The 72,089-nt window shown below is 44.2% G+C and overlaps 1 protein-coding gene across 2 annotated transcripts; it reads right to left on the bottom strand.

The window, feature by feature from the left end:
* Positions 1–19,631: 19,631 nt before the first annotated feature.
* On the bottom strand, positions 19,632–63,870 carry GPRC5C (G protein-coupled receptor class C group 5 member C). 2 transcript variants are annotated; one of them, XM_077458698.1, is made up of 5 exons: positions 63,703–63,870; positions 36,288–37,320; positions 33,015–33,112; positions 24,828–24,959; positions 19,632–22,864 (listed from the first exon to the last, which is right to left on the bottom strand). In XM_077458698.1, the coding sequence occupies exons 2-5, from the start codon at positions 37,315–37,317 to the stop codon at positions 22,838–22,840; spliced, it is 1,287 nt and encodes a 428-aa protein (XP_077314824.1). In that variant the 5' UTR covers positions 37,318–37,320; positions 63,703–63,870; the 3' UTR covers positions 19,632–22,837. The 2 variants fall into 2 exon arrangements, with proteins under 2 accessions (XP_077314824.1, XP_077314825.1); XM_077458699.1 differs by having other exon boundaries at positions 33,015–33,109.
* Positions 63,871–72,089: the final 8,219 nt, after the last annotated feature.

Below are 72,089 nucleotides of genomic sequence, written 5' to 3'. Positions count from 1 at the left end.
TTCCCAGTGTTGGGGCCTTACTCTTAGCTACACTGGCCAGGGGCGGACTGACCATTCGGACACTCGGGCACTGCCCGAGGGCCCCATGCCACTAAAGGGCCCCATCAGGGTTTCCAGCCTCAATAAAACCAGGGACAGTATGTAAAAATCTGTGTTTTTAAAAAAAATCCCAAGATTAGAGCTGTCCCGTCTCTCCAGTACCTTTTCAGTGTGTATATGTGTATTCTGTGTGTGTATATTGTGTGTCTGTGTGTGTATACTGTGTGGCCCCATAATCTATTGCCTGGGGTCCCCATAATCTCCTATTGACCGGGAGCCCCATAATCTCCTATTGCCCGGGAGCCCCATAATCTCCTATTGCCCGGGGGCCCCATAATCTCCTATTGACCGGGAGCCCCATAATCTCCTATTGCCCGGGGGCCCCATAATCTCCTATTGACCGGGAGCCCCATAATCTCCTATTGCCCGGGGGCCCCATAATCTCCTATTGACCGGGAGCCCCATAATCTCCTATTGCCCGGGAGCCCCATAATCTCCTATTGCCCGGGGGCCCCATAATCTCCTATTGACCGGGAGCCCCATAATCTCCTATTGACCGGGAGCCCCATAATCTCCTATTGACCGGGAGCCCCATAATCTCCTATTGCCCAGGGGCCCCATAATCTCCTATTGACCGGGAGCCCCATAATCTCCTATTGCCCGGGGAGCCCCATGAGTTGTCAGTCCGCCTCTGTATATGGCCAAGAATCTTTGGACACCTGACCATCACACCTGCTGTATATGAGCTTGTTGGACACCATATTGCGAAACCTGTGGGAAGTTGTTGGCCTTAGTCCCCACACACCTTATTCTCTGGGTCATCACCAGAGACTTTCCCAACATGGAGGTCCTACTGATAGCTACACTATATAGCCAAGATTTTGATCTTTGCAGCTATACCATCCTCAACTCTTCTAGGAAGACATTCCACAAAATATTGTAGGGTGTCTGTGGAAATTTGTGCCATTTATATAGTCAGGTACTGATGTTGGATGAGAAATCCCGGCTCACATGTTGGACCTCACATTGGGCACCAAAAAAAAAGACCCAGCTTGCACAGGAAAATTCCAATTCATCCCAAAGGTGTTCAATAGGGTTGAGATCAGGGCTCTGTGCGGGACACTTGAGTTCTTCCACACCAAACCGGTCACACCATGTCTTTATGGAGCTGAATTTGTACACAGGGGTGCACAGTCATGCTGGAATAGAAAAGGGTCTTCACCAAACTGTATCACAAGTTTGGAAGAGCACAAAAAAAAGTCTTTGTATGATGAGGGATTAGCAGGGCCATTCACTGGAGACAGGGCCGTCTTTAACCACTTGCCGCCCGCCCTATAGGCAATTGACGGCGGCAAAGTGGTTTCATAATCCTGACCGGACGTCATATGACGTGATCAGGATTATGAGCCGCTGCGCTCCCCCGGGGGCGCGCATCGCGGCGATCGTTGTTGCGGGGTGTCAGTCTGACACCCGGCAACTACGATCTCGGTAAAGAGTCTCCGACGGAGACTCTTTACCACGTGATCAGCCGTGTCCAATCACGGCTGATCACAGTGTAAATGGGAAGAGCCGGTGATCGGCTTTCCCTCACTCGCGTCTGTCAGACGCCAGTAGAGGAGAGCCGATCGGCTGCTCCTCTGACAGGGGGGGTCTGTGCTGATCGATTATCAGCACAGCCCCCCCGAGGATGCCCACACTGGACCACCAGGGACACCACCAGACCACCAGGGAAAAGGTAATCCTCCCTAGACCACCAGGGATGCCAGTCAGCACAATGGGTGCCAATCAGTGCCCATAATGGATGCCAATCAGTGCCCACAATGGGCATCACTGATTGGCATGCATTATTGTTTGGCACTGATTGGCATCCATTACTATAGTATAACACCAATGCCGCCTATGAGTGCCCACCTGTGCCGCCTATGAGTGCTCACCTGTGCCGCCTATGAGTGCCCACCTGTGCCGCCTATCAGTGCCCACCTGTGCCGCCTATCAGTGCCCACCTGTGCCGCCAATCAATGCCCATCCATGCCCATCTGTGCCGCCTATCCATGCCCATCTGTGCCACCTATCCATGCCCATCTGTGCCGCCCATCTGTGCCGCCCATCCGTGCCGCCCATCCGTGCCAGCTATCAGTGCCAATTTGTGCCACCTATCAGTGTCCGTCCGTGTCGCCCATCCGTGTCGCCCATCAGTGCCGCCTATCAGTGCCACTTCATTGGTGCCACATTGGTGCCCATCAGTGCCGCCTTATCAGTGCCCATCAGTGTAGCCCCATCAGTGCCCATCAGTGAAGGAGAAAACGTACTTATTTACAAAGTTTTGAAACTGAAACAAAAAAAAACATTTTTTTTTTCAAAATTTTCGGTATTTTTTTATTTGTAGCGCAAAAAATAAAAACCGTAGAGGTGATCAAATACCACCAAAATAAAGCTCTATTTGTGGGGAAAAAAATGATAAAAATTTCATTTGGGTACAGTGTAGCATGACCGCGCAATTGTCATTCAAAGTGCGACAGCGCTGAAAGCTCAAAATTGGTCTGGGCAGGAAGGTGTTTAAGTGCCCGGTATTGAAGTGGTTAATAATGATTGGACCCTGGGCAAAAATTTTCTTGGGGGGCCCCCCCCCCATGCAATTTTACTCTCCACCTGCTCTGAGACATACAATAAATAGCAGCTAGACTTAAAATCAGTTTACTGTATCAGATCAGACAGCAATTGCGATTGGTTGCCAGTGGTTACAGCATATCATTACTGCTGAATGACTGGTTGCTAGAGGTTACGGCACATATTGCAGTTCACTGATTAGTTGCTAGAGGTTACAGCAAGTGATTTCTGCTTGTTAATTGGTTTCTAGAGATTACTCTACAGTAATACTGCTCACTGATTGGTTGCTAGAGGTTACAGCACATCATCTCCTCACTGCAGGGGAGCATGTACACATATGAATGCCACCTTTATTTACATATTAGTGCCGCCAGCCGCATGCTATTTTCTTAGTAATGCCGCCGATATTTACATATGAATGCTGGTTATTTACATGTAAACACAGGGTGTGCAGGTGAGTCATCTGTACACAACAATAGGGCAGAGCTGGGCAGCATTAGTACCAGCACTTTACACTGAGATATCGGGACAGAGCACGGGACTAAAACTTCAAGGGACAAGGGAATTTAATCCAGGATAGTTGGCAAGTATGAGGCAGCTGCTTTGGGCCCCACAACAATGACAGGGCCCAGGGCAGCTGCCCCTTTTTCCCTGCCTTAAAGACGGCCCTGACTGGAGACACCTTCATAGAGGTGGGGGGGGGGGGGGGGTCATAATTTTGGCCCTAGGATCATGATGGCCCTAGGACCATAATCCTAGGTGCTAGGATAATGGAATAGACATTAAAGCTCAACCTACTTACCTTGGAGGGATGGTGGAAATCCCGCTTGGGATAGATCAGCCTGGGGTTATCTGCACAGGAACTGCCCCCCCTTCTAACGGTTAATGTTTATTTCATGTCTATGACTTGGCTCGTTGTCTCTGCCGACTGAGTAGTCTTGGATATATTGATGAAGGGTTAGAACTTCTGATTTAGGAATGAATATTCAGCTTCTTATATAAGTTCGGATGGGACGAGTTCTCTATTTTTTTCTTCCTTCGGTATAAGGAGAATGGGGGGGGGGAGGGTTCCTCTTGTCAGTGCGGTCAGATCAGGCAGCACATTAGCGCGGTGTCTGTGTCCGATGATAACACGGAGTTGTATTCAGGCTGAATAAGCTTTGTTCTGACACACAATACAGAAATCGATGACCTTTCTTCGTGTCCCTCCTCCCCGAAGACAAAGTGAGCAATCAGCAAAAAAATGGGGGGGTGTTCAATTTCACCTTCCTGTAAATTAAGAACCGTATACAATCGGTATAGAAATATCTATTAATGCTGAATGAGGGAAGTGACCAATTTAAAGGGTACGTAACCCCCCCCCCTCCCCCGGTAATGCACTTCTCCTATTGGCTCCCTTGTGATCTGTTTACTGTACCGTTGACATTGCAGAAAATGTATGTTGATCCTGCCAGAAATGTAGGGAGCTTCTAACTTGCTGTAGTCGGCTGACAACACATTGCCTCTGCTGTACTGCAGTCTCCAACAGTATCATTGAGTCTACCCAGTTCACATTTCTGGACTACATATCACCGTGGCCTACCCCTAAGTTATGGAGTGAAATGGGGGGGGGGGTTGTTCTGTAGTCCTAACACACGTATTAGAAGGGGCGGACTGACCATTCAGGCACTCGGGCACTGCCTGAGGGCCCCATGCCACTAAGGGACCCCATCAGGGTTGCCAGCCTCAATAAAACCAGGGTTGTATGTAAAAATCTGTGTTTTAAAAAAAAATCTATCTATTGCCTGGGGGCCCCATAATCTCCTACTGCCCAGGGGCCCCATGAGTTATCAGTACGCCCCTGCATATCAGGTCAAGCCATTTCTCATTTGTGAACTTTTTTGTAGAAGAAGGAGGAAGTATTTTCTCTGTCTCCCCTGCCCCAGTGATCAGACTGTACATTGTAACTTTGTAGAAGGAGAAAGAAACATTTCCTCAGTCTCCCCTCCCCCAGTGATCAGACAATACATTGTAACTTTGGAGAAGGAGGAGGAAGCATTTCCTCAGTCCCCCCTCCCCCAGTGATCAGACTGTACATTGTAACTTTGTAGAAGGAGGAGAAAACATTTCCTCAGTCCCCCCTCTCAGTGATCAGACAATACATTGTAACTTTGTAGAAGGAGAAAGAAACATTTCCTCAGTCTCCCCTCCCCCAGTGATCAGACAATACATTGTAACTTTGTAGAAGGAGGTGGAAGCATTTCCTCAGTCCCCCCTCCCCCAGTGATCAGACTGTACATTGTAACTTTGTAGAAGGAGGTGGAAGCATTTCCTCAGTCCCCCCTCCCCCAGTGATCAGACTGTACATTGTAACTTTGTAGAAGGAGGAGGAAACATTTCCTCAGTCCCCCCCTCTCAGTGATCAGACTGTACATTGTAACTTTGTAGAAGGAGGAGGAAGCATTTCCTCAGTCTCCCCTCCCCCAGTGATCAGACTGTACATTGTAACTTTGTAGAAGGAGGAGAAAACATTTCCTCAGTCCCCCCTCTCAGTGATCAGACAATACATTGTAACTTTGTAGAAGGAGGAGGAAACATTTCCTCAGTCCCCCCTCCCCCAGTGATCAGACTGTACATTGTAACTTTGTAGAAGGAGGAGAAACATTTCCTCAGTCCCCCCCTCTCAGTGATCAGACTGTACATTGTAACTTTGTAGAAGGAGGAGGAAGCATTTCCTCAGTCCCCCCTCCCCCCAGTGATCAGACTGTACATTGTAACTTTGTAGAAGGAGGAGGAAGCATTTCCTCAGTCCCCCCCCCCCCTCTCAGTGATCAGACTGTACATTGTAACTTTGTAGAAGGAGGAGGAAGCATTTCCTCAGTCCCCCCCCCCCCCCCCTCTCAGTGATCAGACTGTACATTGTAACTTTGAAGGAGGAACATTTCAGTGTAAGATAGGATCCTGTACAAAAGTGCAACACTGGAGGGAGGATTTCAATCCTCTCTCTCATAAAGAGGTTTGTGATCTGTAATTTGGAGATATTTCCCCCGGTTCGTCTTCCTCCAGTTCCGGCAGAACCGGCTCACCGGACTTGACCGTTTGCAGTTCTACGACTTGGCTGGGGATCCGGCGCTCTGCCCCCCCAGAGGATCCACTCTGGTGGAGAGCCTCTCATCCCCGGAACGTGCCACATTCTCTGTAATTGGCTGCCAGCCGCCAGAGCCTGCGCTCCGCTCCGATCACATTACCCTTTCTGTGCCGCTGCCAAGTCCTGGGACGGCTCACCTCTTCCCTGCACCCCACCGGAGGGGAGAAATTCCAAAGGTTTCTGCAGGACGTGCACCATAAACTGCCGATGTGTCAGAAAATACAGCAACATTATTATGTAAGCTTGCTTTATAAATCAAGAGTCATCTTTTAACCTTCAGTGACTTTGCCTAGGCTGAGATGATGTCATCAGTCTGCTGCAGGCAGGAGGAAGCATTTCCTCAGCCTCCCCTCCCCCCAGAGATCAGACTGTACATTGTAATGTTGTAGCAAGTCACAAGGTGAGAGGCTGTAGCAGGGGCTGATCTGTGTCAGACATTTGTGAACACAGCCAAGAACCGCACAGGCTCCAAGAAACATACTTGCCCTCATGTGTATCAAAGTGAGAACCCAAGAACGCAAATATAATTTATTGCAACTGAATAGTAAATAGATGTTGTGGCTGCATTGCTTTGTTTCTTTGGTCTGACTTTTCTTTGGAGCTGATGGTATGACTCTGATGGTGGATGGAGTTGATGTTATGGCTCTGATGGTGGACGGAGTTGATGGTATGGCTCTGATGGTGGAAGGAGTTGATTGCACGGCTCTGATGATGGATGGAGTTGATGGTATGGCTCTGATGGTGGATGGAGATGATGGTATGGCTCTGATGGTGGACGGAGTTGATGGTATGGCTCTGATGGTGGACGGAGTTGATGGTATGGCTCTTGATGGTATGGCTCTGATGGTGACGGAGTTGATGGTATGGCTCTGATGGTGGATGGAGATGATGGTATGGCTCTGATGGATAGTAAGATAATATGGATGGATATGATGGTATGGCTCTGATGTGGGCATGTCATGAGTTGATGGTACGGCTCTGATGGTGGACTGAGTTGATGGTATGGCTCTGATGGGGGATGGGATAGGTAGGGCTCTGATGGTGGACGGAGTTGATGGTATGGCTCTGATGGTGGATGGAGATGATGGTATGGCTCTGATGGTGGACGGAGTTGATGGTATGGCTCTGATGGTGGATGGAGATGATGGTATGGCTCTGATGGTGGATGGAGATGATGGTATGGCTCTGATGGTGGACGGAGTTGATGGTATGGCTCTGATGGTGGATGGAGATGATGGTATGGCTCTGATGGTGGATGGAGATGATGGTATGGCTCTGATGGTGGACGGAGTTGATGGTATGGCTCTGATGGTGGATGGAGATGATGGTATGGCTCTGATGGTGGATGGAGATGATGGTATGGCTCTGATGGTGGACGGAGTTGATGGTATGGCTCTGATGGTGGACGGAGTTGATGGTATGGCTCTGATGGTGGATGGAGATGATGGTATGGCTCTGATGATGGATGTAGTTGATGGTACGACTCTGATGTTGGACTGAGATGATGGTATGGCTCTGATGGTGGATGGAGTTGATGGTACGGCTCTGATGGTGGATAGAGTTGATGGTATGGGTCTGATGATGGATGTAGTTGATGGTACGACTCTGATGTTGGACTGAGTTGATGGTATGGCTCTGATGGGGGATGGGGATAAAGGTACGGCTCTGATGATGGACGGAGTTGATGGTATGGTTCTGATGATGGACAGAGTTGATGGTAGGGCTCTGATGATGGACAGAGTTGATGGTAGGGCTCTGATGATGGACAGAGTTGATGGTATGGTTCTGATGATGGACAGAGTTGATGGTAGGGCTCTGATGATGGATGAGGATCATGGTACAGCTCTGATGATGGATGGAGTTGATAGTACGGCTCTGATGATGGATGGAGTTTATGGTACGCTTCTGGTGGTGGGTGAAGATAATGGTACAGCTCTGATGGTGGGTGGAGTTGATGGTACGGCTCTGATGATGGATGGAGTTGATGGTATGGGTCTGATGATGGATGGAGTTGATGGTACAACTGTGATGTTGGACTGAGTTGATGGTGTGGTTCTGATGATAGACGGAGTTGATGGTATGGCTCTGATGATGGATGGAGATCATGGCTCGGCTCTGATGATGGATGGAGTTGATGGTACAAATTCTTATGATGGCTGGAGTTGATGATACGGCTCTGATAGGGGATGGGGAGAAAGGTACGGCTCTGATAGGGGATGGGGAGAAAGGTACGGCTCTGATGATGGACGGAGTTGATGGTATGGTTCTGATGATGGACAGAGTTGATGGTAGGGCTCTGATGATGGATGAGGATCATGGTACAGCTCTGATGATGGATGGAGTTGATGGTACAGCTCTGATGATGGATGGAGTTGATGGTACAGCTCTGATGATGGATGGAGTTGATGGTACGGCTCTGATGATGGATGGAGTTGATGGTAGGGCTCTGATAGTGGATGGAGCTGATGGTGGATGGAGCTGATGGTACGACTCTGATGGTGGACAGAACTCATGATACGGCTCTAATGGTGGATGGAGCTGATGGTATACCTCTGATGATGGATGGAGCTGATGGTAAAGCTCTGATGGTGAAGCGAGCTGACGATATGACTCTGAAGATGTATGGAGTTTATGGTATAGCTCTAATGGTGGATGGAACTGATGGTATGGCTCTGATGATGGACAAAGATAATGGTACAGCTCTGATGATGGAAGGAGTTGATGGTATGGCTCTGATGATAGATGAAGGTAATGGTCTGGCTCTGATGGTTGGTGGAGGTGTTCTACTCCAGAGACTGTTCTCCATGTTGGAGATATTCCATGCCTATTGGTCTGAGAGGGTTGGGGCAGCTATGGGAGACTGAGAGAAAGTCTGGGAGGCCAGGAGAGCCGGGGTAACTAGGCCAGTCCATGGCACTGACTAAATCTGTAAGTCTTAGAGTAGTGCGAGAGCCTTGGGTGTCAGAAGGACCCCTTTTGAGAAGCTAGGAGTGGGCCTATACATCCAGGAGCCTGGAAAAAGTTCAGAGAGCCAGAAGATCTGTTGGGATGGTCTGAAGTACCAGTGACCCCCCAATGCTGAGAGTTATTACTGCGCCCACGAACACCAATGCTGGGGGTTATAACTGTACCCACTGACACCAAAGCTGAGGGTTATTAATGCACCCACTGACACCAATGCTGGACGTTTTTACTGCACCCACTGACACCACTTCTGGGGGGTATTACTGCACCCACTGACACCAATGACAAGGGTTATTACTGTGCCCACTGATACTGGGGGTTATTACTGTGCCCACTGACACCAATGCTGGGGGTTATTACTGCACCCACTTACACCAATGCTGGGGGTTATTACTGCACCCAATGGCACCACTGCTGGGGGTTATTACTGTATCCATTGACACCAATGCTGGGGGTTATTACTGCACCCACTGACACCAATGCTGGGGGTTATTACTGCACCCACTGACACCAATGCTGGGGGGTTATTACTGCACCCACTGACACCAATGACAAGGGTTATTACTGTGCCCACTGATACTGATACTGGGGGTTATTAATGTACCCACTGACACCAATGCTGGGGGTTATTACTGCACCCACTTACACCAATGCTGGGGGCTATTACTGCACCCACTGACACCAATGCTGGGGGTTATGACTGCACCCACTGACACCAATGCTGGGGGTTATTACTGCACCCACTGACACCAATGCTGGGGGTTATGACTGCACCCACTGACACCAATGCTGGGGGTTATTACTGCACCCACTGACACCAATGCTGGGGGTTATGACTGCACCCACTGACACCAATGATGGGGGTTATTACTGCACTCAATGGCAACACTGCTGGGGGTTATTACTGCACCCACAGGCACCAATGTTGCCCAATGATTTCTGGTGGCCTTGGGGTTGGAGAGTGCAACTATTTTTCACATTTCATTCTAAATATGGATGTAACATGAAACATGATTGGAAAGATGGAGTTTGCATTTAACACAGCAGACGTGAGCAGACAAGAGAAGTTCATTTTCAGGGTTTAACCCCTTAGCGTCGACCGTAGGCACATATGTGGCCTCGGCAAAAAAATACACATATAATGTTTGTGGGTTCTAAATACGGATTTTAACTTGTAAGCAACAAACGTCAGAAATAGGCTTAGACATGAATGGGTTATATAAAACTCTGAACACTCAGCTTAACAATGTGACGGGACGCTCTTCTGCAGAACAATGGTGACATAACTCTGCGAGATTGTTTTAGCTGTTATTCTATGAGATGGGGGGGGGGGGGGGGCTGGTTACAACAGCGATTGTCCGGATGCATATTGAACGATCGATCATTTGCTTGGCCCTGGGGCCCCAACAACATTTTACAAAGTACCCAGCTTCCTGAACTGAACTTGTAAACAACAGCTGACAGTGGAAATACCTCCAAATCCTGAATCTCCGGGTCAAATATCTACACTTCCTAATTCCTTCAGGAAACAGACCCCCCCCCACACCCCCCACCCCCCAGACCTACCCGTGTCTATACTGTGTTCCCCCCCTAAGTGTAACCAGATCTGCAGGGGGCAGGGGGCTGCCTAAAGGGGGAAGGAAGTCCAATTTAGTAATTTATTTTTTTGCCAAGTACGGAGAGGTCAGCGAAGGCGCTCGGCTGGCAAGGGAACTGAATAGTTTATTTAGGGGTAATAGATTTCAGGAAGTTTGCCTCCGTGTGTACACAGGACAGGGCGCCGAGCTGGAATGTGCTCCTATGGGGGGGGGGGGGGATAAAGTAACAAAAAAAAAAAAATAGGAAAAGTCTGAAGGAAAGAATAAGCTTTAATAAAATATAATTAAATAAAATGTAAAAAAAAAAAAAAGAACAGTGCTCCTCTGGAGAGCCGAGAACAAGCTGAAATTTTCCACCTATTAGTAGAGTAGCTCTCACCCCAGCGAGGGGGGGGCGCTAGACTTGTCCCAGATTCTTCTCCCAAAGGCAGCCAAGCACACAGCAACAGTCACTCCTCCGGCTCAATAAACGCTCTAGGGGCAGCGATGGCGAACCTCGGCACCCCAGATGTTTTGGAACTACATATCCCATGATGCTAATGCGCTTTGCAGTGTTGCTGAGCATCATGGGAAATGTAGTTCCAAAGCATCTGGGGTGCCAAGGTTCGCCATCACTGGTCTAGGGGGTTGCCTTGCAGTTATTACTGATTAACAAGAATAGGGCATAGGGAGTTGTGGGATACTTCGTGGACACTTAGAATAACAGGGAGGTGAAGCCTCCATCAATCTAAGACACAGGCTGGAGGGGCGTGACAAAGCCTGTGACTGGCAAGAAATCCGCCCATACCATGTTATTTCCACAAAATAATAAAGATTTGCGTTAACATCCCTGAATACAGTATATATACACAAGGGAAGTTTTGAACGGGATTTTTGGCGGTGCTTAAATCATGAATAGTACCAAGAAACAATTAAAATATAAAACGTTTTATTTATACAATGTTAACAAGTTTTTTTTTTCTTTCATACATAAGAGAAAGGAGGGAGGTTAGCAGATCGTTATATCATATTGTAGATGACATGATGATTGTACAGTATATACTATCCCGACATGTTTCGCCCTCAATGAGCTTTCTCAGGGGATTAATTCAAACAATCATCACTATAAAACAAAAAGGAACAATACAGTAACAGAGAAAGGGAAATATGTGCTTTTTCAGTAAAAAAAATAAATATTATGTATGTCCTTTGTAGGCCCTCTACGGCCGCACAGATTGTTCCGGTTCTTACCTGTGGCGTCCCTTTTGGCCCCTTGACGTGGCAGTGTTGAGGGTTGGCGTGGGTAAGCTAGTTAATGGGTAGAGATGGCAAATTTATGCATACTGTATACTGTTCCATTCCAAAGTGTTGATTTTTTTTATCGTGTTCAATGCATATATTTCCCTTTCTCTGTTATTGTATTGTTCCTTTTTGTTTTATAGTGATGATTGTTTGAATCAATCCCCTGAGGAAGCCCATTGAGGGCGAAACATGTCGGGATAGTATATACTGTATAATCATCATGTCATCTACAATATGATATAAGGACAATCTGCTAACCTCCCTCCTTTCTCTTATGTATGAAAGAGAAAACATTTTTTAACATTGTATAAATAAAATAATAATAATATATATTTTTTTGTTTACAAACTATTTTAATTAGGTACAAAAAACTTTTGTCATATGACATAAAAAGTACGATACTGGTATTTTAATTGTTTCTTGGTACTATTCATGATTTAAGCACCGCAAAAAATCCAGTTCAAAACTTCCCTTGTGTATAAGTAAATTATACAGTGCGAGTTTAGTATTTGTACCAACGCTATAAAAGGTCCCCAACGATCGCCAGCAGAAGGAAATCTCAAAGGACTGCCCCTCCCATAATAATATAGTGCCCTCATCCATACACAGAAATAGAAGAGACAATGTAAATGATCACTTTAATAATAAGGACTTTCCTGAGCCCTTTCCTGGACAGAAATTGGTGGAGCATGGAACCTACACATAATACGCAAAAGTGGGGCACAGCCGCAAGTCTCTCTCCATGAAATATCTTCATCTCTTAGTTCTGCTCCATTCTCAGTTCTGTATTGGCTCGTCGCTTTGCCCAGCGCGGTAAATACCAGGCAGCTGCTTTATCTCCAGCACAGCGATAGCATTGTGTGGATAGTCCATGGCGGCCCGGGCGGGGCGGTCTCGTTAGCTGATATCAGTGGGTGTGGTCGGCTACCTGTGCAAAGTTCTAGAACAGATGATGAAAGGTGAGCGTGCCGCTTACGTCACATCAACGGCGAGAATATAATTATTTTATAATTATTTCTGCTGCGTTTGCTTTTACTTATGAAGGATTTATATCTGTTCCCCTTCAGGTGGCGGTACACACCATGAAAGGTGCGTCCGAGCGTGCGCAATTTTATGTGTTTCTGCGCGATGCATTTTTGACAGCCCATTCATCTCAATGGGCTACCGATTGAGTGCACCCCGCAATTGCCCCAAAACCACGTGAAATTCATGCCAGTGCGGGGTTCAAGGGGTTAAAGCAGGCGGTATGGACGTGATACAACGCCTCCTCACTGCCTGTCAAATGCTTACTGAAGAGCAATCCAAATGCAGTTTACTTTTCAGAGTGCAACCTCTAGTGTAAATGAGGCCCGAGGGGGGCACACCCTGGTTATTCTCCAATTATTACCTTTGCACCAGAACATTGATGAGCCGGAGGCTGAACCTGTGACCCCTGTACTTGTTAAACCGCCTTTACAACTCAAACTGGGAAGTTTCCATACTCCGAGTTCTGTATATTCTGGTCTAGAGAGTAAAGCATTGTTTAGAAAAGGAACTACTTGTGTGATTTTCTCTCTGGTACTCTGTGTGACGGGGGTGATACAGGTTATTTCTATAATTTAATACAATGGATAATGCCCAACTGAATCCTTGTGATTGATTACTGTAATGCAAACAAGCTGTGCCCATTATGAGAGGTTCCCACCATCCCTGTGCTGAGTTCCTGGGTCTGTACACCTGCTGTGCCCATTATGAGGGATTTCCACTATCCCTGTGCCAAGTTTCCAGGTCTGTACACCTGCTGTGCCCATTATGAGGGGTTCCCACCATCCCTGTGCTGGGTTCCCAGGTCTGTACAACCGCTGTGCCCATTATGAGGGGTTCCCACCATCCCTGTGCTGAGTTCCCGGGTCTGTACACCTGCTGTGCCCATTATGAGGGGTTCCCACCATCCCTGTGCTGAGTTCCCAGGTCTGTACAACCGCTGTGCCCATTATGAGGGGTTCCCATCATCCCTGTGCTGAGTTCCCGGGTCTGTACACCTGCTGTGCCCATTATGAGGGATTCCCACTATCCCTGTGCCAAGTTTCCAGGTCTGTACACCTGATGTGCCCATTATGAGGGATTCCCACCATCCCTGTGCCAAATTTCGAAGGTCTGTACACCTGATGTGCCCATTATGAGGGATTCCCACCATCCCTGTGCCAGATTTCGAAGGTCTGTACACCTGCTGTGCCCATTATGAGGGGTTCCCACCATCCCTCTGCTGAGTTCCCGGTCTGTACCCCTGCTGTGCCCATTATGAGGGGTTCTCACCATCCCTGTGCCAAGTTTCTGGGTCTGTGTGCCTGCTGTGCCCGTTATGGGGAGTCCCCACAATCCCTGCTGGTGCACACAAAGGGAGGGGACTATTTCCTTCATGAATGGGCTGTAAATATCCAAAAGATGATTGGATTGATGGAATATTTTAGGCAGTCATGTGACACCAGCATGGACCTTTGATGGGACGTCGTTCTTCATTCCTCCACTCGGTCACTCTCAGATCTCCCGATATTCGCAGCCTTTCAGTCGGTGTAATGATCGGGTATCTGAGAACCAAAATATTTCAGCTTTTGCTGCAACTTTAAAGAAAACACAAAGAGTGGCATTTTCTAAGAAGAAAGCGATTGATGGGCGTTTCACCGAGAAATTCAGGTGAAATGTCACTGAAAAGTCTCCGTCGGCTCCAATCCTTATCTATACCCGACCTTTCCTGACACTTTGTTTACATTCAAAAATCAGTATGTAATACCTCCAAACATTAAATCATTATATATATATATATATATATATATATATATATATATATTTATTTTTATATATATATATATATATATATATATATTTATTTATTTATTTTTTTAACAGAGACCCTAGAAAATAAATTGGTGGGTTTTGCCATTTTGGTATTTGATCAGTGGATTTTACATTTTTTTTTTCAAATTCTTTATTTATAGAATAAAGTATCCATCAGAGCAGAACAATACAAACCCACTGACATATTGAGAGCAAAAGCAGTGGATTTTTAAAATGCTATTTTTATGGGAAAAATATACACTTTAATGAATTTTTGATGTACACAAACACAGTAGCGCTTCGAATTTTTTAAAAATATTTTTATTTATTTTTACACTCTTTATTTTTGTTATTACTATTTTTTTTTTAGGAATATAAACGTCACTTGTGACAGCAATAAGCGGTGACAGGCACTCTTGCTGGAGAGATCTGGAGTCTATTAGACCCCGCATGTCTCCCCGGCCTTAAAAGAATCTGATCACACCAGAATCGTTCTTAAACCAAACATTTAAAAATGGCGCCGTTTACTTTCGGGGGAACCTGGAAGTGACAACAGTACTCATTGCTTCTAGTTTCCTATACCGTAGAGCCGATCAGAGACCTTCATGTCCTCCATGGGCTCTATGGGGTGCCGGCTTCAGTTCCTTTCAGTGTTCGTTGGTGAGATGGAGATTCCGGAGGGGCACCAGCGAATGGCAGATGGGGTAGGGGGGGGGGGTCACCACTCCACCCTTGCATGCAGGGATTAGAGTTGTGTCTCCCTACACTGGTGTGCGTCAATAGAAACACACAGCCCCATAGACTAGGATGGCAAGGAACCCCCCCTGTGCTTCCACTCCTCCTCCCCCTCCCTCCCTTCTTCAAGCTAACAGACTGGCTGCAGACTGCACTGTCCACTGTTAAAGAAAGAGTATGTCACCCCAACATTTCATATTCCTGATTTGTATGTGCTGTACCAAGTACTGGTATGAAGAAGTCTTCTGTTCTCTTTGTATTTCTGTGTGTGAAATTCCTGCTGATCCCTGCCAGTCCTCCTGCTTTACAATTTCAGACTGAACACACCAGGCATGAGAGCGCATCAAACCCAATGTGGTCGGTTTTTTGGTTGTGCTGGAAGAACTGCCTGCCTGTCTTACAACAGCCAAGACTTGTGCTGACCCTCCCCTCTGCACAGCCTGTCTGTCCTCCAGTGGCCAAGACTTGTGCTGCCACGCCCCACTGTGCACAGCCTGTCTGTCCTCCAATGGCGATGACTTGTGCTGACACTCCCCCCTGCACAGCCTGTCTGTCCTCCAATGGCCAAGACTTGTGCTGACACGCCCCCTGCACAGCCTGCCTGTCCTCCAAAGACCATGACTTGTGCTGACACGCCCCCTGCACAGCCTGCCTGTCCTACAATGGCCAAGACTTGTGCTGACACTCCCTCCTGCACAGCCTGCCTGTCCTCCAATTGCCAAGACTTGTGCTGACACGCCCCCCTGCACAGCCTGCCTGTACTCCAAAGACCATGACTTGTGCTGACACTCCCCCCTGCACAGCCTGTCTGTCCTCCAATGGCCAAGACTTGTGCTGACACGCCCCCTGCACAGCCTGCCTGTCCTCCAAAGACCATGACTTGTGCTGACACGCCCCCTGCACAGCCTGCCTGTCCTACAATGGCCAAGACTTGTGCTGACACTCCCTCCTGCACAGCCTGCCTGTCCTCCAATTGCCAAGACTTGTGCTGACACGCCCCCCTGCACAGCCTGCCTGTACTCCAAAGACCATGACTTGTGCTGACACTCCCCCCTGCACAGCCTGCCTGTCCTGCAATGGCCAAGACTTGTGCTGACACGCCCCCCTGCACAGCCTGCCTGTACTCCAAAGACCATGACTTGTGCTGACACGCCCCCCTGCACAGCCTGCCTGTCCTCCAATGGCCAAGACTTGTGCTGACACTCCCCCCTGCACAGCCTGCCTGTCCTCCAATGGCCAAGACTTGTGCTGACACCCCCCCCCCCCCTGCACAGCCTGCCTGTCCTCCAATGGCCAAGACTTGTGCTGACACGCCCCCCTGCACAGCCTGCCTGTCCTCCAATGGCCAAGACTTGTGCTGACACTCCCCCCTGCACAGCCTGCCTGTCCTCCAATGGCCAAGACTTGTGCTGACACGCCCCCCTGCACAGCCTGCCTGTCCTCCAATGGCCAAGACTTGTGCTGACACTCCCCCCTGCACAGCCTGCCTGTCCTCCAATGGCCAAGACTTGTGCTGACACGCCCCCCTGCACAGCCTGCCTGTACTCCAAAGACCATGACTTGTGCTGACATGCTCCCCTGCACAGCCTGCCTGTCCTCCAATGGCCAAGACTTCCGCACACCCCCCCCCCCCCCCGCACAGCCATCCACTGGGAAGATCATTGTATGCCTCTCCTGCAATAAAATGCCCACCTGTTCCCAGTGAATCATTGTGGAACTTTAGTTTTGCTTTTAAAAAACTTTCCAAAGTTTTTTTTTGTGTTTTGGACAAGTTGGAAATGCAGAGAGTCAGCCGGGCTCAGCCAGAACACATGTGGTCACCGGATGATATTTATTGCTTATTTGTTGATATTGGATACTAGATTATAATTTGTAGTTTTGCTTTTGAGGGCAGCTCTATACATTTTTAGCACTTAAGGAATAAAAGTTGTTGTTTTTCTGGACACATAGGCTAACATAGAGGTGCATTTACAGGCAGAAAAAAAGAGCCCTTAGGGACAATCCAACCTGACTGGTTGGGGGGGGTGGACCAGGATTTTTCTTTTCAGCAGAGCAGCTAAGAAGAGACCGGAAAACATGAAATGAAAAGGAGACTACGTTTAACTCTGAACATGACAGTACTGAATCTTTCTATGCAATATTTAATATTTCTATTAATGATTACATTTAAAATCTTTGTATACAACACTTTATATTTCCATTACTGAATTGTTTTTTATTTGTATACAATATTTTATATTTCCATTTCTGATTATATTTTTAAATCTTTGTTTATATCATTTTATATTAACATTACTGATTATTTTTTCAAATATTTTTATACAGTGTTTTAAATATCCATTACTCCATTACACGTTTAAATATTTGTATACAATACTTTATATTTCTATTACTGATTACATTTTTAAAACTTTGTAAGCAATGCTTTACATTTCAATTACTGATTAAGTATTTTATTTGTAAACAATATTTTATATTTCCATTACTGATTACATTTTTTGAATTTTTGTACAATATTTTATATTTCCATTGCTGTTTATTTTTTTATTATTTGTATACAATATTTTATATTTCCATTTCTGATTATATTTTTAAATATTTGTTTACATTATTTTATATTAACATTACTGATTATTTTTTTACTTATTTTTATACAGTGATTTAAATTTCCAATACTCCATTAAATTTTTTAATATTTGTAACCAATGCTTTACATTTCCATTACTGATTAAGTATTTTATTTGTAAACAATATTTTATATTTCCATTGCTGATTACATTTTTGTATTTTTATACAATATTTTATATTTCCATTACTGATACTTTTTTATTATTTGAATACAATATTTTATATTTCCATTTTTAATTTGTATTAACATTACTGTTTTTTTTTTACATATTTTTATACAGTGATTTAAATTTCTAATACTCCATTACATTTTTAAATATTTGTATACAATACTTTATATTTCTATTGCTGATTAAATTTTTTTTTTTTTTATAAAATATTTTATATTTACTGATTAAATATTTTATTTGTAAACAATATTTTATATTTACATTACTGATTACATATTTTTTATTTTTATACAATATTTTATATTTCCATTACTGATACTTTTTATTATTTGTATACAATATTTTATATTTCCGTTAATGATTATATTTTTAAATATTTGTATGCAATATTTTATATTTCCATCATTAATTCAATTTTGAAATATTTCCATTACTGGTTAAATTTTGAAAGCTTTGTATACAATATTTAATTTTTACATAACTGATTATATTTTATAATCTTTGTATGCAATGTTTTATATTTCCATCATTAATTTAGAAATAATTGTATTTACATATTTTTATACAGTGATTTAAATTTCTAATACTCCATTAAATTTTTAAATATTTGTATACAATACTTTATATTTCTATTGCTGATTAAAAAAAAAATTTTATACAATATTTTATATTTACATTACTGATTAAGTATTTTATTTGTAAACAATATTTTATATTTACATTACTGATTACATTTTTTTTATTTTTATACAATATTTTATATTTACATTACTGATACTTTTTTATTATTTGTATACAATATTTTATATTTCCGTTAATGATTATATTTTTAAATATTTGTATGCAATATTTTATACTTCCATCATTAATTAAATTTTGAAATATTTCCATTACTGGTTAAATTTTGAAAGCTTTGTATACAATATTTAATTTTTACATAACTGATTAAATTTTTTTGAACCTTTGTATGCAATATTTTATATTTCCATCATTAATAAAATATTTAAATAATTGTATTTAATATTGTATATTTCCATTACTGGTTAGGTTTTGAAATCTTTCTATACAATATTACATTTTTACATTACTGATTATATTTTTTAATCTTTGTATGCAATATTTTATATTTCCATCATTAATTTTGAAATATTTGTATTTAATATTTTATATTTCTATTACTGATTATATCTTTAAATCTTTGCATGCAATATTTTATATTCCCATCATTAATTACATTTTTAAATAATTGTATTTAATATTTTATATTTCCAATTCTGGTTCAATTTTGAAATCTTTGTATACAATATTAAATTTTTACATTTCTATGTTTTTTTTGTTTGTTTTGTTTTTTTACTTTTTAGAACTAATTTTAATAAATAGGATAGAACACTCTCCTTAGAGCATAAAGACTTTTAGATCTTTGATAATAAGCTCAGAATAAATATATTCAGTGAGAAGACAGAATTACATGGAATGGAAAATTCTCGGATCAAACAGGGGCGTGACATGCGGTTGGAAAGTCCCCGTCGCAGTCCTGTCAGCGGGACTTTTCACAAGCGTTCGTGCGAGGAGCATGCACAACACAAGGTAAGCAAAGCCGTCCATCAACAATTCGCAAAGGTGCCAACCGTAAAGAAAAAAGAACAAACAAACGCAACAATGACACGATTTTCGTTTAAATAAATGTTTTATTTAATATTACCGGAAACAAAAATATACAAACGTAGAGACAAGACGCCTCCGGAGAGGACGAATTTTACAAGGATTCCTGGTCGATTTAAATAAGCGCACACGTTCTCTTCTGGAAACCAGTGCGGGATTGGCTCCCGCTGAGGAGGGCGGAGAGGAATGCAGATAAACGCCTCCCCCGCAGAACCAGTTCATTCATGCCACATTCGCACGTTCACACGCAAAAAACAGTGTAAAAATAACATTCTTTACATTATATTATTATACAGAAATTCAGGTACATAATAGAGACGTAGAAATATCGATTCGCTTTATAAGGCGGCGGGCGCCACCCCGCAAATTATCGGTGAAATGGAGGACTATCAGGCCATCGATCGGGCTTACTCAAGAAAGGAGCGCTGATTGTGACAGGCAACCCGCGCCAGACCATCAGAGGGCGTCTCACTTAAATCTGATCAGTGATAGATCAATGGTGATTGGTTAGTAGGGGATATGACAATAATTTCTGATTGGTTTGTAGGGGGTTATGATGATAAATTCTGATTGGGTGGTACATTTTATAACGATAAATTCTGATTGGTTGGTAGCAGTTATGACACAAAATTTTGATTGGTTGGTATTGGATATGATGTTAAATTCTGATTGGTTGGTAGGGGTTATGATACTAAATTTTGATTGGCTGGTAGTGGATATGATGCTAAATTTTGATTGATTGGTAGGGATTATGACAATAAATTCTGATTGGTTGGTGAGGGTTATGATGATAGATTTTGATTGGCTGGTAGGGGTTATAATACTAAATTCTGATTGGTTGGTAGAGGTTATGATGGTAGATTCTGATTGGATGGTAGGCTTTATGACAATAAAGTCTGATTAGTTGATAGGGTTATGATGCTAAATTCTGACTGGTTGGTAGGGGTTATGACAAATTTTGACTGGTTGGTAGGGTTATGATGGTAAATTCTGATTGGTTGGTAAGGGTTATGACGATAAATTCTGATTGATTGGTAGGGGTTATGCTGCTAAATTCTGATTGGTAGGTAGGGGTTATGACAATAACTTCTGATTGGTTGATAGGGGTTATAATGCTAAATTCTGATTGGTTGGTAGGGGTTATAATACTAAATTCTAATTGGTTGGTAGAGGTTATGATGCTAAATTCTGATTGGTAGGTAGGGGTTATGATAATAACTTCTGATTGGTTGATAGGGTTTAGGATTATAAATTCTGACTGGTTGGTAGGGGTTATGACAAATTCTGATTGGTTGGTAGGGTTATGATGCTAAATTCTGATTGGTTGGTAAGGGTTATGACGATATATTCTGATTGGTTGATAGGGTTTATGATGATAAATTCCGATTGGTTGGTATGGGTTATAATACAAAATTCTGATTGGTTGGTAGAGTTTATGTTGCTCAATTATAATTGGTCCCCAGGGGTTTGCCCTTTGCTTTCTTGAATAAGCCTGAGTAGTCCTCAAAGGCACAGGGATATATGGTAGCATAAATGCAGCAGCTGATCTCCTTATTGCCCCAAGACTAGAAAAAAACATTATATATTGCCATTAAGGTAAAAAGTGGACCTGTCTAGTGCAGCCTTTCTCAACCAAGGTGCCGTGGTACCCTAGGGTACCATCTAGTTTAGTCAGGGGTGCTGTCAAAGGTGAATTAAAACGAAAAGAAAAATGTCTACAAAATGGCCCTTCTCCAGCGAGGTGCCGTCTAGTTTCCTCAGGGGTTCTACCAGCCGGGGATCCCAGGAGGCATCATTGACCATATAAGGTCATGACCATATTTGGCCAATGATGTCATCTGGATCCCCTGGCTGGTAGCACCCCTGAGGAAACTAGATGGCATCTCGTGGAGAAAGGCTGCCTTGTGGACAGGAATATGGTCAGCCAACATGCCCAGCCCCTTTGTTTACATTTAGCTGCCGGTCGTGGTGGGAGTCCAATGGGAGCAGATCATCTCAACAGGTCGTCATGTTTTTTTTTTTTTTGTCTGGTCCTCGGAAGCCATTAATTGTGATGGATGATGGACCCACACTGCTGGACAATGTACTCTGTGGGGCATTTTTGGGGAGTTTTATGGGCCCCTCGGCTCCTTTCTAATGTTGGGGGCATGTATGGTTGTTGGTGGTGGGCAGGGGAGGGTGCATGCTCCCTTTCCTGGCCAGCCAGGTTCTGGAATGGATTTTGGGTGCCCAAGCCCCCCACCCCCACACAGTTTTTTTTTTTTTTTACCTTAAAGTCCATACCAAACCTTAGTCAAGGATGAAAGTTTGGCTTGAATTTTTTATGCATTTCTTTTTTTTTTTACATTTTAGACTGGGGTCCCTCAAGATTTTGAATAAATGGTACTGGTAATGACCAAGGGTTGAGAAAGGCTCTTCTAGTGTACATGCCGAAGGCAGCCATTTTGTACCCTAGACCATCAGGCTGATGGCTCATATAGCGCCAAATGTTCCCAATTTTGGTCAGATGGACCTGTTTTTTTTTTCGGAGGCCGAAACTGACGCACCCTCGGCTGTAAAGGATATGAGGGGGATTAGCTCTGCTTTAAGGCATAGTTTTTACCCCCCCCCCCCCAAGATGAAAAGGCAGCTGGGGGTACACATATGCCTTAACCGCCATACTTTACACCACAGTGCGTCAAAAGCAATACCTCGTTATAGCCAAGATCCTCAGAAGGCTCCCGCCAGGGAATCCTCTTGGTGGCCATGGCCAACAAAATTTTGCCCTTCCCTCAGACACTTTGACAGGTCCATGCTTTCGGGAGACACAACTTTTCAAAAATGGCTGCCTTCGGCGATGGGAGGGGGCGAATGACGCCCTTGGAAAATGGAAAGACTGTGCAAACAAAGCCTCAGCCGCTGAACGGCTGCAAAATGTAACGCCATGGTAACCTGTCATTGACCAATCTTGACCTTCTCGTGACAGCTGACCCTCCATGAGTTTGATTGGCTGCTGCGGGATCCTCGGGGGGGGGGGGGGGGCAGGGGATGGGCGGCAGGCTCCATCTGCATTTTTCTAAGCCTTCGGCCTGGTATAGATCAGTCCCTGGGAAGGTTGTTCGTGGCGGCCGTGGCTTTGTACAAAGAACGCTCCATAGTCACAAGTCCGATAAGTCATTGTTGCAGCCGATTCCTCAGGAGGGTGAATTCCAGCTTGTCGTAAGATCCGGGTCTCACCATTGGTTGTACGGGGAGTTTGACTAAAGCAAAAGGAAAAGAAAATGAAATTAGGGCGTGGTGAGTGTTGGTGGGATACATACATACCTAGGCTTATAGGATGGAGAGTATGGTGGGGTGAGCAGACAGGTGGTAGAGCACTTAACAGCCTAAATTAAGTACTTTGGACATACCTAGCACACTATGGTCCTCCTACTCTGCTGTAGATATTCTACCCACCAAAATAATAATTGCTCCTATTTAACCCAACCACTTAATAATCTGTAGTTAAACAGCACTAATACCTCCCCTTTTCCTTTACCTACATATATATCATTTTTTTGCTGAATATATTATCTATCTATCTATCTATCTATCTATCTATCTATCTATCTATCTATCTATCTATATATATATATATATATATATATATATATATATATATATATATATATATATATATATATATATATATATATTTTTTTTTTTTTTTATTATTATTATTTATATATAAATATAAATAAAAAAGAAGGAAGATGTTATGTAAAAGGAGAAGTGATACCAGAAAAGAAACCAGCAAAACAGACAAATAAAAAAAAAAAAAAAAAAAAATTATATATATATATATATATATATATATATATATATATATATATATATAAAATAAATAAAAACAAGAAGGAAGATGTTATGTAAAAGCAGAAATGAACCCAGCAAAACAAAAATAAATTAAAATAAAATAAATAAATATACATATATCATATATATATATATATATATATATATATATATATATATATATATATATATATATATATATATATATATATATATATATATATATATATAATGTTTTCTGCCAATGTTCCTCCTATTCTGCTGTAGATGTTCTACTCATTAAAATAATAATTGCTCCTATTTAACCCCTTAGTAATCTGTAGTTAACAGCACTAAAGCACTAATACCTCCCCCTTTCCTCTACCTACACACACATTATATTTTATATATATATATATATATATATATATATATATATATATATATATATACACACACATACATACATATGTAATTTTTTTTGCTGATTATATATATATATATATATATATATATATATATTTTTTTTTTTTTTTTTCTGCTAATGGTTATGCTATTCTGCTGTAGATATTCTACCCACCAAAACAATAATTGCTCCTATTTAACCCCGTAGTAATCTGTAGTTAACAGCACTAATATCTCCCCTTTTCCTTTACCTACATTTATATATATTTTTTGCTGAATGAATATATATATATATATATATATATATATATATATATATATATAAATATAAATAAAAAAAGAAGGAAGATGTTGTGTAAAAGGAGAAGTGATACAAGAAATGAAACCAGAAAAACAAACAAATAAGAAAAAAAAAAAAAAATATATATATATATATATATATATATATTTTTTTTTTTTTTTTTTTTTTTTCTTATTTGTTTGTTTTTCTTTCATTTCTTGTATCACTTCTCCTTTTACACAACATCTTCCTTTCTTTTATTCATTTATAATTTATTTATTTATACCCAAAATGTAAAAAAAAAAAAAAACAATTCTCAGTAACTGGAACCTTTCTTCATCTGCAGTAACACTATTTGTTGGGTTTTTCTTTCCCCTTTTTTTTGTCTTTAGATTGCTTTTATACAGGTTTTACATCAATAATAAAAAAAAAAAGCTGATCATTGTAAAACACCCCTGTCAGTGACAGGTGGTTTGTTTCAACTCTCTAACTGCTACATCTTTTTGAGCAAAACAAGCTCATCAAATAAACAGACTTACTGGCAAGATCGCCAGATGGAAATAGAAAAAACGAAAGCCTGGAAAGGAAACCATCTAAGGATTGGTAAGCTGCCATAGAATGAAAATGTTTGCTTTTGGGTTTAATACAGATTTAAATAAAAATAAATAAATAAAAAATTAAAATCATAACAAGCCGATCGCTATGTATGCAGCTGGTGATTATACCTGTCCGTTGTTTGCATTTTGGCGGTTTTGCGCAGGGTAGGCGTCCTCTGCCCGCAGTGTGGAGTTTCCGCTGGAGACTGGGTGGGTGTTGGCAGTGGCTCTGGGGATGATGATTTCATACGGGAGTTCCGACTGTCAACAAAGATAAGAAAAAAGGTTTAATGTGGCCAAAGGCATATCCATCGATCACAAATCAATAACTATTCCATGAGTCGTAGTAAATACAGACAAAACACATCCGGCCCTGTATGGAAGAAGTTGACTGAAAGGGTAGTTGATGCTTGGAATAAACTTCTGGTAGAGGTAGCAAAAATACTTGGCACAAACATAGATCTATACTCAACTAAATAAAAAAACAAAAACAAAAACAAAAAAATAATAAAAAAACAAAAACCCTGCACAGAGATCCTGCCAGAAGAGCGGTGTCCTTGTCACTTCCTGTAACCTGAACCTGACTGTGTGATAGTATATGTCAGTGATGGCGAACCTTGGCACCCCAGATGTTTTGGAACTACATTTCCCATGATGCTCAACTACACTGCAGAGTGCATGAGCATCATGGGAAATGTAGTTCCAAAACATCTGGGGTGCCAAGGTTCGCCATCACTGGTATATGTTATCAGCCTTTCCAACTACCTTCTCTGTAATACAAACACCCTCCCCCACTCCATGTAATGGAGGTAAAGAAAGGGGGGTGGGTGTTTGTAGTCCAAGTGAGGAGAGCAGACTAGAGTGACAACCCTTTTTCCTCCATAGATATAGAATGAAGGCCATTGTAACCCTAGGAAAAGAAGTGTGACAACAAAAGTGAGTACACCCCTAAGTGAAAATGTCCAAATTGGGCCCAATTAGCCATTTTCTCTCCCCTGGTGTCATGTGACAAAGGTCTCAGGTGTGAATGGGGAGCAGGTGTGTTAAATTTGGTGTTATCGCTCTCACTCTCTCATACTGGTCAATGGAAGTTCAACATGGCACCTCATGGCAAAGAACGCTCTGAGGATCTGAAAAAAAAGAATTGTTGCTCTACATAAAGATGGCCTAGGCCAGTGATGGCGAACCTTGGCACCCCAGGTGTTTTGGAACTACATTTCCCATGATGCTCAGCTACACTGCAGAGTGCATGAGCATCTTGGGAAATGTAGTTCAAAAACATCTGGAGTGCCAAGGTTCGCCATCACTGGTCTAGGCTATAAGAAGATTGCCAAGACCCTGAAACTGAGCTGCAGCACGGTGGCCAAGACCATACAGTGGTATAACAGGACAGGTTCCACTCAGAACAGGCCTCGCCATGGTCCACCAAAGAAGTTGAGGTCACGTGTTCAGCATCATATCCAGAGGTTGTCTTTGGGAAATAGACGTATGAGTGCTGCCAGCATTGCTGCAGAGGTTGTAGGGGTGGGGGGGGTCAGCCTGTCAGTGCTCAGACCATACGCCGCACACTGCATCAAATTGGTCTGCATGGCTGTCATCCCTGAAGGAAGCCTCTTCTAAAGATGATGCACAAGAAAGTCCGCAAACAGTTTTCTGAAGACAAGCAGACTAAGGACATGGATTACTGGAACCATGTCCTGTGGTCTGATGAGACCAAGATAAACGTATTTGGTGTCAGATGGTGACAAGAGTGCAAGAGTGTGTGGGGGCAAAAAGGTGAGGAGGACAAAGACAAGTGTGTCTTGTCTACAGTCAGGCATGGTGGCGGGTGTGTCATGGTCTGGGGCTGCATGAGTGCTGCCGGCACTGGGGGGGCTACAGATCATTGAAGGAACCATGAATGCCAACATGTACTGTGACATACTGAAGCAGAGCATGATCCCCTCCCTTCAGAGACTGGGCCGCAGGGCAGTATTCCAACATGATAACCACCCCAAACACACCTCCAACACCACCACTGCCTTGCTATAAAAGCTGAAGGTAAAGGTGATGGACTGGCCAAGCATGTCTCCAGACCTAAACCCTATTGATCATCTGTGGGGCATCCTCAAACGGAAGGTGGAGGAGAGCAAGGTCTCCAACATCCACCAGCTCTGTGATGTTGTCATGGAGGAGGGGAAGAGGACTCCAGTGGCAACCTGTGAAGCTCTGGTGACCTCCATGCCCAAGAGGGTTAAGGCAGTGCTGGAAAATAATGGTGGCCACACAAAATATTGACACTTTGGGCCCAATTTGGGCATTTTCACTTAGGGGTGTACTCACTTTTGTTGCCAGAGGTTTAGACATTAACCGCTTACCGACCAGCTTGCGTCGTTATACGGCTGCAGGTCGACTCTCCTGCATGAATCGCCATAGCTGTACGGAGGCTCGTGCAAGTGCGATAGCGAGCGGCCACTGCACTCTGCAGAAGCGTGCCCTCTGGGTGGGGCAGACTCAATGTCCGACAGCGACCCACGATCGCCTATTACAGAGGCAGAACAGGGAACTGCCTTTGTAAACAAGGCGATTCCCTGTTCTGACAGGTGACTAGTGACCAGTGCTTGGGAACAGCAATCTCTGTCATGTTCCAGTGAGCCCATCCCCCCTGCAGTTAGAACACACCTAGGGAACTCATTTAACCCCTTGATCGCCCCCTAGTGTTAACCTCTTCCCTGCCAGTGACATTTAAACAGTAATCAGTGGCTATTTATAGCACTGATCACTGTATAAATGTCAAGGGTCCCAAAAAAAGTGTCAAAAATGTTAGATCTGTCAGCTGCAATGTTGTAGCCCCGCCAAAAATCGCATATCGCCGCCATTACTAGTAAAAAAAAAAAAAAAATGCCATAAATCTATCCCCTATTTTGTAGACGCTATAACTTCTGCGCAAACCAATCAATATACACCCTATTGTGATTTTTTTTTTCTTTTTTTACAAAAATATGTAGAAGAATATATCAATCTAAACTGATAATTTTTTAATATATGTATATATATATATATATATATATATATATATATATATATATTTATATTTTGGATATGTATTATAGCAAAAAGTAAAAAACAATAGTTTTTTTTTTTCAAAATTGTCGATCTTTGTTTGTTTATAGTGCAAAAAATAAAAACCTGCAGAGGTGATCAAATACCACCACAAGAAAGGATTTTGTTTGGGCGTAACGCCGCACAAACGCGCAAATTGTCAGTTAAAGCGATGCAGTGCCATATCGCAAAAAAATGGCCTGGTCAGGAAGGGGGGAAAATCCTTACGGGGGGCTGAGGTGGTTAATGGCTGTGTGTTGAGTTATTTTGAGGGGACGGCAAATTTACACTGTTATACAAGCTGCACACTCACTACTTTACATTGTAGACAAGTGTCATTTCTTCAGTGTTGTCACATGAAAAGATAGAAGAAAAGATTTACAGAAATGTGAGGGGTGTACTTACTTTTGTGAGATACTGTATGTCTCTCTCTCTCCCTATATAATATATATATATATATATATATATATATATACACACACATATATATATATATATAAAGATTCTCCTTTTTCATGTTTTTCTATAACTCGGTGGCCTCTGCAGACCACATCCTTATTTTCCATCTTTTTTTAGCGCTCGGTCATGTTACATCCAGAGACATATTTAGCATCAGGAAGAAGATAATTTGCATCTCCAGCTGGGAGCGCACAGAGGATTCGGCGGCAGAGCAGACCCTGTAAAGTGAACCTGTCATAACAGAAGTATGGTAGACGGCGACTGCCGACCCCCTTCTGAAAACGTTTGTTGCTTGGGGGTCTCATGGCGAGCCTTTGGCTTCATCGCTTTGAGTCCCTGACTTATATTTCTCTCTGACTCTTCTGGCGTGTATACTTGTTCCCGGGTGACAAGGTACTTAACCACTTCCATACCGGGCACTTTTACCCCCTTCCTGGCCAGTCCGGGCGCTGTCGCACTTTAAATTACAAATTGCACGGTCATACCAAACTGTACACAAACAAATTTTTTTTTGCATTTTGTTCCCACAAATAGAGCTTTCTTTTGGTTGTATTTGATCACTGCTGGGGTTTTTATTTTTTGTGCAACAAATAACAAAAAAAACTAAAATTTTGATGGCACTGATGAGGTGGCACTGATGGGCACTGATGAGGTGGCACTGATGGGCACTGATGAGGTAGCACTGATGAGGCAGCACTGATGGGCACTGCTGAGGCAGCACTGATAAGGCTGCACTGATAGGTGACACTGACGGGCACTGATAGGTGGCAATGATAGGCAGCACTGAAGGACACTGGTAGGTGGCACTGATGGGCACTGATGAGGCGGCACTGATGGGCACTGATGAGGCAGCACTGATGGGCACTGATAAGGCTGCACTGATAGGTGACACTGACGGGCACTGATAGGTGGCAATGATAGGCAGCACTGAAGGACACTGGTAGGTGGCACTGATGGGCACTGATAGGCAGTATTTGTGGGCACTGATAGGTGGCACTGGTGGACACTGCTGGGGAAACAAAAAGCCGGCAGCACTGATGAGGTGGCACTAATGGGCACTGATAGGCAGCACTGATGAGGTGGCACTAATGGGCACTGATAGGCAGCACTGATGGTCACTGAGCTGCACGATTCTGGCTAAAATGAGAATGCTTGGAATAAGGATCACGATTCTCACGGTGTAACATCTTCTTTCACATTATACAAAAAAATTGGGCTTTACTTTTACTTTACTGTTTAGTTTTTCAAAAAATTAATCAAAAAAATTTTTTTTTAAATTGTGTTTTAAAAACCGCTGCGCAAATACGGTGTGACATAAAATATTGCAACCACAATTTTATTCTCTAGGGTCTCTGCTCACAAAAATATATATATATATATATATATATATATCATGTTTGGGTGTGCCAAGTCATTTCCTAGCAGAAAATAATGATGGCATCCCTGGTGGCCATGGGTGGCATCCCTGGTCATCCATCTGTTATGGTTATCCCTGGGGATCATGGCGGCATCCCTGGTGGTCCAGTGTGGGCATCCACAGGTAGGCTGCGCTGATAAACAATCAGTGCAGACCCCCCCCCCCTGTCGGGAGAGATGACGATTGGCTCTCCTCTACTCCTGTCTGTCATATGACGTCCAGTCAGGATAACTGAACCACCGCCCGCCCGTCACTTTGCTATAGGCCCGGCAGGAAGTGGTTAAGCTAGAGGGTCAGCATACCAGCCAGGCAGCCAACAGTAGACAAGCAGCTGTTTGCCTCTAGTTTTCATTTTCCTGTATTTCTCTTATGACAGGTACACTTTAGGTCTATTCCGAGTTTGTTTTTCTAAACGCTGAACTCCTGAAAGATAGGAAAGACACAAATGACCTGGAGTGTGAGAAGAGCCAAAGGTTCATGTGCTGGCAAGAAGCACGCTGATAGGAGAAGAGAGCAGAGTGACAGAGAGGCCAACTCATCACTGTCCAGTCACAGGCTGGGGGTGACCTGGGCTCAGAGGAAGTGGGTTGAATGATACTGGTTAGCAGACCGAGGACATCTAGTGGCAGGAAAAAAAGTATTGCAGGGTAGGCTTCTGGATTGAAGGTGACTTACACTGTTTGAATCTAAGGGACCCTTAAACGGAATGGCCCATAGGCTGTTACCTACTCTGTCTATTTGGTAATCAGGCATTGGATGTTCTCTACGATGTCGGAGGGGCTTTCTAAGCTGAGCACGCCCTCCTGCCTGCATGCCTGAGCTAAGGGCAGGTTGATTCCAGGAAGTAAATGCTACACGAGTTATCTGCCCTTACTCAAGTTGGCCACGGCCAGAAATGCTAGGGGGTAATTTTATCAGTAATATAAAGCATGGAGACATGGATGGATGGAGACATGGAGGGATGGGGGAGTGGATTGATTTATGAATGACTAGAGAAGGAAGAGGTTAACTCCTGGGAGATTTTTTTTTTGGCTGGCTATTTCCTGCTTAGATATCCCTTCACTTCCTGTCCTGGAGACAAAACAGGAAGTAAGAGGATATCTCTACAAAGTGAAGGGAAGTCAATTAAACCCCCATTTGCAGATTGCTTCTCTTCCTGTTTTGGTGACAACTATAATTGGAATATAGTTCCATAGGAAGGGGTTAAAACTCCTGTTAGATTTTTTTTGTCTGGCTGTTGGGGAGATTTCGCTTCACTTCCTGTCCTGGAGACTAAACAGGAAGTAGTAGGATGTCTCTACAAAGTGTGTCCCCATTTTATATCACCTCTCTTCCTGTTTTGGTGAACTCTATAAGTGGAAAAGAGTATTAAAGGGTTAAAACTCCTGTTAGATTTTTTTTTCTGCTGGGGGGGATTTCCCTTCACTTCCTGTCCTGGAAACAAAACAGGAAGTAAGAGAATATCTCTACAAAGTGAAGGGAAGTCACTTAAATCCCCATTGGCAGATTGCTCCTCTTCCTGTTTTGGTGACAACTATAATTGTGACAGAGTAGGAAGGGATTCAAACTCCTGTTAGACTTTTTTTTCTGGCTGTTGGGGAGATTTCCCTTCACTTCCTGGAGACAAAACAGGAAGTAAGAGAATATCTCTGAAAAGTGTGTCCCCAATTGTATGTCACCTCTCTTCCTGTTTTTGTGACAACTATAATTGTGACAGAGTAGGGAGGGGTTCAAACTCTTTTTTCTGGCTGTTGGGGAGATTTCCCTTCACTTCCTGGAGACAAAACAGGAAGTAAGAAAATATCTCTACAAAGTGAAGGGAAGTCACTTAAATCCCCATTGGCAGATTGCTCCTCTTCCTGTTTTAGTGACAACTATAATTGTGACAGAGTAGGAAGGGATTCAAACTCCTGTTAGACTTTTTTTTCTGGCTGTTGGGGAGATTTCCCTTCACTTCCTGGAGACAAAACAGGAAGTAAGAGAATATCTCTGAAAAGTGTGTCCCCAATTGTATGTCACCTCTCTTCCTGTTTTTGTGACAACTATAATTGTGACAGAGTAGGGAGGGGTTCAAACTCTTTTTTCTGGCTGTTGGGGAGATTTCCCTTCACTTCCTGGAGACAAAACAGGAAGTAAGAAAATATCTCTACAAAGTGAAGGGAAGTCACTTAAATCCCCATTGGCAGATTGCTCCTCTTCCTGTTTTGGTGACAACTATAATTGTGACAGAGTAGGAAGGGATTCAAACTCCTGTTAGACTTTTTTTTCTGGCTGTTGGGGAGATTTCCCTTCACTTCCTGGAGACAAAACAGAAAGTAAGAGAATATCTCTGAAAAGTGTGTCCCCATTGTATGTCATCTCTCTTCCTGTTTTGGTGACAACTAGTGGAAACGAGCAGTAAGGGGTTAAAACTCCTGTTAGATTTTTTTTTCCCCTGCTGGGGAAATTTCCCTTCACTTCCTGTCCTGGAGACAAAACAGCAAGTAAGAAAATATCTCTACAAAGTGAAGGGAAGTCACTTAAATCCCAATTGGCAGATTGCCCCTCTTCCTGTTTTGGTGACAACTATAATTGTGACAGAGTAGGAAGGGGTTCAAACTCCTGTTAGATTTTTTTTCTGGCTGTTGGGGAGATTTCCTTTCACTTCCTGGAGACAAAACAGAAAGTAAGAGTATATCTCTGAAAAGTGTGTCCCCAATTGTATGTCACCTCTCTTCCTGTTTTTAAAACTCCTGTTAGATTGTTTTTTTCCTGCTGGGGGGGATTTCCCTTCACTTCCTGTCCTGGAGACAAACAGGAAGTAAGAGGATATCTCTACAAAGTGAGAGGAAGTCACTCGTGTCCCCATTGGAAGATATTACCTCTCTTCCTGTTTGGGTGACAACTTGGGTGCCCTATCTGTGCTGGTGGTGATAACTGCACAAATAAAGAAGATAAATCTCCCCAGCAGGAATTCAGACAGCAATAAAAACCTGACAGAGAGCCCAACCCCTCCCTGCGCTTGAGCAAAAAAAAAAAGTTTTCTCAAATTTCCAAACAACTTTTCATGGAGGGGAGTACAGAGCCCCATAAAATGATACTTTCTTGCACCCAATACTAAGAACGGCTACAACGTATCAGACAATAACGTTTGTTGCCGAGAGGGTCCCAGCCCATCGTGGTGTTTATGTCAGTACGGGTGGAGGGGCCCTTTAAGAAGCGGCGTCTGTGTGTTGGCAGGGGGGGCGCGCGGTTCGCCGTGAATAGTGGCACAGTGTAATCTGCAGAGTCACCGAGCAAACCGCAAGCCGCTCCGGCCAACTCTGGAGGAGGAAAAACATTGGCAGGGAGAGGCGAGCAGGCGCAGCGCAGGCGCTTACCTTGTTCTTATTCATGAGCGCCATCTCTGTCGGCTGGTACACGCTGCTCCTCATCTGCCCATTGTACCCGCTGTAGGGCGACACCGGCCTCTTGGCTGCTGGGAAAACAAGACGAGGCGTAATGATCACCTGGTATAAAATAGTCTGAACACAACACAATGTATCGATTGTGCAATGTACATTGTATCGATTGTGCAATGTACAATGTATCGATTGTGCAATGTACAATGTATCGATTGTGCAATCTACATTGTATCCGCCGCTGTGACTGCGCTACAATGTATTCGTGACGGCACCAAAACCAGCCGCCCCGGTGACTAACAAGGTGTGGAGAGCTGTGCAAACATGAGATAAGAGCCAGGGATGAGAAAAACACACATCTCCGTCCGTATTATTAACCCCTTCAATACCGGGCACTTACCCCCCCCCCCCCCCCTCATCCTGCCCAGGCCAATTTTCAGCTTTCAGCGCTGTCACACTTTTGCCACGTACGCACGATCGGACATTCCGACAACAGGCTCACATCGAACATTTGTTGTCGGAAATTTCCGATCGTAAAAAAAAAAAAAAAAAATGTTTTCAAAATATTATAACAGAAATGAAAAAAAAAAGAGCATTTAAAAAAAAAAATAAAAAAAATTTGACTTTTCTTATTAATGCATCTATGTAACTATGTAAGAAGAAATATTATTTATTTGCAAAATCTTATAACAGAAATAAAGAAAAATGCTTTTTTTTATTTTTCCCTAAAATGTCTGCCTTTTCTTATTAATGTAACTATGTAAGAAGAACGATTATTTATTTGAAAATTTTATAACAGAAATGAAGAAAAATGCAGGGGTTTTTTTTTCCCAAAAAATTCTGCCTTTTCTCTTTTTTGTAACTATGTAAGAAGAAAGATTATTTATTTGCAAAATATTACAACAGAAATGAAGAAAAATGCATTTTCTTTTTTTCAAAAATTTCGGCCTTTTCTTATTTATTTAGCAAAATATAAAAAAAAACCCCCAGTGGTGATTAAATACCACCATAAGAAAGCTCTTTTTGTGTGAAAAAAAAAAAAATGATAAAAAAATTGTCATATGAGTACAGTGTTGCATGACCGCGCAATTGTCATTCAAATGCCGCGTACACGCGATCGGACATTTCCGACAACAGGCTCACGTCGAACATTTGTTGTCGGAAATTCCGATCGCGTGGAAATTTTGCAAATAAATAATCTTTCTTGTTACATAGTTACATAGATACATTAATAAGAAAAGTCCGATTTTTTTTTTTTAAATGCTATTTTTTTCATTTCTGTTATAACATTTTGCAAATAAATAATCTTTCTTCTTACATAGTTACATTAATAAGAAAAGGCAGAAATTTTAGGGGGGAAAAAAAAAGCATTTTTCTTTATTTCTGTTGTAATATTTTGCAAATAAATAATCTTTCTTCTTACGTAGTTACATAGATACATTAATAAGAAAAGTCAGATTTATTTTTTTTAAATGCTATTTTTTTCATTTCTGTTATAAAATTTTGCAAATAAATAATCTTTCTTCTTACATAGTTACAAAAAAGAGAAAAGGCAGAATTTTTGGGGAAAAAAAAACCCTGCATTTTTCTTCATTTCTGTTATAAAATTTTCAAATAAATAATCGTTCTTCTTACATAGTTACATTAATAAGAAAAGGCAGAAATTTTAGGGAAAAATAAAAAAAAGCATTTTTCTTTATTTCTGGTATAAGATTTTGCAAATAAATAATATTTCTTCTTACATAGTTACATAGATGTATTAATAAGAAAAGTCTAATTTTTTTTTATTTTTTTTTAAATGCTCTTTTTTTTTCATTTCTGTTATAATATTTTGCAAATAAATAATCTTTCTTCTTAGATAGTTACATAAATGTGAAAAGGAAGAAATTTTTGAAAAAAAACCCAGCATTTTTCTTCATTTCTGTTATAAAACTTTCTAATAAATAATCGTTCTTCTTGCATAGTTACATTAATAAGAAAAGGCAGAAATTTTAGGGGAAAAAAAAAAAGCATTTTTCTTTATTTCTGTTATAAGATTTTGCAAATAAATAATATTTCTTCTTACATAGTTACATAGATGCATTAATAAGAAAAGTCAAATTTTTTTTATTTTTTTTTAAATGCTCTTTTTTTTTCATTTCTGTTATAATATTTTTCAAATAAATAATCTTTCTTCTTACATTGTTACAAAAAAAAAGAAAAGGCAGAATTTTTGGGGAAAAAAAACAGCATTTTTGGTATCATCCGCAAGAAACTTTATTGGAGTACAGGATCATGCGCCCAGGGCAAGGATGCAAAATTGCGTCCCCTCCCCCACCAATAATACATGCCGTAGAATGGGTGCACCACCCTGCATCCATTATTTGCCCCTTTGCTTTGTTGCGCCCAGGCAACCTCCACTCCTGCCCATCTCTTGATCCTGCCCTCCTGCCCATCCCTTGATCCTGCCCTCCTGCCCAACCCTTGCCCCAGAGCTGCTGCCCAGGCAGAACACCATGGCAGGACCATCTTCTGTCTGAGCACTCTCCAATTACCAAAGGCATTACAAAAACAATTAATATTCGAATGCAGAGACAATTATTTAATTTGATAAAAAGTAGATACATTTATATAGTCTTAAGGACCATACACACGATCAGACTTTTTGACAACAAACATGCAAATTAGCTGTTTTGGAGCAACATCCGACTGTGTGTACGCTCCATCAGACAAACTTTTTTGGTTTTCATCTGACTTTTGTTGGCTGTGCGAACGGACAAACTTTCTGGCAACAAAAGTCCGATGGAGCAAAGTCTGATCGTGTGTACAGAAAACCATAGGACTTTTGTACAAAGTACAAACAGGCATGCTCAGAACCAATGCAAAAGATCAGACAACAATACAGAAGTTGACCAAAGGTGGCGGTAAAGAGCAGAAAAACCACGTGATTTGGTGAAAGTTGGCTGAAAAAGTACTGCCGTGTGTATGCAATACAAGTTCACGGCCAACGCCCTTTGTACAAAAATCCAAGGGAAAGTTTGTACAAAGTCCTATCGTGTGTATGAGGCTTTACAGATACAACCGGCCCTTTGAGGGCAACAATAATCTGATAAAATTGAGTTTGACACCCCTGTGATATTAGGGACAGACAGTGACATGGGGAGGGGGGGCAGATACGGTTCTATGTTCTCTGTATGACCACAGGAGCTAGATAAACTTTCAAATTATTGCTTCAATCATCTGGCGAAGGTATAAATTAATTCGATTGCTCACCTGCTTGCGACTCATCCATAGAAAAGGCTTTGTTCTCCACGTACATGCTCTGAGAACCTTGTTCCTTGAGGATAGTTTCATAACCCACCCCTCTTGTCGGGTAGAGTTCCTCTTCGAAAGTCTGCTCCATGTTTGCTTTGGTCAGCTGAGAGATCTCGGGAATAATGTAGAAGAAGAGGAAGGCCCAAGCGTTGGACACGAGAGCGATGGCCAACGTTGGGTCATCCCAGTACACCGGGTTTCCAACCTTGATGTTTCCATAAACGTACATAACAATCCAAACAATCCAAATGCAAGCAGAGAGGAAGAGGGTGATGATGATGAAAGCCGAATGCTTCTTCCAGTGGCCATATCGCCCGCACAGCGCCGGCCAGCAGGTCACGAACCCGGCCACTATGAGGAACATAACATAAATCAGAGCCATGACAAAATCCTGGTTTTCAATGTTACATGGCTCTCCTGGGGTGCCCGTTGTCCGTACGATGGTGATAATGAGCCACTCGGTGTTGATGATGACTTCTACGAGAGAAAGGGCCAAAGCAATGCCGAAAACTATCCAGCCGCTCGGCCCAGAGTTCCTCCTCACCAAGTAGTTGAGGTTAATGGCGTGCGCCCACAAACATGAGAAGCAGATGCCGAAGAGTACGCCAAAGAGGAACCTCCTTGACGCGCACGTGGAGAAGTATTTTTGGACTATCATATCAAAGACCAAACAGAAGAGGCCAAAGGTGCCGATAAGGAAGAAGACCTGAGTCCCCAGGATGCTTTTCTTCCTCTTGTCCTGGATAAATGGGATGCTGGCTAACAGGACAATGGTGAGGATGAACGAGGACACGATGCCAGCACTGGTAATGGCTTCCAGAACTATACCCCATGCAGAGGAAAGGTCACATAAATAGTAATATATTGAGTCGATGTTTCCGCATCCCGCGGGAGGAGTCTGAGCATCAGTTAAAGATAGGAAACTGGAAAGAAGCAAGATGGAAACCCAAAATGTCCAGGAGGTGGAGAGGTTTGTTGAGCTAGCCATTTCCTGCAAAAAAAAAAGAAGAAGAGAGTTTAATGAAGACAATCCATGTTACCTTTGATCTGATGGAAATGATATTTACCAATAAATCTTTACTTTATTGATTTTATTATTGAGTGTGTTGCGCCTCATCTAAAGTCCCACGGGCAATTTATGTTTCTTTGTAAAAAAATTTATTTACTATTAGGAACATATGTAAAGTTAGTCACCTAATAAACATAATGCATTAAATATTCCAAAAAGCCTTGTTCCTTGTACAAGACATGGATGACCAGCATGGTGCGGAGGAAATTGAGTGTCCTGCGAGGAGTCCTGATCTCAACCCTACTGACCACCTTTGAAATAAATTGGAATGCCAATGTTGAGCCCGATTTTTTTTTTTTTGGTGCCCAGAGTGAGGCCTGAGATTCAAGTCAGGTCTTATCCAAGATCAGTACCTGACCTTGCAGGCTCATGGCCAAAAAACTCTACTATTGCATCTAAGCCCCCGTACACACGGTCGGAGATTTCGACAACCAAATCCATCGGATTTTGTCCGTCGGATTTTGTCCGTCGGATCTTGTCTGAAACTGTTGCATACACACGGTCGGACAAAGTTGTCGAAAAATCCGATCGTTCAGAACGTGATGACATAATTTCGTTACGATGGGACTACGTTCAGGCTAGTAGCCAATAGCTTTGGTGTAGGAATTTGATCTGAGCATGCGTAGCACTTTGTCCGATCAAAATTCTCTACACATGATCGGAGTATGTCCGATTGAACCAGTTGGTTGGAAAATATTTCCAACAAGTTGGAAAATTGGGTCCGACGGATATTCCGACGGAATCCGTCCGATGCATACCACACACAGTCGGATTATCCGACAACACGGTCCGATAGGACACATTCCGACGGATTCTCCGACCGTGTGTACAAGGGCTAAGACTCCAAAAAATCCTCACGCTCCAAACTAATATACTGTATGGTTCAATGTATGTGGACATCCCTGTAGATTATTGAGTTCAGGAGTCTCCAATGAAGGGTCTTAAAAATACTCTATCATACAAAGACATTGTAGACAATTGTGCTCTTCCAGCCTTGTGGTAACAGTTTGGTGAAGACCCTATTCTGTTCCAGCACGACTGTGGCCCCCCGTGTACAAAGCCATCTCCATAAAGACATGGTGTGACCAGTTTGGTGTGGAGGAACTCAAGTTTTCTGCACAGGGCCCTGACCTCATCCCTACTGAACACCTTTCGGATGAATTTTTTTGAATCAAAAAGGTTTTTATTGAATTCACAGGTATACAGCAATTTCCAGTGCACAGTTACAACTAAACAGTTATCAGTTGTCAATATACATACAGACATTACATCAGCACTTGATTCCCTCTCTCTGTTCCTAGTTCGCTCAAAGTTCCCCAGCAGGTATATCATGTCCGGCCTAAGCATTCCTTGTCTACCCTTTGCTATAAACCTTATAGTAGTCTGGACATTATTAACTCGGTTGGGCTCAGCCCAGGTGTATCCAGCCAATGTGACCACAGGCGCTCAAACCTTCCCGGGCACCCCCTGTGTTGATAAATATATTTTTCAATAATAAGGGTTCTGCCCATATGCGTTATCCAGGTCGCCACTACAGGGGGCTCTGCTGATTTCCAGCCCTGCAAAATAAGTTTTCTAGCCTGGAATAGCGCCCTGGAGACTGCCACCCTGATTGGTTCCAAGGATACCACATCCTCCAGGACCCCTAGAATACAACATATGGGATCCAAAGGTATCTGTGTTTGAAACACCATGTTAATCGTGTCCACTATTTCCTTCCAATACCTGTGGAGCTTCGGGCAGCGCCACATGAGGTGGATGAGATCCCCCTCATGTTGCCTGCACCTACCGCACAAGGGGTCAACCGGCCCGTCCATCCTGCATAGCCTAACCGGTACTTTTTGCGCCACATTCAAAGAACAGGAGGTGATGGCTTGTATGGCCTCCTCCCATTGCCCTCCCGTGAGTTGACCTACGTCCCTTTCCCAAAGTGGCAGTGCTTTGCACGGGTGATCACGCAGGTGCCGCGCCAGCAGCACCTTTGGGATGAATTGAAACACCAATGGCAAGCCAGGTCATCTCATCCAACATCAGTAGCTGACTTCACAATTGCTCCTTTGGCTGAATGGAATTTTGTGGGAAGCCATGGTGTGACCAGTTTGGTGTGGAGGAATGCACATGTCCTGCACAGAGCCCTGACCTCATCCCTGCTGAATACCTTTGGGATGAATTGGAATGAGTCAGGTCTTCTCAACCAACATCTCCATAATGACATGGTTTTCCCGGTTTGGTGTGGAGGGATTGAGAGCCTTGACCTCAACCCTACTGAACATCTTGAGGATTAAATGTATATTTACTATATTAATGGTCTTGGTTTTAGGAATGAGATGTCCAGTTCCATAAAGGACATGGTGTGACTAGTTTGGTGTGGAGGAACTCAAGTGTCCTGCACAGAGCCCTGACCTCATCCCTACTGGATACATTTGGGATGAATTGGAATTTTCAATGGGAGCCTGGTCATTTTTTTTTTTATAATGTCCAAGGTAGGACTGGATGTGTGAGCCAGGTCTTTTTATCCAATATCAGTACATGGACCTCACAAATGACCTCAACCCTACTTAACCTCTATGGGAAGACTCTGCGCCCAGTATTTTCATCCAACATCAGTTCCTGACCTCAACCCTACTGAACACCTTTTGGGATGAACTGGAACTCCAATTGTTATCCAACATGAGTACCTGAACTCAATCATATTGAACACCTTTAGGATGAATTGTAATGGCAACCGTGAGTCAGGCCTTCTCATCAAACATCAATACCTGACCTCACATGCTCTTTTGGCATAATTCCCACAGGCACGCCCCAAAATCTTGTGAAAAGCCTTCTCAGATGAATGGAAGCTGTAATAGCTGCAAAACGGGGGGCGACACCATAAAAATGGCCATGGTTGCTTCTTGACCCTATGACTGAAGATCTGTCCCTAACAACAACATCTCGTTCACACCATAGATAGCACATACATTAGCCGGCATATAATGTGCATGTGCTGGCATTTTTAACATGCAGTTCAGTTTTCATGACCCTAATTTTTCTTTCTTTTTTTTTTTAATTTAAAGCTGAACTCTGGAATACATTTAAACAGTGGCGGAACTACCAGTGTCACCCTGGCATTCTGCCATTGTGGGGGGGCAACATTGCAGGAAGGTGGCCCGCTGCAGAACATGTCACTGTCCCTCAGTACTCCTACTTGATCAGTGGTGACCACATGCAATGCAATAAGGGGCACTAGTAATACCCCAACCAAAAACTCCCAGATCCCCCGGGAATCTCCCCTTCGCTCTATGCCATTTATGCCAATGGGTGACCTTTGGTTTGCAGCAGAACATAAGATGCCCATAATACAGAGGGATCATTACAAGCGAAATGTTCCCCATCTAACCGTCCACTTTCCATCAATTAAAAATGTAACCCTTTCAGCTCTGGGACTTGCACCTCACCATCCAATAGGGTGTGCCGCGTAGGGCAGTAAAGCGTTAAAGCCAACTTCAGCTCAAACCTGGGCAGTGCTGGTAACACATGACTGCACCTAGCTGGAGTTTGGTCAATACAAACTAGTTTCTGCCAGCGTGAGTCAAAGTTTACCCACAAACACAAGAGATCCAGCGGGAGAGCTTTGTCTCTGTCCTTATGCTGCACAATGGCCTTCATCCCGAATAGCCCTCCGAGGGCGCAGTCATACTAATGTGCCTTTCATAAGGATCATCTTTTTTCAGCAAATTGGTTGGTGTTTCTATTGGCATCAAAAAGATAAATAAAATCTCTGAACAATATGAACCCGGGTCACACGGGGTTAAATCTCTGGGCTTTACTTCAGACAGAGGATGAATACATGCCAGGTCCTAGAGACGTCATTTTAATAAAGGTATCTGCCTGCGGCGTGTCACTTAGAGGGCATGTAATCCCCAACTAGGAACTGCTTTTATTTACTTCCTCTCGGTTAGTTAAATATCCTGCTAAGGCTGACCATACATTATACAATTTCCATTTGGATTTACCAAAACCATATAATATGGAGGTCACACTTAAACACTTTCCATTTGTATGGAATCAGGCAGACCTTTCTACTACACCAGGGATATGCAATTAGCGGACCTCCAGCTGTTGCAGAACTACAAGTCCCATGAGGCATAGCAAAACTCTGACAGCCACAATCATGACACCCAGAGGCAGAGGCATGATGGGACTTGTAGTTTTGCAACAGCTGGAGGTCCGCTAATTGCATATCACTGTACTACACAGTTGAAGGTAAATCTAAAGGATGCTTTGTTGCATCTGATTGATAAGATGAAAAAAATACTGGATTGATTTTGCCAAAAACCTTGTGAACTGATAACTTCCTGTGTTTTCTGACTGTGTCTAGCGGATGAGGAGGACAGGCTATGGAGCAGGAGGAGAGGCTATGGAGAAAGAGCTAGGTTATGGAGATGGGGTAGGGATATGGACATGAAGAGGGGTTTTGGAGATGATGTGAGGTTATAGAGATAAAGAGAAGAGGTTGTGGAGATGAAGTCGGGTTATAGAGATGAGGAGGAGCAGTTATGAAGATGACACAGGGTTTTGTAGATGAGGAGTAAATGAGAGGTTATGGAGATGGGGTGGGGTTATGGAGATGAAGTAAGGTTATGGATATTAAGAGGAGGGGTTATGGAGATAAGGAGGAGGTTATATGGAGATATGGAGGAGTGGGGATGAAAAAGAGGTGGGGTTATGTTATGGAGATGAAGTAAGGTTATGGAGATGAAGAGGAGGGGTTATGGAGATAAGGAGGAGGGTATATGGAGATATGGAGGAGTGGGGATGAAAATGAGGTGGGGTTATGGAGATGAAGTAAGGTTATGGAGATGAAGAGGAGGGGTTATGGAGATAAAGAGGAGAGTATATGGAGATATGGAGGAGTGGGGATGAAAATGAGGTGGGGTTATGGAGATAAAGTAAGGTTATGGAGATGAAGAGGAGGGGTTATGGAGATAAGGAGGCGGGTATATGGAGATATGGAGGAGTGGGGATGAAAATGAGGTGGGGTTATGGAGATGAGGCAGGGTTATATATCTGAGGAATAGGGGTTATGGAGATGAGGAGGGGTTATGGAGATGAACAGAAGGGATAATGGAGTTGAGGAGGCATGGTTATGGAAATGAGAAGGAAGGCTTATAGAGATGAGGAGGTGGGGTTATGTAGATGAGGCATGGTTATGGAGATGAGTAGGAGAGATTATGGAGAAAGCTAGGAGAGGTTATGGAGATGGCAAGGAGGGGTTGTGGAGATGAGGAGGGTGGGGTTGATGAGGAGTGGTCTTTTTTTATGTTACAAAGTAGCAGAGTGTAAGACAATAATAACAATTTTACTAGTTATATTTACTATTCCTACTTCAAGGCTTCATTTAAACCTGTGTTCTCGTTAATGCATCTTTTGATGCACATAATGTGCGCACATTAACATACGCGGCACATGTTGCGGTGAGTCAAAATGTATTCTGAATGGCACCCACATAAACGGTGTTGAATATATCAACTGAAAGGAAGTGTAGAGGTCCTTCACAGTAGGGCACCATGGCACAGCAGGGCACCATGGCACATGTTTTCATGCACTGCAGACCATTGCAACCTGTGAGAGAAGAAGGATTAGGATCTTCTCATCAGAACTTTGGAGTCCAATAGTTTTTATTCCAGTAGCTTAGACATGTTGGTATAGGCAACAGGCAACTGCTGAGTGTGCATGTCAATTCCCGTAACGCAATTTTAAGAATTATAAACACAACACGGCTGTACCCCCAGGTCTTGTCTGGATGATTATATTGAACGCAGGGCTGGGACAAGGAGTGGGCAGGAGGAAAATTTGCCCTAGGTGCAGTGAAGCAAAGGAACAAAAAATGGATGCAGGGTGGTAGGTACACCCATTCTACGGCATGTAGTAATAGTGGTAGAGCGGATCGCAATTCAGCATCCTTGCCCTGGGTGCTGGATGACTCCTGGTTGGAAGCAACATTTTTCAGATTCTTTGATCTTTCTCCAGTTCCTACTGAAGTGGCTTTGAAAGCCCTTCTGTACTTGAAAATTGCCCAACATGAAAGCAGACCTGCACTCCCATTTTGCGCATTCACTCGTGTTAGTTCGTTTCCTCTCCTTTGTCCCAGTGGAATATTTTTTTTTACTTTTTGTAAAATACGTTTGGACTCTTCTAGTGCGGCGCTCCTAATTTTTGATGTATCTCCAATTCCAATCTGAAGTGGCTTTGGAAGTCCTTCTGCACATAAAAGCCACCTTCCTGGCATCGAAATGCTGCACGCCATTGACCTCACTACCTGTGGAGGTGAATGTTCCCCTTGGATTCCAAGACTGATAACTCTAGCAGGTGGTGCCGACTGCCAAACTCAACATTCTGAGATAAAATTGCGGCATTGCTGCCATGTGAACTCACCTAATGCGCCGTCAAAAATAAGTTTGAAGGTGGAGAGTCAGGAGGGGTTGTAAAAATGCTGGTCAACCCCTCCTATTTTTGTTGCCCGTGTGGATTTACAGATTTTCTAACCCTTCTCTCCTGAATACAAAACAAAAACCCTTAGGGCTCATTTACACTTGCTTCAAAATGTGGCATTGGATTCTTTTTTAAAGCGCTGTGAATGCCAATCAAGGCTCATCCTACTAATAAAATGGTCACCTTACAGCCCTGGTCACACGTTGTGTTCTCTTTCTTGGTGCTTCGAAACATCTCCAAAGCCTCCATAGAAGTCTATGACAATGCTCCCTAACAGCACCTGCAGCTATTGAGAGGCTTTTATTCAGCTTTATCTTTGCTTCGTTTTGGAGGTATTGTGGGTATGAGATATCCCAGGATGCACTGGGAAACCAACAAGTAAACTGGTAAGACGTCATCAGCAGTCACTTCCGGTTGATGTGTATATATTCTGGGAGTGTCTGTTTCAGATGTCACATCTGGTGTGCAGCGTGGAGCATCAGGAAGGTGAGCAGGGTCCGGACTGGAGTGGAGCAACTAGCAGATGACCTACTATAGCGTTGCACACTACGTGTAAGGTGATAGGGGACCAAAGAGAAAAGACTGAGTTCCAAAGGATCAGCAGAGCTGAAGGACCGCAGCAGGAGAAACACGCAATGTCACATGAGGTTTGGAGCATGAGAGCAATATAGCAGGAGATAAGCGGGGACAGAACAGAGAGGAGGATCAACAAACCAGAGAATCAGTAGAGCTGGGGGTTACTACTGAGCTTGGATCAGCAAAGGGGGGGGGGGTACTACTGAGTGGGGGATCAGCAGAGCTGGGAGTACTACTGTGCAGGAGATCTGCTGATCAAGGGTACTAATAAGCTGGGGATCTGCTGAACAGGGGTACTAACATAAGTGTGTGCAGCCAATTGCATTACGGTGTGCACCCTAAAGCTCGAACACACAAGTGCGTGTCTACATATATATATGGCCCTGGCACATTGATCTCCCTGCCGGCACAGTGAAAGAGAAGTGTGTGTTCCCAGTGGCACACAGAGTGCTAATGCACATGGGGTGATTAAGGTGTGCCCAGGCACACTCGGCACACCCTGTGCGCATGCCTATGGATACTAGTGAGCTGGGGATCTGCTAAGCGGGGGTACTACTAAGCTGGGGGCAGCAAAGCTGGGGAATCGGAGCAGGAGAAACGAGCAATGTCACAGGTGGTGCACAGCATGCGAACAATATAGCGCAAGGTGAATTGGGACCAGAGAAAGAGAAGGATCAGCAAACCAGAGGATCAACCGAGCTGGGAGTTACTGCTAAATGGGGGATCAGCAGAGCTGGGGTTTCTACTGAGTGGAGGAATCAGCAGAGCTGGGGGTTACTATTATTGGGGGATCAGCAGAGCTGGGGTTTCCACTGAGTGGAGGATCAGCAGAGCTGGGGGTTACTACTGAGTGGGGGAATCGGCAGAGCTGGGGGTTACTACTAAGTGGGGGAATCGGCAGAGCTGGGGGTTACTACTGAGTTTGGCATCAGCAGAGCTCGGGGTACTACTGAGTGGAAGATCAACAGAGCTGAGGGTTACTACTGAGTGAGGCATCAGCAGAGCAGGGGATCTACTGAACAAGGGTGCCAATGAGCTGGGGATCTGCTGAACGGGGGTACAAATGTGCTGGGGATCTGCTAAAATGAGGCTACTACTAAGACGAGGTTCTACTGGACCCCTTTAAAACAAATTGAAAATCGACGCACATACAGGGAATTTTCCAAGCTTCAATAAAGCTTCAAAAAAGCATCACAGAAGCATCAAAAATGGACGTTGAATTGGTAGGCGCTTTAATGTGTGTTAAAGTCAAAGCAAGTGTAAATGAGCCCTGAAAGTATCAGCATGTGCCTAGGTTCCATCAGAGAAGCTGGGAATCGGGTCATATAGACAACGTCACGAATAATTGTTGCAGAGAATTGCCGATTAAAGGAAGTGTCTGAAAAAGTTGCAGAGTGAGCTGAGCAGAGCCTGGAAATGCAAGTTTGCAAGAGAAACTAAAGGATGTTCAGCTTCCTATAGTGGCTGCCATACATTTCCGATGTGGATAAACAACTCAGAGTCAGAACACTGGAGAAGGTGATCGGCACAGAGCTATGGAGAGCTCAAGGGTCGGCGGACATGGAAGGCTCCCATCAGCTGCTGCTCTCTTCATTCTCAACCATCTCCTGACAACGCTCTCCAGTTCTGCCCGCCTGCTGGAGTCATGGATGGGGGCTCTTCTGTGTGCACTTTCCTGGCCATGAGAACCCTTCATAGGGGACAGACATACTCCCTAACCCCCCAGTATGCACACAACAAGGTGCATCATGACCTAAGTTACCAGGACAAGGAAAAATGAATAGACAAATAAAATTATTGGTTAAAAGCACAACCAATTTTTATTCCACCACTTTCATTGAAATTGGGGTTTCAGAAGAAGAAATTAAATAATTTAGGGGGTCGGTGAAATGTTTAGCATAACAACTTTGGTAATTAAACAGAACATTGTCGTTAAGGGCTGGTACCTGGGATCAAAAAAGGGGGAGGACTGAGGGGTAAAGGTGGAAAAATGTGGAGGAAGCATGGAAAACTAAGGAGTAAAGAGGAGAAGGGAAGAGGGACAGCTGAGGAGAAAAGAGGGGCAACTGAGGAGAAAAGAGGGGCAACTGAAGAGAAAAGTAGACGACTGAGGAATAAGGAGGGGCAACTGAGAAGGTAAGAGAGACAGCTTAGGAGAAAAGAAGGACAACCGGGTAGGAAAGAGGGACAATTGAGGATCTAAGATGGACAACTGAGGAGGTAAGATGGACTAATGAAGAGAAAAGAGGAACTGAGGAGGAAAGAGGGGCAACTGAGGAAGAAAGAGGGACAGCTGAGGAGGTACGATGGACAACGGAGAAGGTAAGATGGACAACGGAGGAGGTAAGATGGACAACTAAGGAGAAAAGAGGGACAACTGAGGAAGAAAGAGGGACAGCTGAGGAGACAAGAGGGGCAACTGAGGAGAAAAGAGGGGCAACTGAGGAGAAAAGAGGGGCAACTGAGGAGAAAAGAGGGGCAACTGAGGAGAAAAGGAGACGACTGAGGAATAAGGAGGGGCAACTTAGAAGGTAAGAGAGACAGCTTAGGAGAAAAGAAGGACAACCGGGTAGGAAAGAGGGACAATTGAGGATCTAAGATGGACAACTGAGGAGGTAAGATGGACTAATGAAGAGAAAAGAGGAACTGAGGAGGAAAGAGGGGCAACTGAGGAAGAAAGAGGGACAGCTGAGGAGGTACGATGGACAACGGAGAAGGTAAGATGGACAACGGAGGAGGTAAGATGGACAACTAAGGAGAAAAGAGGGACAACTGAGGAAGAAAGAGGGACAGCTGAGGAGACAAGAGGGGCAACTGAGGAGAAAAGAGGGGCAACTGAGGAGAAAAGAGGGGCAACTGAGGAGAAAAGAGGGGCAACTGAGGAGAAAAGGAGACGACTGAGGAATAAGGAGGGGCAACTTAGAAGGTAAGAGAGACAGCTTAGGAGAAAAGAAGGACAACCGGGTAGGAAAGAGGGACAATTGAGGATCTAAGATGGACAACTGAGGAGGTAAGATGGACTAATGAAGAGAAAAGAGGAACTGAGGAGGAAAGAGGGGCAACTGAGGAAGAAAGAGGGACAACTGAGAAGGTAAGATGGACTAATGAAGAGAAAAGAGGAACTGAGGAGGAAAGAGGGACAGCTGAGGAGGTAAGATGGACAACTCAGGAGCAAAGAGGGACAACTGAGGAGGTATGATAGACAACATAAGAGAAAATAGGGGCATCTAAGGAGGTAAGATGAACAAGTGAGGAGCAAAGAGGGACAACTAGGGAGGTAAGGTAGACAACAGAGGAGAAAAGAGGGACATCTGAGGAGGTAAGATGGACAACTGAAGAGCAAAGAGGGACAACTGAGGAGGAAAGGTGGACAACCGAGGAGGTAAGATGGACAACCGAGGAGCAACGAGGGACAACTAGGGAGGTATGATAGACAACAGAGGAGCAAAGAGGGACAACTGAGGAGGTATGATAGACAACATAAGAAAAAAGAGAGGCATCTAAGGGGGTAAGATGAACAAGTGAGGAGAAAAGAGGGACAAATAGTGAGGTAAGGTAGACAACAGAGGAGAAAAGAGGGACATCTGAGGAGGTAGGATGAACAACTGAGGAGGAAAGAGGAGAAGGGAAGAGGGACAACTGAGGAGAAAAGAGGGGCAACTGAGGAGAAAATAGGGACAACTGAGGAGAAAGGAGTGGCAACTGAGGAATAAGGAGGGGCAACTGAGGAATAAGGAGGGGCAACTGAGGAATAAGGAGGGGCAACTGAGGAGGTAAGAGAGGCAGTTTAGGACAGCTTAGATGACTTAGGAGAAAAGAGGGACAACCGGGTAGTAAAGAGGGACAATTGAGGATCTAAGATGGACAACTGAGGAGGTAAGATGGACATAATGAAGAGAAAAGAGGAACACCTGAGGAGGAAAGGGGGACAACTGAGGAAGAAAGAGGGACAGCTGAGGAGGTAAGATGGACAACTGAGGAGGTAAGATGGACAACTAAGGAGAAAAGAGGTACAACTGAGGACATAAGATGGACAACTGAGGAGCAATGAGGGACAACTAGGGTAGGGAAGTAAGGTAGACAACAGAGGAGAAAAGAGGGACATGTAAGAAGGTAATATGAACAACTGAGGAGCAAAGAGGGACAACTGAGGAGGAAAGATGGACCACTGAGGAGCAAAGACGGACAACTAGGGAGGTAAGATAGACAACTGAGGAGCAAAGAGGGACAACTGAGGAGGTATGATAGACAACATAAGAGAAAAGAGGGGCATCTAAGGGAGGTAAAATGAACAAGTGAGGCGCAAAGAGGGACAAATATTGAGGTAAGGTAAACAACAGAGGAGAAAAGAGGGACATCTGAGGAGGTGGGATGAACAACTGAGGAGCAAAGAGGGACAACTGAGGAAGAAGGAGAGGCAACTGAGGGGGAAAGATGGACAACTAAAGAGGAAAGATGGACAGCTGAGGAGAAAAGAGGAGACCTGTGAAAGAAAGAGGGACAACCAAGAGGGAGCGATGCACAGCTGAGGAGAAAAGGTAAACACGTGAGGAGGAAAGAGGGACAACCGAGGAGGAAATTGGACAACTGAGGAGGAAAGATGGATTTCTGCATTTATACTTCATTAGGCAGAGGACACCGCAAGATAATATGGAGAGTGAATATCAGTATCTCTGTTATAATTCAGCCCTTTAAGTGCTGAACCATGGTGTAAAAAAACGTGCCCCTATGACATCACAGCTTGAAAGTGCTTCATCATAACTGATTGATCTGGATTTTGTGCAATCCCAGCAAGCCTGGACTGCCCTGCACCCTACATGTCCCCAGTTGTATCCTCAGAACAGTCATAAGGGTATATGGTTCCTGCTCTTTGTTCTTTTGAGCAAAGAAATATCTCTGCACACGTGTACCGCTAACATCAGCAGCAACACTGATCGACTATAAAATCGTTATTTATACCACAAATATCATGAGGGAAAGGGCTGCGGTTGACGTGGCGGGTTGCCAGGTACCCGTCTCCAGATCTGGTATTCGCCGGTGTAATGTTTACCACCATCTGTTACCTAGGAGGCAGCTTTTATCTCAGGTGTTCCATTATAATCGCCTGTACCGCACACGGCACTCAGACTCATTGCCAAATCCAAATCCACACACCTTCCATGGAAAAGGAGCAATGAAGCCCAATGCCCCCGTACACACGGTCGGACTTTCCGACGGAAAACGTGCGGTCGGATCGTGTCGTCGGAAAATCCGATTGTGTGTGGGCTCCATCGGACTTTTTCTGTCGCAATTTCCGACACACAAAGCAGGATCTAAAATTTTCCGACAACAAAATCCGATCGTTTAAATTCTGATCGTGTGTAGACAAAGTGCCACGCATGCTCAGAATAAATTACGAGACGAAAGCTATTGGCTACTGGCCCATTTATAGTCCCGTCGTACGCGTTCTACGTCATTGCGTCCTGAACGATCGGATTTTCCGACAACTTTGTGCGACCGTGCATATGCAAGACAAGTTTGGGCCAAAATCCGTTGGAAAAAATCCGATGGTTGTCGGAATGTCCGACCGTGTGTACGGGGCATAACTCCCGGTTTTGTGTTACTTTAAATAGTTTGTTTGGCCAGCTTGGCCCAGGCAGGACACTACTGATCTATAAAAGTTATAGATTGCATAAATCAGCTGTGACAGGTTCTCTTTAAAGTCTATTTCGATTTTTTTTTTTTTGGAAGGACATAGAATTTTAAAGCATAGGCATTGTAATGTAACAACATTGCATAAACCAGCTGTGACAGGTTCTCTTTAAAGGTTTTGTGCTACTGTAAAAAAAAAAATTGTTTTGGCCAGCTTGGCCCGACCTAACTATTTAAAGTAACACAAAACCTAGGGTTAGAGTTTAAAGAGAATCTGTCACTGCTGGCTTGTGCATGCTAGAGCTTTATACACTAATTTTGTTCGAAAAAACGTGTTTTTAGAATGGTCGATTTTTATTTATTTTTTATTTTTTATTTTTTTAGGTAAAAGGCACGGTTTTACCAGCTTGGACCGAATTCTACTTCCTTCACTTCCAATCCAGAAGGACATAGAATTTTAAAGCATAGGCATTGTAATCTAACAACATTGCATAAAGCAGCTGTGACAGGTTCTCTTTAAAGTCTATCGCCAGGTTTCGTGCTACTAAAAAAAAAATTGTTTTGGCCAGCTTGGCCCGACCTAACTATTTAAAGTTTAACACAACACCTAGGGTTAGGGTTTAAAGAGAACCTGTCACTGCTGGCTTGTGCATTCTAGAGCTTCATACACCAGCCTAATTTAGCTATAAAAAACGTGTTTTTAGAATGGTCGATTTTTATTTATGTTTATTTTTTTAGGTAAAGGAACGGTTTTACCAGCTTGGACCGAATTCTACTTCCTGCACTTCCAATCCGAAAAGAAATAGAATTTTGAAGCATAGGCAATGGAATCAAACATTTTTCAGGGTTTTCATATGAAATTTGTCGAGTCCCTAATGGCACCATTGAATGCTCAGACCATTTTCATGAATTTCTACGCCAACGTTCGGTGTATGGCCGGCTTAAAGTTGCAGTAAACCCTCAATTTTATAGCTTAACACATTGAGCATAAAAAAATAAACATCCCCCAGTAAGCTAAAAATACTCCTTCCCCCCCCCCCCCCCCAACTGGCTCCTGCTCTCCCAGTGCTGCTTCCCTGAACTTCCATTCTTCGCAGGAAAGTGGACAGTGCAGTCTCCAGGGCAGTCTGTTAGTTTGGAGAGGGGAGGAGAAGAGACGAGCAGGACTGCATTGCCTTCCTAGGCTATGGGGCTGTGGGTTTCTATTGATGCACACGGTGTAGGAAGACACAGCTCTAGTCCCCTGATGCAAGGGTGGCCCTATAGGATGCCGCAAGATGAAGGGGCCACCCTGAGACAGGAGACCTGGGGCAGCAGTCATGGGACCAGCCTAAACTGGAACACAGACATAAATTAAAGATAAAGAATCTGCATACGCATGAAGTAAAAAAAAAAAAAAAAATCAGCTGCTGGAAGTGCTAAATGGTAACCGAGGGTGTAATATCCCTTTAAGAGTGGACAGTGCAGTCTGTAGTCAGTCTGTTTGTTTGAAGACATTAGCAGATAGGAGGAAGAGCGAGGAGGGGGGGGGGGTGGTGCCTTGCCATCCTAGGCTATGGGGCTGTGTGTGTCTATTGATGCACACAGTGTAGGGAGACACAACTCTAGACCTTTGCATAAAAGGGTGACCCCATAGGACGCTGCAAGAGAAAGGAGCCAAACTGAGACAGGAGGCCTGGGACAGAGGTCATGTGACTGGATTAACCTGGAACATAGATAAAAAGAAAAAAAAGGGCTTAAAAGATAAAATAAAGCTGCATACTCAGTAAGGGATTAAATCAGCTGCTAAAAGAGCTTAATAGAAACACAGTGTAATATCCCTTTAAGAGTGGACAGTGCAGTCTGTTAGTTTACAGAAAGCAGCAGGTAGGAGGAAGAGTAAGATGCTGCGGGGAGTGCCTTGCCATCTTAGGCTACAGGGCTGTGTGTTTCTATTGATGCACACAGCGTAAAAAAGATAGACACAACTCTAGGCCCCTGCATGCAAGGGTGACCACACAGGATGCTGCAGGAGAAAGGAGCCACCCTGAGACAGGAAACCTGGGGGCAGCGGTCACGTGCCCAGAATAAACTGGAACATAGACAAGGAATATCACGTTACCACTGGGCAACGAAGACCCAAATTTCAGTGCTGCGTTGAAATTTAAAAAATTGAATCAAAAAGCCGCACAAAAATGATAGCTGAATAAAAATGGAAAAGTGTACAGGATTGCAGAGTCAGCAATAAATGGCCAGAGCAGAGTCAGAGTGCCCCTTTAATACCCCACGTCAGGGCGGCGCGGGTTAAGGCCGTAATTGCGACTTTGAGGTGTGAGAAAGGGCAAACAGGTCGGATGTGCTGACAGCGGGCGATTAAATGCAGAGGAAGGAACGTTAGACACCAGGCAGAGGTCCTCCTGTTGTCAGCACAAGGCTCAGGATTTGCACACAATTGCCTCCTCTGAGCTCCATTGTCCGGAACCCGTCCTTCATAATCCGGAATTCCCCCATAGACATACAGACGGTGCTGTCTATACATTTCCTCAAGTGCCTCTGATCCCACCAATGGCTGCAGGGCATAAGGAGAAATCCCACTCCATAAACGCACAAAACGCCAATCACCGAGCATGCGTGTCCAGCCCTATCCGGGGGGCATAAGAGGGTCCTGAGGTCCAAGTCAGGACAGGGGCCCTTAACACCCCTGAGCAGTTTTGCACGCAGGTAGAAAAAAAAAATCATTTTAGGCCTGAAGATGAATTAAAAACCCCAAAAGGGAAAAAGAAAAAAAAAGTATCTTCTGAACGCAGAAACCCCAGAGAATAAAATGGTGGTAGTTCCAATTTTTTGATTAAGACCCCTTTCACACCGGGGCGTTTTTCAGGAGTTAAAAAAAAGTGCCTGTAAAGCGCTTGAAAGAAGCCTCATCTGCAATCCCAATGTGAAAGCCCTGAGTGCTTTAAAAGCCCTTTCACAATGTCAGCGCCTGAAAAATGCTCGTAAAGCACCGCCTAAACTAGCAGCGATTTACCAGCGTTTTTCGAGCGCTATTGGGGCGCTTTTAACCCCTGCTAGTGGTCAAATAAAGGGATAAAAGCGCCCACAAAGCGCTGCTGCCAAAAGCGTTTAGCAGTGCGCTTTTCAGGCGTTTTGCAGGCGCTTCCCATTGGTTTCAATGGGAAGGGGCGCTTTAGGAGCCGTGTATTCACCGCTCCAAAAGCGCTGCAAAGAAGCTGCTTGCAGGACTTTTTTTGACGCCCTGCCAGCGCAGCGCCTCAGTGTGAAAGCACTCGGGCTTTTACATTGGGATTGCAGTTGCGGCTTCTTTCAGGCGCTTTACAGGTGCTTTTTTTAAGGCTAAAGTGCCTGAAAAGCGCCCCAGTGTGAAAGGGATCTCAGTGTGAAAGCACTCGAGCTTTCACATTGGGATTGCAGATGAGGCTTCTTTCAAGCGCTTTACAGGCGCTTTTTTTTTTTTAACGCTAAAGCGCCTGAAAAACGCCCCAGTGTGAAAGGGATCTTACTGAATGGGTTGACTGTGGTCCGGAGCCGGACCAATCAACAGTCCTGTCCAGACCACAGCCACCGCTATCTTCCTTACAGTGGGCGTTTAATATGGCCACCAGGAGGCGCTCTGTACACAGATGATATACAGAACGTCCCCCTAGAAATGCAATATGGCCAACTGGAGGCGCTCTATACACAGATGGTATACAGAACGCCCCCCAGAAATGCAATATGGCCACCTGGAGGCGCTCTATACACAGATGGTATACAGAACGCCCCCCCAAATATGCAATATGGCCACCACGAGGCGCTCTGTACACAGATGAAATACAGAACGTCCCCCTAGAAATGCAATATCAGGAGGCGCTCTGTACACAGATGATATACAGAACGTCCGCCTAAAAATGCAATATGGCCACCAGGAGGCGCTCTATACACAGATGATATACAGAACGTCCACCTAGAAATGCAATATGGCCACCACGAGGAGCTCTGTACACAGATGGTATACAGACCGTCCCCCAGAAATGCAATATGGCCACCAGGAGGCACTCTGTACACAGATGGTATACAGAACATCCCCCAGAGGGGCAATATGGCCACCAGAAGGAGCTCTGCACACAGATGGTATACAGAACGTCCCCCAGAAATGCAATATGGCCACTGGGCGGCGCTCTATACACAGAATGTATACAGAAGTCCCCCCCCCTCAGAGATGTAATTTTTGGTGAGATATTCCCAAAGGGACATCACATATAAGGGATGCAGCTTTCCTGATTAGAGCCCTGCAGGTGCAGCAGCTGATTGATAATTATGAAACCACGTCCATTAGATTTCACTTTCCAACATGGACACAGACAAACACACAGGGATTTATGCAGAATAACAAAAGGTAGGAATCTGCTACAAAGTTTTTTGCAATCCCTGTAATGTACAGAGATCTCAACAAATGTGGAGTTACTCTTTAAAGCGGAGGTCCACCCTAAAGTGGACCTTCCGCTCATCGGAACCCTCCCCCCCTCCGGTGCCACAATCGGCACCTTTCAGGGGGGAGGGGGGTGCAGTTACCTGGATTATCCAGGTAACTGCACCCACTTCCGGGATAGCTCTCTGCGGAAAGGGGCGTAACTTACGCCCCTTTCCGCAAGTGCCCGCCCCTTCCCGCAAGTGCCCCGCTGCCTGCTGGGAAACACACAGATCCCAGAGGCAGCGGGGAGCGTCCTTATTGCGCAGCGCGATTCGCGCATGCGCAGTAGGGAACCGGGAAATGAAGCCGAAAGGCTCCACTTCCTGATTCCCATACCCAAGATGGCGGCGGCAGGACCCGACAGACGACCTACAGATCGGCTTCGGGTGCCGACATCGCGGGCGCGCTGGACAGGTAAGTGTCACTATTTTAAAAGTCAGCAGCTGCAGTATTTGTAGCTGCTGGCTTTTAAAAAAAAAAAAAAAAACGCGGAGTCCCGGCGGACTCCCGCTTTAACTCTAAAGTGATGACCTGTCAGGGATTTTATTGCGTCACTTATTGAAGATTTTGGGGCACTATAGATTGCATTGATGTGCCCTAAAATACATTTTTATTGTAATTTTTAGGGCCGGTTCACACAGCGAGCCGCGGCGAGGCGTCTCCGACTTACCTCGCCGCGACTTGCGGGGACCTCAGCGGCGACTTGCAGAGGACTTCTGTATAGAAGTCAATGCAAGTCGCCCCCGAAGTCGCCCCGAAGTAGTACAGGAACCTTTTTTCTGAGTCGGAGCGACTCGAGTCGCTCCTCTCAGAACGGTTCCATAGTACTGAATGGGGGCGACTTGCGGGAGCGAGGCGAGGCGAGCCGTGTCGCCTCGCCTCGCCTCGCAGTGTGAACCGGCCCTTACTGAAATTTTGGGCTTGATAAACCGTTGTGTGGCAAAAAAAAAAAAAAATTGTAATGACCATCATTTTATTCTCCGGGGTCTCTGCTTTCAGAAATATTTAATATTTGTTTTTTTTTTTTTTAACTAATCTTCAGGACTAAAATGATTTTTAAACCTGTACAGAGAACACAATAATTTCTCTGGCAGTGAAAAGGTGATGGAAGGAATACGGAGCCTTGTCGTTCTTAGGGGTGGATGGATATCGATAGACGTCCGTCCAAAGCCGACCTGGATGCAAAATGATTGCATTTGGTCTGATGAACCCGACAAGATGCACATCTGCCCTCCGGGCTGCCCATAGGGAGGCATTGCAGCCCATGTACAATCCATCCAATCAATGACACACTGACGGGACACCCAAAGGGGCCTGAGCCATCTGGTTGCTGGGGAGCGTTTGCAGATGTCCAGGTAGCGGCAAAGCTGTGCTAATTTATGTAGCTGCTTCACAGAAGAACGCCAACGACGTCACCTGTCATCCTGTGTATGGGGGATATGAACTGTCAGGATGTGAGGGGAGGAAGAGGATCTTGTACAATTGGAATGGTGGTGAAGATCTGCCCCCCATCCCCCACAAGTGTTAATTAAAGCTGAACTCCGGCCACAAAAACTTTACATTTAATTATATTCCCAGAAGGTCACAAAGGATAGAAATCCACTCTGTGTGCACAAAATGCCTTTGAAAACCCAGCCCCCACCACCACCACCCAGCCTCACTATGCAGTCACTTCCTGTTTTAGATATGGGATAGGAAGTGAAGGGAAGTTTCCCCCATGAGACACAGAAAAACAAAACAAAACAAAAAAAACCTGACAGAGGTTACGACCTTATACAAGATTTATATAACAGTTTGCACTTTACAATATAAAAAGGAGACAGTACAGTTACAATACAATAAAATGCAAGAGGGTTAAGAGAGGGCCCTGCTCATAAGAGCTTACAATCTATCCAAAATGAAAAAAAAAGTTTGCCTTTAGATACATATATAAAGATATATATTTAGATATATACACACACACATAAAATTAATGAAATAATGTGTGTGTGTATATATATATATAATATAATTATATATATATATATATATATATATATATATATATATATATATAATAAAATAAAATATATATATAATAAAAAAATAAAATATAGAAAATAATGTGTATATATATATATATATATACAATTATATTTAATATAATTAATTAATAATTAATTAATAATAATTAATATATATACATATATATAAAATAAAAAAATATATATAATAAAAAATAAAATATACAAAATAATGTGTATGCATATATATATATATATATATATATATATATATATATATATATATATATATATATATATATATATATATATATATATATATATATATATATATATATATATATATATATATATATATATATAATAAAATATTAAAAAAAAAAAAAAAAAATGAAGAAAAAAAAAAAAAAAATATATATATATATATATATATATATATATATATATATATAATAAAAAATATATATATAATAAAAAATAAAATATACAAAATAATGTGTATGTATATATATATATATATACATATTTTTAATATAATTAATTAATAATTAATTAATAATAATTATATATATATATATATATATATATATATATATATATATACATAAAAAAATAAAATATATGAAATAATGTGCATATATATATATATATATATATATATATATATATACGTTGAAGAAGTCCCAGTTCTCCGGTTCTTCAGGTGTTAGGCGAGGTAAATATCACCCAGGAATTCGGAAAATCTGGCTTTATGGCTGACAGTGCTACGTTGTTGCTAGCGATTACCCATCCATTGTCTCCGGGAAACAAAGCCACGCGTAGCCGGTGTCACCTTTTATTGTGACACATTCATACGCGAACCTCGCCCCGGGGCTCAGGGATGAATTGTTGGGAGGTATTTATCTGACTCTTCCAGGCTCGGCTCGTCTTCAGTAAACACTGTCATTGTCAGCTGTTTGTGGTCTGCAATCGCCGCCCTTCAAAGTGTCCGTCCCCGATTGTCAGCTTTGCTGCCGAGTCTATAGACATTGTGTTTGCAGGGCTGGTGACGCAAATTGTATAACAAATGAGCTTGTGTAGTCTTTTTACTGTCGTTGGATTAAATGTGAAACAATTGTATCAATGTGTGTTATATGTTCCGAACGATCGTTTGTTATTTTTCTATGTATAAAGTCGGGGGGAGGGGGGAGGAAGCCGTGTTTGCTCATTACATGTGCAGATGCTGTTTCCTGTACTGCAACACCGCAGTCTTTATTTTTTCCAGGTAATGCCAACTGTGATACCAATCTGGGCAACAACATCGCTTTATCTCACATGTCATCTGTTGATTGGTTAGGCGTTTCTGTTGTTTAAAGTGGTTGTAAACCTCAGACATGAAATATGAACAAAACATATCCCTCTATAGCCAGGGTCTCCAAACATTCTAAACAAAGGACCAGTTTACTGTCTTCAGACTTTAGGGGGGCCGGACTGTGGCCAGTGTGAGTAGAAAATGTTGTGGTGTCAGAGGGAGTAAACAATGCCACATCTTTAGTGGGAGGAATAGTGCCCCATCATTGGTATTAGTGGGAGGAATAGTGCCCCATTATTGGTGTCAGTGGAAGTAATAGTGCCCCATCATTGGTGTCAGTGGAAGTAATAGTGCCCCATCATTGGTGCCAGTGGGAGGAATAGTGCCCCATCATTGGTGTCAGTGGGAGGAATAGTGCCCCATCATTGGTGTCAGTGGGAAGAATAGTGCTCCATCATTGGTATCAGTGGGAGGAATAGTACCCCATTATTGGTGTCAGTGGAAGTAATAGTGCCCCATCATTGGTGCCAGTGGGAGGAATAGTGCCCCATCATTGGTGTCAGTGGGAGGAATAGTGCTCCGTCATTGGTATCAGTGGGAGGAATAGTGCTCCATCATTGGTATCAGTGGGAGGAATAGTGCTCCATCATTGGTATCAGTGGGAGGAATAGTGCCCCATCATTGGTGTCAGTGGGAGGAATAGTGCCCCATCATTGGTATTAGTGGGAGGAATAGTGCCCCATTATTGGTGTCAGTGGAAGTAATAGTGCCCCATCATTGGTGTCAGTGGAAGTAATAGTGCCCCATCATTGGTGCCAGTGGGAGGAATAGTGCCCCATCATTGCTGTCAGTGGAAGTAATAGTGCCCCATCATTGGTGTCAGTGGGAGGAATAGTGCTCCATCATTGGTATCAGTGGGAGGAATAGTGCCCCATCATTGGTGTCAGTGGGAGGAATAGTGCCCCATCATTGGTGTCAGTGGGAGGAATAGTGCTCCATCATTGGTATCAGTGGGAGGAATAGTGCCCCATCATTGGTGTCAGTGGGAAGAATAGTGCTCCATCATTGGTGTCAGTGGGAAGAATAGTGCCCCATCATTGGTGTCAGTGGGAAGAATAGTGCTCCATCATTGGTGTCAGTGGGAAGAATAGTGCTCCATCATTGGTGTCAGTGGGAAGAATAGTGCCCCATCATTGGTGTCAGTGGGAAGAATAGTGCTCCATCATTGGTGTCAGTGGGAGGAATAGTGCCCCATCATTGGTGTCAGTGGGAAGAATAGTGCTCCATCATTGGTGTCAGTGGGAGGAATAGTGTCCCATCATTGGTGTCAGTGGGAGGAATAGTGCCCCATCATTGGTATCAGTGGGAGGAATAGTGCCCCCTCATTGGCAAATTAAATTTTTTGAATGAAATTCAACTAATCCCCCACAGTTATTACCTTGCCACTCCCTATTAGATTGTAAGCTCTTATGGGCAGTGCCCTCGTAACCCTCTTGTATTGAATTGTATTGTAATTGTACAATTACAATTGTTTAGGTTGTTAAGCGTTTTGTTGACGCTATAGAAATTCTGTATAATAACAATAATAATTATATAAATCTTATATACTAATAATAATATAAATTCTGTATAATAATAATAAATAATAATAATAATAATAAAAACAATAATATAAAGTCTGTATAATAATAACAATAATAATAATATAAATCCTGTATAAATAACAATAATAATAATAATAATAATAATAATAATACACATTTGGTTTAATAATAATAATTAAAATCCAGTATAATAATAAAAATAATAATATAAACCCTGTATTATAATAATAATAATAATAATATAAATCCTGTATAATATTACAAATAATAATAATCATAATGATGTATTTCCTGTATTATAATAATAATAATAATAATAATAATAATAATAATAATAATAATAATAATAATAATAATGTATGGTCAGCTTTAGATGGTAATTCAATTTACTTTGAAACGATTTTCTCTTGTTTCCTGTTCCATCTCCAGGACAGTGACAGAAAATCTCCCCGGAGGGACAACAGACAACAAAAATAAAAGAACAAATAAACAAATACATACAAATAAATAACGAGGTCTGACATTTCCCTGCACTAAAAAACAATCCACCTGAAATCAGTACAAAGAGGAAAAGACGTTTTATGATACAATTGTTTTAGGTTTTATGGGTCATTTTATTACTCCACATCTAAGGAAACAACATCCTCTAATGAAATCCGTTAGCCAATAAAAATGATCACTTCTATTTCCTTTTCATGTTACAGAGAAGGACAGCAAGTAATAAAAAAACAATAATGGGTATCACTGAATTAGGAAAAAGGGGAAAGTCTTTTGCCTTTAAATTGTCACATTTCCTCCCACGTGAATTATGTGTGCCAGTGTGTCATATGCCCAAAACCTGTGCCTATATCAGAGACGGCACTACCATCTCTCCTCTCCATATTACATATATGTCACAGGTGGGCACTGCCATGTCTCCTCTCCATAATACCCCTATGGTATAGGTAGACGCTGCCATCTCTCATTTCTGTGATACCCCTATGTCACAGGCAGGCACTGCTATCTCTCCTTATTATGTTTTCTCCAGTGACGCGGGTTGGTACTGCCATCTTTCCTCTCTAAAATTCCCCTATGACACAGGTAAATCCTTCATTCTCTCCTCTCTATAATCTGCCTTTGACACAGGTAGGCACTGCCATCTCTCCTCTCTATAATAAGTCTATGACACAGGTAAATACTGCCACCTCTCCTCTTTATAATACCCCCATGACACAGGTAAGCACTACCATTTCTCCTCTCTATAATCCCCATATGACACAGGTGGGCACTGCCATCTCTCCCCTCTATAATCACCCTATGGCACAGGTGGGCACTGACATCTCTCCTCTTTATATTACTCCTATGGCACAGGTGGGCACTGCTACCTCTCCTATCTATAATACCCCTATTTCACAAGTGGCTGAGGTGGGCATTGCCATCTCCTTTCTCTGTAATACTCCTAGGTCACAGGTAGGCACTGCCATCTCCTCTCTCTGTAATACTCATATGGCCCAGGAAGGCACTGCCATCTCTCCTCTCTGTAATACCCCTATGGCACAGGTATGCACTGCCACCTCTCCTCTGTATATTATGCCTATGGCACAGTTGGGCACTGCCTTCTCTCCTCTTTATATTACTCCTATGGCACAGGTAGGCACTGCCATCTCTCCTCTGTATATTACTCTTATTGCACAGGTGGGCACTGCCATCTCTCCTCTCTGTAGTACTTCTATGTCAAAGGTGGTCACAGCCATCTCTCCTCCCCATAATACCCTTATGGTAAAGGTAGGCGCTGCCATCTCTCCTCTCTATAATACTACTATGTCACAGGTTGGCGCTGCCATCTCTTCTTTCTATAATACCAATAAGACAGAGGTGGCCACTGCCATCTCTCTTCTCTATTATGCCCCATGCCACAGACAGGCACTGCCATCACTCCTGTCTATTATACCCCTATGTCACAGATAGGCACTGCCATTTCTTCTCTCTATAATACCCCTATAGCACAGATGGACATTACCAACTCTCCTCTCTATAATACCCCAATGACACAGGTGGGTGCTACCATCTCTCCTCTCTATAATACCCCAAGGACACAGGTGGGCACTGCCATCTCTCCTCTCTATAATACTCCTATGACACAGGTAGGTACTGCCATTTCTCCTCACTTTAATCCGCTTAGGAAACTGGGGCTAATTCCCTCTGTGGGATTTCTTCAGAAAAATAATCACTTTTTCAGTATAATAAAAATCTAATACCCATCCCAAATCCAACTTAGATCTGAGCTTTTTAAACCCCACAGTGCACTGAATGCCTCCACCCCAATCTGTCTATTTATTACAACAAAGCAAATGTTGCGTAACAAACCAGCAATCGCCCGCAGCCCACCAGATGTCACCTTAATGGTTGGCCAGACATCTGCTCCTCTTTTACGTGTTCAGGTCCTGTCCTTGCCCAACGAACATGCAAGTAACCTGAGAAACCGGAAGGGTCAGAAAGGTCCTACAGAGATTTTTTTTCAAAAAGTTGAAAAAACGCTGTGAACAAAACCAAACATTCTACTTCCTCCCATGCTTCAAACATTGACCCATGTATGGTGACCCTTGCCAACCACAGGATCGTTGGGGAGTATTGACGGTCAACAAATCTCTGTGAGAAAACCCAAACATTTGACACTCCTTTCATACTTTTAACATTGACCCATGTATGTTGACCCTTGCCAACCACAGGATCCTTGGGGGGTATTGTTGGTCAACAAATCTCTGTGAGAAAACACAAACATTCTACCTCCTCCCATACTTCCAACATTAACCCGTGTATAGTGACCGTTGCCAACCACAGGATTATTGGGGAGTATTGTTGGTCAACAAAAATCTCTTTGAGCAAAATAAAACATTCTCCCTCCTCCCAGGCTTCCAACATTGACTCGTGTATGGTGACCCTTGCCAACCACAGGCTTGTTGGGGGGTATTGACGGTCAACAAATCTCTGTGAACAAAACCAAACATTCTACTTCTTCCCATACTTCCAACATTGACTCGTGTATGGTGACACTTGCCAACACACAGGCTTGTTGGGGGGTATTGACGGTCAACAAATCTCTGTGAGCAAAACCAAGCAAACATTCTGCTTCTTCCCATACTTGCAACATTGACCTGTGTATGGTGACCCTTGCCAGCACACAGGTTTTTTGGGTTGTATTGGCCATCAACAAATCTCTGTGAGCAAAACCAAACAAACATTCTACCTCTTGCCATACTTCCAACGTTGACCCGTGTATGGTGACCCTTGCCAACACACAGGTTTGTTGGGGGGTATTGACGTTCAACAAATCTTTGTGAGCAAAACCAAACATTCTACCTCTTACCATACTTCCAACATTGACCCGTGTATGGTGACCCTTGCCAACCACAGGCTTGTTGGGGGGTATTGACCATCAAAAAATCTCTGTGAGCAAAACCAAGCAAACATGCTACTTCTTCCCATACTTCGAACACTGACCCGTGTATGGTGACCCTTGCCAACACACAGGTTTTTTGGGTTGTTTTGGCCATCAACAAATCTCTGTGAGCAAAACCAAACATTCTACCTCTTGCCATACTTCCAACGTTGACCCGTGTATGGTGACCCTTGCCAACACACAGGTTTGTTGGGGAGTATTGACGGTCAACAAATCTTTGTGAGCAAAACCAAACATTCTATTTACTCCCATACTTCCAACATTGACCCGTGTATGGTGACCCTTGCCAACACACAGGTTTGTTGGGGGGGGGGTATTGACGGTCAAGAAATCTCTGTGAGCAAAACCAAACATTCTACTTCTTCCCATACTTCCAACATTGACCCGTGTATGGTGACCCTTGCCGACCATTCTATATCAAATCAACGATAAGATCTGATTGGCTGCAATGGTCACTGCCCCAAAGTCACAAGCCTCTTTTTTTTGTATTCTCCTTTGCTCCCTTCACCTGAACTGAAGAAATGAAAACAGCGTAGATATTCCAGCTCAGTGGAAAATTCTACAGAGCCTTGGTTACGGGGCGACCCTGGCTTTTTACGAAAGAGTCTGTAGGGAGCTGAGGATAGGTTTGAAGCAGAACCCACACCGCAAATTAAAACATACATAGGAACACTATACGGCCTTGTGCCTTATAAGCTGCGCTATGCGCATAATAACCCTCTGGGGCCAAGGCTGGGTTAACTCCTTCCCAACCACAGAAAGTTACAATGTATATCTTGTAGAGTGAGCGCTCAGCGGGTGCAAAGTCCTGCATGGCCAAAGTGTAACGTTCTTACCTAATTTTTTTGCAGAATTCCTTCCAGGGGACTGAGATCCGAGCAGAGAAAGGAGTTTTATCCCAGAGTTGTCGGAGAGCAGGCGTCCTCCGGTGCTGGCTTTTGCAGCTTCTGTCTAATCTGAGCTGTAGGCACTGAGTGCTTCTCACTTCTCCACTCCTCCTCCTCCTCCTCCTCCTCCTCAGCTTGCACAAGCTTTGGCTTGTTGACATCACAGTGACATCATTAAAACACCCCTCAGGACCTTCAGGTAGACGAAGCCACTCCTTTCCTCCCCCCCCCCCCCCCCCCCATGCCCTGGCAAAGGCACACCTTGTCCCATAGTGATCACATTATTGCAGCAGCTGGAAACCCCACGAGTTGTTTGCTAAATCGCTGAGTGTTGTAAACTTTTTCCTTTTTTATTATTATCACTATACAGGATTTATACAGCGCCGACAGTTTGCGCAGCGCTTTACAACATGAGGGCAGACAGTACTGTTCCAATACAATTCAATACAGGAAGAATCAGAATCATCAAAGCGTATGCCGCGTACACACGAGTGGACTTTTCGAGGGACTAGGTCTGACGGTCTTTCCGATGGAATTTCGGCGGAGTTCCGACGGGCTTTCTGAATGAATGGATTTGGCCACACACAATCACACCAAAGTCCGACGGATTCGAACGTGATGACGTACGACCGGACTAGAATAAGGAAGTTCATAGCCAGTAGCCAATAGCTGCCCTAGCGTCGGTTTTTGTCCGTCGGACTAGCTTACACACAAACAGATTTCTCGGTCCGGTGGAAAAATGGAAAACATGTTCTATTTCTAAAGTCCACCGGATTTTTGGCAAGCAAAGGTCCGATGGAGCCCACACACGATCGAATTGTCCGTCGGACCTTTGCTGTCCAAAAGTCCGGTCGTGTGTACGCGGCATTACAATCAAATCTTTTTTTTTCTTTGTAATTTATTTTATTTTTTTAATTAAGGCTTGAAGGTAAGGCTACATTCACACTGGGGCGGTGAGGGAGCGTCAGAGGTAAAGCGCCGCTTGTTGTAGCGGCGCTTTACCCTTCGGCGCCCTCACCGCCCCAGTGTGAAAGTAGCCTTACCTTCAAGCCTAAATAAAAAAATTACAAAAACTTTGTGACTAATGTCACGTACACACGATCGAATTGTCAATGTTACGCCAGACAATTCGATCGTGTGTGGGCTCCAGCGGACTTTTTCATCATAAAGTCCGGCGGACTTAGAAAGCAGTTTTCAGCGGACAATCTGTTCGTCAGTATGCTAGTCCGGCGGACTAAGAATGACGCATGCTCAGAAGCAAGTACGAGAAGGAAGCTATTGGCTACTGGCTATTGAACTTCCCTTTTCTAGTCCCGTCGTACGTGCTGCACGCCATCGCGCTAGAAATCGCCGGACTTTCGGAGTGTCTGTGTGTGGCCAAGCACGTTCGTTAGAAAGTCCGGATTGTTTGCTGGACTAAGTCTGCCGGACAATTCGATCATGTGTACGCGGCATTAGCTGCACTTTTCGGCCGATAGCGGGCCGCTTTTAACCCCTGCTAGCGGCCGAAGAAGGGATTGATAGTGCCCGTGTAGTGCTGCTGCCGAAGCGATTTGCGGGCGCTTTGCAGGTGTATACACTGCTCCTCCACCGCCCTAAAGATGCTGCTTGCCGGACTTTTTTGAGACCCCTTTCATACTGGAGGCATTTTTCAGGCGCTTTAGTGCTTAAAAAAAGCGCCTGAAAAATGCCTCATCTGCCATCCCAATGTGAAAGCCAGAGTGCTTGCACTGGGGCAGGCAGGACGTTAAGGCTACTTTCAGATTGGGGCAAGCGGGCACCGGCGGTAAAGCAGTGCTATTTTTAGCGCTGCTTTACCGTCCTTTTAGCGACACTATTCGGCCGCTAGCGGGGTGGTTTTAACCCCCGCTAGCGGCTGACAAAAGGGTTAAAACCGCCCGCAAAGTTCCGCTGCATTGGCGCTTTGCCGGCGCTGCCCCGCTGTTTTCAATAGGCAGGGGCGCATTAGGAGCGGTGCATACTTCGCTCCCACAGCGCTGCAAAGATGCAGCTTGCAGCACTTTTTTGACTGTCTTGCAAGTGCACCGCTCCAGTGTGAAAGCCCGAGGGAGAGAAAGGAGAGGCTCTTTACAGGCGTTATTTTTAGCACCGTATCGCCTGTGAAGCGCCTCAGTGTGAAAGTAGCCTAAAAAAAAATTCTGCAAGCAGCATCTTTGGGGCACCACTCCTAAAGCGCCCCTGACCATTGAAATGAATGGGCAGCGCTGCCGAAGAGTCTGCAAAGCGATTCGGCAGCACCACAACACGGCACTTTTAACCCTTTATTCGGCCACTAGTGGGGGGGGGTGTAAAAAGCGTCCCGCTAGCGCCCAAAAAGCACCGCTAAAACAACGGTAAAGCGTCACTAAAACTAGTGGTGCTTTACCTCTAGTGTGAAAGTAGCTTAGAGGAAATTGAATGAGAAAATTGTATAATGTATGGCCAGTTTTATGAAAGAAGAATCCGTCCTCCGGTGAAGGAGGTTCTTATTACAAAAAGTTACAGTTCTCCATTTATAGTGCAAAGTAACAATTAAAGAGCAAAAGGAAAAAACAAATAACCGCAATGGTTCCTGTGGGGACAACAGGATTGTTGCGGGATCTTCATGATCAAGAAATGTTTTATTACATATTAAATGTTTTATTACATAATTTCGGACAACCAATGTGAGGACCGCCTCTCTTTCAGTGTATGGAAAGGGAAGAAGGGCAGGAAATAGTGAGGAGGTGTTGTGGATTTTGGGGGGGAGGGGTGGCAGTATTAGGAGTGGGTGCAGTTCACACCACAAAAACGCACTCCAGATCCGTTCCAGGTACGTTTCAAAGTTTTAAATGCGTTTTTGGGTCGTTCCGGTGCATTTTTGATGCATTTCCGAATGCATTCCAGATGCTTTTTTTCTTCTTTTTAAAGGCCAGTTCATGCCATAGAAATGCAGTCCGGATGCGTCCTCTATTTTCTTTATAAGTGCTAGTTCACACCAGATGCAGCTCCAGTTGCCAGTACCGGATGCAGTGGTGTAGCAGTGGTGTAGCGTGGGCGGGGCTACAGGGTGGTTGACCTGGGGACAAAATTCTTAGGGGAGCAAAATTAGGATAAGGATTCGGGATGAGAGGATGTGAGCGATTGGTCCATACGTGATCTCGTTCTGGTCCAGTACACATTCTGTATTCTGGTTATGTTAGCAGTGTGCTCCTGTTCTGATCCCATCAGCAGTGTGCTTCCATTCTGATCCCATCAGCAGTGTGCTCCCATTCTGATCCCATCAGCAGTGTGCTCCCGTTCCGGTCCTGTCAGTGGTGTGCTCTTATTGTGGTCCTGTCAGTGGCGTGCTCCCGTTCTGGTCCTGTCAGTGGTGTGCTTTTATTGTGGTCCTGTCAGTGGCGTTCTCCTGTTCTGGTCCTGTTAGTGGCGTGCTCCCGTTCTGGTCCTGTTAGTGGCGTGCTCCCATTCTGGTCCTGTCAGTGGCGTGCTCCCATTCCGGTCCTGTCAGTGGCGTGCTCCCATTCCGGTCCTGTCAGTGACATGCTCCCATTCTGGTCCTGACAGTAGGGTGCTCCCGTTCTGTTCCTGACAGTAGCGTGCTCCCGTTCTGGTCCTGTCAGTGGCGTGCTCCCGTTCTGGTCCTGTCAGTGGCGTGCTACTGTTATAGTCCTGACGGTGGCATGCTCCTGTTCTGGTTCTGTCAGTGGCGTGCTCCCGTTCTGGTCCTGTCAGTGGCGTGCTCCCGTTCTGGTCCTGTCAGTGGCGTGCTACTGTTATAGTCCTGACGGTGGCATGCTCCTGTTCTGGTTCTGTCAGTGGCGTGCTCTTATTCCGGTCCTGTCAGTGGCGTGCTCCCATTCTGGTCCTGTCAGTGGCGTGCTCCCGTTCTGATCCTGTCAGTGGCGTGCTCCCGTTCCAGTCCTGTCAGCGGCGTGCTTCCATTCCAGTCCTGTCAGTGGCATGCTCCCATTCTGGTCCTGTCAGCGGCGTGCTCCCACTCTGGTCCTGTCAGTGGCGTGCTCCCGCTCTGGTCCTGTCAGTGGCGTGCTCCCGCTCTGGTCCTGTCAGTGGCGTGCTCCCGCTCTGGTCCTGTCAGTGGCGTGCTCCCGCTCTGGTCCTGTCAGCGTCGTGCTCCCGTTCTGGTCCTGTCAGCGGCGTGCTCCCGTTCTGGTCCTGTCAGCGGCGTGCTCCCGTTCTGGTCCTGTCAGCATCGTGCTCCCACTCTGGTCCTGTCAGTGGCGTGCTCCCGTTCTGGTCCTGTCAGCGGCGTGCTCCCGTTCTGGTCCTGTCAGTGGCGTGTGCCCATTCTGGTCCTGTCAGCGGCATGCTCCCGCTCTGGTCCTGTCAGTGGCGTGTGCCCGTTCTGGTCCTGTCAGCGGCGTGCTCCCGTTCTGGTCCTGTCAGCATTGTGCTCCCACTCTGGTCCTGTCAGTGGCGTGCTCCCGCTCTGGTCCTGTCAGTGGCGTGTGCCCATTCTGGTCCTGTCAGTGGCATGCTCCCGCTCTGGTCCTGTCAGTGGCGTGTGCCCGTTCTGGTCCTGTCAGCGGCGTGCTCCCGTTCTGGTCCTGTCAGCATCGTGCTCCCACTCTGGTCCAGTCAGTGGCGTGCTCCCGTTCTGGTTCTGTCAGCGGCATGCTCCCGTTCTGGTCCTGTCAGTGGCGTGTGCCCATTCTGGTCCTGTCAGCGGCATGCTCCCGCTCTGGTCCTGTCAGTGGCGTGTGCCCATTCTGGTCCTGTCAGTGGCATGCTCCCGCTCTGGTCCTGTCAGTGGCGTGTGCCCATTCTGGTCCTGTCAGTGGCGTGTGCCCGTTCTGGTCCTGTCAGTGGCGTGCTCCCTTTCTGGTCCTGTCAGTGGCGTGCTCCAGCTCTGGTCCTGTCAGCGTCGTGCTCCCGCTCTGGTCCCGTCAGCGTCTGGAACCTGGCGGTTCTGGTCCTGTCAGCAGCATATTCAGGTTCTGGTCCTGTCAGCTCCATATTCAGGTTCTGGTCCTGTCAGCACCATATTCAGGTTCTGGTCCTGTCAGCGCCATATTCAGGTTCTGGTCCTGTCAGCGCCATATTCAGGTTCTGGTCCTGTCAGCGCCATATTCAGGTTCTGGTCCTGTCAGCAGCATATTCAGGTTCTGGTCCTGTCAGCAGCTTATTCAGGTTCTGGTCCTGTCAGCAGCATATTCAGGTTCTGGTCCTGTCGGCGCCATATTCAGGTTCTGGTCCTGTCAGCGCCATATTCAGGTTCTGGTCCTGTTGGCGCCATATTCAGGTTCTGGTCCTGTCAGCAGCATTTCCCCATTCTGGTCTGGTCATTGGTACACTCTCATTCTGGTCCTGTCATCAGCATGTTCCGGTTCTGGTCCTGTCAGCAGCTCTCTCTCATTCTGGTCCTGTCATCAGCGTGTTCCCATGCTGGTCCTGTCAGCAGTGCTCCATCATTTTGGTCCTGTCAGCAGCATATATTTAGGTTCTGGTCCTGACAGCGACACTCTCTCATTCTGGTCCTGTCAGCAGCATGTTCAGATTCTGGTCCTGCCAGCAGTATGCTCCGTCCTAGGCTGTATTGTCAGGTCCAGCTAGGTCAGAGTGGGTGGAATTTACAAGAGCCAGCGGGTGTGCAGCAGTGCAATACTTACCTCCCCCCCCCCCCCCACACGCTACACCACTGCTTTCCAGTACTCCACATTGCAACATCTGAATTTTTATAGGTTTTCCTAGGAATGCTGACATTTCCTTTTATAAAATGTATAAACTTCTGTTGTCACCTTTTTTTTTGTTTGTTTTTATAATTTGAGTGGTGATTTCCTTCAACCCTTTTCAGCCAGCCGTATCTGCATAAACTGCTTTGTTTGCAGTTGGCTTTCTACACTGCATGGGCAAAAGCGGGTTTCATGCCTTCCTCTGGATCCTTTGTGGTTGTAAGCTTTAGGTCAAAGTGTTTTTATTATATTTTCGGTCTTTGTTTGCACCTGCTGATATTTCCAGGATTTGACATTTGTCTTGGCGCTAATGTAGTTTTCGTCATGTTGATGGTATCAGTATTTTATCTTAAACTATCACGTTTTGGTCTTCAGCTAACCAGGAACCTGTGACAACCGACTTCATGCAACATTTTGCACTAGTTCTTCAAGATGAATATGTGTCAAATGTCTTCCTCTATTCTGCATTTTACAGAAGGAAGTGCTGAGGGCTATCCCCAACACTTTCTTATATTCTGCAGAACAATTATTCTTTATTTCCTCATTAAGGGGTCTTCCAGTTCACATTTTCCCCTGTTTAGATAAGTCATCTCCAGACATGTACAGTAGGTAGGGGATAGAGACGATCACCAGCAGGAGGAAGGAGGTCCTGATTCCCCTATATAGATCTTTACATCACTAGAGGGGTCACCAGCGGGAAGGATGTCCTGATTCTTCTATATACTGTAGCTCTTTATATCACTATAGGGATCATCAATGGGAGGAAGGAGGTCCGGATTCCTCTATATAGATCTTTATATCACTAGAGGGGTCACCAGCGGGAAGGATGTCCTGATTTCCCTATATACTGTAGCTCTTTATATCACTATAGGGATCATCAACGGGAGAAAGAAGGTCCTGATTCCTCTATATAGATCTTTATATCACTAGAGGGATCATCAACAGGGAAGAAGGAGGTCCTGATTCCTCTATATAGAGCTTTATATCACTAGAGGGGTCACCAGCGGGAAGGAGGAGGTCCTGAATCCTCCCTATGGATCTTCATATCACTAGACGGGACCCTTCTTCCTGCTGCTGGTGACCCCTCTAGTGATATAAAGATCTATATTGAGGAATCATGACCTCCTCCCTCCCGCTGTTGACCCCTCTAGTGATATAAAGATCTTTATAGAGGAATTGGGACCCTTCTTCCTCCTGCTGGTGACCCGGAGGCCCCGATTTCTCTATATCGATCTTTATATCACTAGAGGCATCACCAGAGGGAGGAAGGAGGTCCTGATTCCTCTATATAGATCTTTATATCACTAGAGGGATCATCAGCAGGAGGAAGAAGGTCCTGATTCCTCTATATAGATCTTTAAATCACTAGAGGGATCCCCTCCCCAGCTGGAGTAAGAAGGTCCTGGTTCCTCTATATCAGGGGTCTCAAACTCAATTTACCTGGGGGCCGCTGGAGGTAGATTCTGGGTAAGGCTGGGCCGCATCAAGTTTTCCACAAAAACCTTTAGGGTGGGCACGCACCTGTCTGGTTTATAAAAATAGCACTCCTCCACTCTGCTGTGCCCCCCTGTATATTTCTTGCCCTGTATGCTAATACTGAGCATCAAGGAGGAAGAGACGCCGGATTTTCTCAATGGGCGTCTCCTTCTCCATGTGCCTCAATCCAATCACAGTGAGAGTCACAGCCAGGAAGAAAAAAACTCCTTGTCTGTGACACTCTTTGATGTGATTGGATCACAACACAGCCAGGGAGAAGGAGACGCCCATTGAGAAACCCCTGCGTCTCCTCCTCCCATGCAGGGCCTCCAATGGCAGAACGTCCTGTCGCCTGAACGGGAAAGAGAAGAAAAAAAGTGAGGCGTGGAGAGCGTGACTGACAGGCTGGTACTTGCCTCTCCGTGTCCCTTCCATCGAAGAAGATGAAGTCGCCGCTCTGAACGCACTTGGTGCAGGTCAGCGTCCGGCGGTGTTACACAGCGGGCAGCGCTCCACCGCCACTTACTCCCCCTGGTGAGACGCCGAGGTACTGTACTTGGCGGTGGAGCGCTGCCCGCTGTGTAACATCGCCGGAGGCTGACCTGCACCAAGTGCGTTCAGAGCGGCGACTTCATCTTCTTCAAGTACCGGAGGGAAGGTGGCTAAGTGCTTTTCCAGGCGGGGGGCCGCAAAATATTGTCCCGCGGGCCGCAGTTGGCCCGCGGGCCGCGAGTTTGAGACCCCTGCTCTATATAGAGCTTTATATCACTAGAGTGGTCACCAGCAGGAGGTCTTGATTCCCCTATATAGATCTGTATATCACTAGAGGGGTCACCAGAAGGTAGGAAGGAGGTTCCGATTCCTCTATATGGATCTTTATATCACTAGAGGAATCATCAGCAGGAGGAAGAAGGTCCTGATTCCTCTATATAGATCTTTAAATCACTAGAGGGATCCCCTCCCCAGCTGGAGTAAGAAGGTCCTGGTTCCTCTATATAGAGCTTTATATCACTAGAGTGGTCACCAGCAGGAGGTCTTGATTCCCCTATATAGATCTTTATATCACTAGAGGGGTCACCAGAAGGTAGGAAGGAGGTTCCGATTCCTCTATATGGATCTTTATATCACTAGAGGGATCACCAGCAGGAGGAAGGAGGTCCTGATTCTTTTATATAGGTCTTTATTACA

Source organism: Lithobates pipiens, unplaced genomic scaffold, assembly GCF_037356315.1.
Source record: "Lithobates pipiens isolate NorthernLeopardFrog02 unplaced genomic scaffold, aLitPip1_a1.2 Scaffold_28, whole genome shotgun sequence".
Classification (NCBI taxonomy): Eukaryota; Metazoa; Chordata; class Amphibia; order Anura; family Ranidae; genus Lithobates; species Lithobates pipiens.
Note: the sequence above shows the minus strand (reverse complement) of the source record. Positions and strands in the feature narration are given on the sequence as shown.

Bases quoted from the DNA above. Each gene is read 5' to 3' on its own strand.
- GPRC5C (XM_077458698.1), bottom strand. From the start codon at position 37,317: ATGGCTAGCTCAACAAACCTCTCCACCTCCTGGACATTTTGGGTTTCC. The intron at 33,113-36,287 runs GTGAGCAATCGA...TTGTTTTCCCAG, and splicing joins TATGGATGAGTCGCAAGCAG to CAGCCAAGAGGCCGGTGTCG. The intron at 22,865-24,827 runs GTATAATCACCA...CTTTTGCTTTAG, and splicing joins AAAATGCAAACAACGGACAG to TCAAACTCCCCGTACAACCA.